Source organism: Ursus americanus, chromosome X (assembly GCF_024610735.1).
Source record: "Ursus americanus isolate L20-20 chromosome X, mUrsAme1.1.p, whole genome shotgun sequence".
In the NCBI taxonomy this organism is placed as follows: Eukaryota; Metazoa; Chordata; class Mammalia; order Carnivora; family Ursidae; genus Ursus; species Ursus americanus.
In genome coordinates, this window is record NC_142164.1 from 103,613,227 (window position 1) to 103,685,098 (window position 71,872).

Genomic DNA, 71,872 nt, shown 5'->3' on the forward strand with positions numbered 1-71,872 from the left:
TAAAGATTTTTTAAAATTTATTTATGAGATAGAGACAGTCAGTGAGAGAGGGAACACAAGCAGGGGGAGTGGGAGAGGAAGAAGCAGGCTCACATCAGAGGAGCCTGATGTGGGGCTTGATCCCATAACACCGGGATCACGCCCTGAGCCGAAGGCAGATGCTTAACCGCTGTGCCACCCAAGCGCCCCACAAATCTTGTTTCTGACCTGCATATCTGAGGGCTAATACCTGAATCATGGTAAATTCAACAAGGCATTTCAACCCTGTGAGCCATCATGGGAGACAGAAAGCCACACAGTTTTCTCTAGTTAATACCCCAGTACTGCATGTTTCTCCCATTTGGAATGTTTAAATTTATTAATTTGTGTGAAATGGATACAAGAAGGAAATATTAAATTTTAAGCATTTAAATATCCGTGAAAAAAAGGAGTACTGACCTTGAACCTGATTTGTGTAATATGAACTGATGGGTTTGAAATCCTCCTCAGAGGATTCAGGATTTAAAAAAATTTCCTGTTGATACATGTTTAGATTGTTTCTTTTTTTTCCCCCTGTCATTTTAGACAGTGTTGTTATGAACATTCTTGTATATATCCTTGAGTACAGGAGCAATAATTTATAGGGTATTTACCTAGGACTGGAATGCTGGGTCAAAGGGTTTATGCATGTTCAATTTTATGGAATAGAGCCAAATGGCTCTCCGGAGCGATTATGCCAATTCATAACTTCTACTAGCAGTGAATGGGAGTTCTTGCCTGGCATCCTCCATCCTCACCAACAGCTTGTATTTTCAGACTTTTGGTTTTTCCTTACCTGATGGGTATGAAATGGTTTGAATTTGATTAATGCGATGTTGATCTTTTCATATTTCTTGGCCATATATTCTTTTCTTTTTAAGATTTTCTTTATTAATTTGTCAGAGAGAGGGAGAGTGCACAAGCAGGGGAAGCGGCAGGCAGAGAAGGAAGCAGGCTTCCTGCTGAGCAAGGAGCCGGATGTGGGACTCGATCCCAGGACCCTGGGATCATGACCTGAGCCGAAGGCAGATGCTTAACCCACTGAGCCACCCAGGTGTCCCACCCAGGCCATCTAATCTTAATTCTACTTGAGTTGCCAATTCATGACCTTTGTCCATTTTTAATGGCTTCTTTATCTTTTTCTTATTCATTTGTAGTAACCCTTTTATATAGTTTATTATTTTAACTCCTCACCCCTCCTTTTTGTTATTTTTGCTCCAGACATGTACCAAATCTGTGGCTAGGATATTTTTGTTAATACTGTCTTTGGTTTAAAAAATATAGTGGTTTTTTTGGGTTATATGGAAGTTTTTCTTTTTAAAGTAGTCAAATTTATCAATCCACTTTGAAATAAGACTATGTTACTGGGTACAACCAACTTCAGAATTTTTATAGTTTCATGGTGAATTTTCCTTATTCTCATATCTGTGGCTCTTTATCTTTAGTGGGCTTTTTAAAAAGATTGATTTACTTATTTTAGAGAGAGAGCACGCACGTGGGCCTGCGTGCAAGTGGGGGGAGGGGCAGAGGGAGAGAATCTTCAAGCAGACATCCTGCTGAGCATGGAGCCCAATGTGGGGCTCAGTCCCATGACCCTTGAGATCATGACCTGAGCTGAAACCAAGAGTCAGACACTTAATCGACTGAGCCCGCCAGGCACCCCTATCTTTAGTGGCCTTTAAAATTTAAAGTCCATGGGGCACCTGGACCTAAAAATTTAAAGTCCATTTTTATGAAATACAGCAAATACAGCTTTATTTTTGTAAGTATTTGCCTGATAGATCTTTTCTCCTAATCTTGACTTTTGACCTTGCTGTATCATTATGTTGATGTCATACTGAGAACAGGCCAGTAGGAATGGTCCATCCCAGTTGCAGAAAATAAGGGCCCTGTAGCCAGTACCAGTTTATATGCTTATCATTCTGGTTTTGAATTTCATGTTTGCTTCTGTCCCTTCATCACTTACTACTTTCATGGTGGACAGGACCAGGGGGTGGATAAGGATGATTTGTGTGTAAGGATCTAGCCAATAAGTGAGAGAGACTCAGAACCAGTGGAATAGTAATAAGTTCTGAGTCTATTTTTGCCAAGCGCTGTGGAAAGAAGTAGAAATAGAGTTTCCTTATTTACTGGCTTGAGATAGAAAAGAGTCCCAGTTTAGGAAAATTAACATTCAGAGATAGGATTTTGAAATGACAAATTTCAGGACATTTTGCAATATGTTGGGAAGCCATTTGATGATAATCCATCAATTAAGCTAGAACCATGTGTTGTTAACTTTATAATTTACCAAAGTAAAACTAACTATAGAATACCTTTTTTATAAAGATTTTATTTATTTGTCAGAGAGAGAGAAAACACAAGCAGGGGGAACGGCAGTCAGAGGGAGAAGCAGACTCCCCACTGAGCAGGGAGCCCAATGCAGGACTCAATCCCAGGACCCTGGGATCATGACCTGAGCTGAAGGCAGACGCTTCACCGACTGAGCCACCCAGGCATCCCTAGAATACCTTTTTCCACATGGGGAAACTAATCAGAAAGAGAGAAATATTGGCTGAAGGCCTGGAAAATGCTGAATATGTACATGAGAGAGGAACTTAAGCATTATGATTTGTGGCCCCGTGATCATGTAGGTTTCTATATAATTTCTCATTTCCCAGTTTGGTTCCCCTGACTCAGCAGAATTACCTGCTTCTAGCAGTGATTGCTGTTATACATGGCCGGGATCATGAGACTACTTCCCCCAGATCTACCCATATCATGTTTTTCTGGACCAGTCGGGGGTACAAGACCATGCCCTCTGGTGGAGAAGGACACCACTACTGCGTGTCTGGTAATAGCTATTTGGGAAATACTTGCTAGCCATTTTGATTTTGGGGGAAAGATATTTAATGTCTCTCCACCCCAATATCTTTGTCTAAAATGGGAACACTGATCTCCTATGCTTGTTGTAGGGATTAACAAAGATAACTGAGCAATAAGTGCTCAATAAATACTACTATCCCTGCTATTATTCCTTCAAAGTTGAACAGATATTCGTCATGTATTTTCAATATGTTAGGCACTGAGATAAATAGTCAATACATGGTAGCTATCATATTGCTTTTTAGCCATTTGGCCAATCCATATTATTATATAATTAAATTACAGTGTATCAGGCACTGTGCCAGGTATGGCTGGGAGCCATGGTAGTAAGTAAGACCAAACCTTTAAGACTCTGGACAAGTTTTTCTGGCTCTTCTAGTGAGACTCTTTTCTCCCTTATGAGTTCTCTGGACTTCTTCCAAAGAGATCACAGATGCCTTCCTATAATGTGCCAAGTTCTGGCTGACTATAGGAAGGAAGAAAGGGTATAAAAATGTGAACAGCCTTTGCCCTATATAGGTAGGTGGGAAATAAGCTGCTCAAAATAGGGGGTTTTGCTTTGCTTTGCCTTTCCTTTCCAGAAGAACCTACTGTACCCAGGGTGGGGTGGGGGAAGTTCTGCTGAAGTACTAGGAGGAAAAATCTGCTGTCACGGGAGAAAAGAATATAGACACAAAGCAACACAGACCAAAGCATCCACTCTGACCTTCCCACAAGAAAGGAGAAGAAGGTAGGGGAGTTGTATTTTCCCAGTCCATAACGAAAACCCAGGCCTTTGGACTTCTTCCTCTCCTTAGTGGGTGTCAGTCATCCAGTTCCTTCTGGATGAGACAGGCTAGCCGTAGAAACGGACTGAGGATTTCCTGGGGCTTAAATCCAGTCGAAGAGGAAAGAAAAGAAAAAAGCCCTTATCGTGGTCCTCCCTCAGAGAAGTTAAGCTATAAAAAAATCAGACCTTTCCCACTGCCAACATTCATGTGCTCTCAGGCATTATAATGCTACAAAGAGTCGCTGTCTCTTTCCCTACTAAATGTCCTCTTCTGTTAATCAAGCTTTCGTAGGAGGCACCAGACTCCAAGAATAGGGTGGGGATGGGGCAGGGGCGGGGCGGGGTGGGAGAGAAAATAACCTTCTACAGTAATAAGAAAAAAGTTATTTTTAATTTAAAAATCATCTCAAAGGGTTTAGATTAATGCATGGACAATTGATTAGATTGAATTTATGATGCTGGGGAGGGTAGCTTTTGAGGTTGACATTTATCACAGATTACGTTGTTGTCTCCTACAAGAAATCATCCTTTTTTTTTTCACTGCGATGGACCCAATCTTTAATTTGGACTCTGAATATGACTGATAATGTGGTTCCTTTTGTTTTTATGTTATGCTCTTATGGAAGAATCTTAAAGCTCAATCTGGCTGGTTTTTAAAGGCTGGATTAGGACCAAACTAGCCTTTGAAGGTGGGAGCATTGCTTATAGTTCCTCTCCCTCCGTTACCAGCCTCCTCAAGAGTTGGTTTACATCTTCTGATCAATTAAATCTTAACTAGATATTGAGAATTAACTGTGTCCAGGTCCGCCTGGGTGGTGCAGTTAAGCATCTGACTCTTGGTTTCTTTCAGCTTGGTCTTGATCTCAGGGTCATGAGATCGAGTCCAGTGTCTGGCTCTGTGCTCAGCATGGAGTCTGCTTAGAGTTTCTCTCTCCCTCCCCCAAATAAATAAATAAATAAATAAATACAATCTTAAATTAACTATGTGCTCAGACTCAAAATTTAAAAGATGACTACAGGGGCGCCTGGGTGGCTCAGTCGTTAAGCATCTGCCTTTGGCTCAGGGCGTGATCCCAGAGTCCTGGGATCAAGCCCCACATCAGGCTTCTCTGATGGGAGCCTGCTTCTTCCTCTCCCACTCCCCCTGCTTGTGTTCCCTCTCTCGCTGGCTGTCTCTCTCTGTCAAAATAAATAAATAAAATCTTTAAAAAAATAAATAAAAGATGACTACAAACAAACAAACAAACACCCCAAAGATGACTCCAGCCTTCAAAAAACTTACTATGGGGGCACCTGGATCGCTCAGTCAGTTAAGCGTCTGCCTTCATCTCAGGTCATGATCCTGGGGTCCTGGGATCAAGTCCTGCATCGGGCTCCCTGCTCAGTGGGGAGGCGGCTTCTCTCTCTCCCGCTGCTCCTCCCTCTACTTGTGCTCCCTCTCTCTCTCTCTCAAATAAATAAATAAAATATTTAAAAAGCTTACTATATTGTTGGAGTACCATGATGGATGTTTCAATTCATTAAAGAAATAATACAAAGTATAACTAGGTGATAAATTGTCAGATTCAGATTTAGTGAAATAGAAGTTTAGAGCAATTAAAAGTTAATGATGATTACAGGAGTCAGGAAATCCTCTTAGAAGAAGTTGGACTTCAGTTAGGTTCTGCCAATCCAGAAAAAGAGGAAAGTTCTCAGCAAAGGGAGCATAGCATGAACAGTCCAGAGGGCCCCTCTGTGGCAGTGACTGCTGTTTTCAGTCTTGTGGGTCCAGCATGAGGCAGAGTTTCTCTTGTAGAATAAGCACTTAATATGTGGGTCTTGATTTGAACAAATAGGACATGTGGAAGAGATGGTTTGGAGATTTGTCTACCCAGGGATAAAGTTGATGTCAGCCAACAATGACTCTCCTTCAGGAAGCTGGGGCATGGCTCGTAACCATCCTGACAGAGGCACATACTTCTCCCAGGGTGTGGACCTAAGTCCTCTGAGAATGCTGCAAAAATGGATGTCTTGCTTATGCACTTCCCTTCTGTTGAGGACACATAGCCCTAGTTGTCTCTAGCACAAGATTTATTTGGGTTGGTCACTCAGGGAACTCTCTGGCCAGGAAATGAGCAATGGTACCTGGCCAGCTTCCATGGGTGCCTTTAATTCAAATGACATATTTTAAGTAGCCAGGTATGTGTGTTAATGAGAGTTAGAAGGACAAATAACAATGTCCCCTTTAATTTCTTGGAAAACTTCCTTAGCCTTTTTATAAAGGGTTTAGTTATGAAACTGAAAAATTAAATTTGGATAATTTAGTGTCTTTTTTTCTAGGGGAAGAACTCTCTCAAATGTCACTTCCTCTCTGTGGCTTTCCAGGCCACTATCCTGTCACCTCACCAAGACTCCTTCAGTATTCCTTTTCAGCAGAAGGCATTATTTACTGCTTCCTCTGAGACCTTATGGCGCATTATTCATTAGAGCAGTTATCACAGTGCATTTGATTACATTTCTTTTTTTTTTCTTTCTGGGTAGTGAATTCCTGGAGGTCAGGAACTCTCCCTGTTTGATCTTTGTAGTCTCAGCTCCCAGCACAGCACAGCACAGCACATAACATATAATGGGTGCTCAGTAGGATTAAATTAATATATTGGCTCTATTGATTACTTTTTAAAGTATTTATTTATTTATTTATTTATTTATTTATTTATTTATTTAAAGTAGGCTCCAGACCCAGCATGGAGCCCAACCCGGGTCTTGAACTCAGGACCCTGAGATCAAGACTTGAGTTCAAATCAAGATTTGGATGCCTAACGACAGAGTCACCCAGGTGCCCCACGTTTCTATTTAAATTCCAGTTAGTTAACATACATAGAAGTTTCAGGTGTACAATGTAGTGATTCAAAACTTCCATACAACAGCCGGTGCTCATCAGGACAAGTGCCCTCCTTAATCCCCATCATCTTTCCCCACCCCCATCACCTTTTTAACCCATCCACCCACCCACCTCCCCTCTGGTAACCATCAGTTTGTTCTCTATAATTAAGAGTCTGTTTCTTGGTTTGTCTTTCTCTCTCTTTTTCCCTTTGCTTGTTTGCTGTATTTCTTAAATTCCACACATGAGTGGTCAAATATCATATGGTATTTGTCTTTCTCTGACTGACTGATTTCACTTAGTGTAATACTCTCTAGCTCCATCCACGTTGTTGCAAATGGCAAGATTTCACTATTTTTTTTTACAGCTGAGTAATATTCCATTGTATCTATATTATCACTTCTTTATCCGTTTATCTATTGATAATTTTCAAAGAATCGGAGATAGAGTTCATCAGAAAAATTCCTCATGTTCATTAACTTTACTTTCTCTGGCTCAGACTATAAGAAGCCATCCCCAGAACTGAGTTGCAGGTGCTTCTGGTAAGAGGCTGAGAGAAGAGAAATGAGGGAGGAAGCAAACTCCTTGTGGGATAGGGTTAGAGTTCAAAGAGAAAGTGGAGAATTACAGACAAATTTGAACAATAATATCAGGCATAGGATCATGAGCCTGAGGAAAATTTAGGTATTAAAAAGTCAAGATATAATGTTCTATTGCTGAGTAACCAAATACCACAACCTTAGCAGCCTACACAACACATTCATTATCTCACAGTTTTCTGTGGTGAAGAGTCTGGTCATGGCTTAGCTGGGACCTCTTTTCAGAGTCTCACAAGGCTGCACTCAAGGTGTCAGCCAGGGCTAGGGTCTTATCTGAGGCTCTGGGTCTTCTTCTAAGCTCAAGCGGTTGTTGGTAGAATTCATTTTCTTGCAGATGCAGAACTCACGGTGGCTTGCTTCTTCAAAGCCACTAGGAGACTATTTCCGAGGAAGGCCAAAGACTCTAAGGAAGTCTTTTCTTTCTTTTTTTTTTTTAAAGATTTTATTTATTTTCCGTAGATGAGAGAAACCATATGATACTTGGGAAGATTGGTAGGAGAAGAAAGGGATAAAGAAAGGGGGGGGGTAATCAGAAGGGGGAATGAAGCATGAGAGACTATGGACTCTGAGAAACAAACTGAGGGCTTCAGAGGGGAGGGGGGGTGGGGGAATGGGATAGACCGGTGATGGGTAGTAAGGAGGGCACGTATTGCATGGTGCACTGGGTGTTATACACAACTAATGAATCATCGAACTTTACATCAAAAACCAGGGATGTACTGTATGGTGACTAACATAATATAATAAAAAATATTATTATAAAAAAGATTTTATTTATTTGTCAGAGAGAGAGAGAGCATAAGCAGGGGGAGCAGCAGGCAGAGCAGGCGGAGGGAGAAGCAGGCTCTCCGCTGAGCAAGGAGCCCCGTGTGGGACTTGATCCCAGGACCCTGGGATCATGACTTGAACTGAAGACAGATGCTTCACCGGCTGAGCCACCCAGGCATCCCTCCAAGGAAGTCTTTTAAGGACTAACCTGATAAGGTCAGGCCCACTCAGATACTCTCCTTTTTGAGAGTCAAACTGATTGGGGCCTTAATCACACCTGCAAAATGCCTTTATGTTTGCTTTTTTTTTTTTTTAAGATTTTATTTATTTGACAGAGAGAGCGCACACAAGCAGGGGGAGAGGCAGAGGGAGAGGGAGAAGCAGGCTCCCCACTGAGCAGGGAGCCTGATGCAAGGCTGGAGCCCAGGACTCTGAGATCATGACCCAAGCCAAAGGCATACACTTAACTGACTGAACCACCCAGGCGCCCCTTGTGTTTGCTTTATACTATAACTCAATCATGGGAGCGACATCGATCATATTCACAGGTTTCACTCACACTGGAGAAAAGGGCCATGGATATCAGGGAGTGGAAATCAAGGGAGCCATCTTAGGATTCTGTCTACCACAAGCCCTGAATGAGAGACCTCTGAATGTCACTGTGCCTCTATTAGGAAAAATAGGTTAAGTCTGGGAACCAAAGGGCAGAAGCAGGAGTAGCCTTAATTACTATCACACCTAATGCCCCAAGGGGGGATTTATGTTTTCTGAATCTGCAACACTGGGCTCTGCGGAGTTTGAGGTTCTCTTCCACATAGGGTCACACTCTTGCGCAATGGACGCAGCAAGGGTCCCATTGAACTACAAGTATGGCTACTGCCAGGTCTTTGGATTCCTGTGGCCAAGGAGTCATCATCTTGGCAGGGGTAATTGCCCTTAATCAGCAGGAGGAAGTAAAGGTGCTGCTCTACAATGGGACAGGGAGGAATGTGTGTGGAACTCAGGTTAGGGTGTGTGTATTTATATATTTATAGAGGGTTTTTTTTTCTGGTGGGTGCAATAGGCAGAATCGTGGCCTCCCAAAAATATCCCCATCGTAATTCCCAGAATGTGTCAATATCTTAGGTTGCATGACAAAAGGGAATTAAGGTTGCAGATGGAAGTAAGGTTGCTAGTCAGCTGACGGAAGATAGGGAGATTATCCCGGTGGGTCCAGTGTAATCACACAGGTCGTTGAAAGTGGCAGAGAGTCAGAGGAGGATGTGATTATGGAAGCAAGGCAGAGAGAGATGCAATGTTGCTGGCTTCAAATAGGGTGGGAAGGAGCCATGGGCCAAGGGGTACAAGTGGCCTCTAGAAGCTGGAAAGAGCAAGAAAATGGATTCCCTCTTAGAGCTTCCAGGAAAAGACACAACCCTGCCAGTATCTTAATTTTAGCCTAGCGAAACCTGTGTCAGACTTCTGACTTTCAGAACTGTAAGGTAATAACTTTGTGTTTCTTTGAGCCACTAAGTTTGTGGTAAATTTGTTATAGCAGCTGTAGGAAATGAATATCGTGGGTGAGGAAAAACTGTCCAAATCACATTGTCCAGAAGTAATTCGTTCCTGCTGTATCAGGGGAACTTTGCATATTCCTCTATTAGAGTTAATGTTATTAAATTATGTCGATTTGTTTCCATGTTCCTCTTTGGCTCAGGCTGTTTGCATCTCCTGGTGCAGGACTGTGCCTTATACATCACTGTATTTTTAATCTCTCAAATGTCATTGAATTTCTGTGGGTGTCTGTGGTGTTGAAGGAGGAAGTGGGGAGGCATGAGGGGAGGAGACGAAATGGTGGTGGTGCCAGAGTTAGAGAAGGAAAGCTGGGAACTGGTGGGGACTGAATCTGGCTGATGTTCCTCCTCTTCGGTTTGGGCTGGCTTGTGTGGAATGCAGAGAATTTGCAGGTCGGCAGCCCACCCCAAGCAGCTTGGTCTCAGTAGGGCTCTTGGTTCAGGAATGATTTGACAGTATTCTGAGCCTCCTGGATTGGCCCCATCAACAGAGAACCCCTCTCTGATTCCCTCTCATCTACCCCCGCACCTGTCACCCACAGTGTTTCTCAGCCCTTGTAGTCCCGGGCGGGAAGCCACAGACTTCAGTTAGAGATGGAGCAGCTCCAGTCCCTGAAGTACTTCATTTGAGCTTTCTGCCGGTGCCAGTGTTTCTCTAGTGTCCCAATGCTAGACCTCGGAATATGCCCCGTAATAGCAAACTCCAGCTCTCAGTGTGTGTGTGTGTGTGTGTGTGTGTGTGTGTGTGTGTGTATCTCAATCTGTAATCTCTATCTTTCTCTTCTCTTCCTCCCTTCTCCTCCTCCTCCTTCTTCTTATCTCTCTGTCTCTGTCTCTCACTATCTATCTCCTCAGGGAAGTATCGTGAGAACTGCCAGGGCCAGGGTAAGGGAGGTGGAGGAGGCTGAGTGACGAATTGTGGGTAATAATAGGAACTAGAGTCAAGGAAGAGCCTTTTAGGAGTAAAATAAGGATCTTTCCTCCCTCCACAGATGAGGCCAAACAGAAGCCATATGTGGTGTCTTGCGCAATGTGCTAGTTACTTGTGTAAACCAAACAAAGCAGTCTAACAATCCTATAAATATCACACATAAAGATGAACCAGCTAGAGTAACGTCAGTGTTTCTAAAGATAAAGTAAATTAATACTACTGGCACTGTCCTGTTTTTGTGTGGCCCATCTCCAAAAAGCACAAAATACAAATTTATACCCCAAAGCGTGTTTTAGGAGTTCAAACAGCCAGCACGATGTTAACATTTATGGAATATAGAAATCTTACTGTAAAGTAAGTTCTAAAAGCTTGCATGCACTCTGAAGCATGAGCTTTTGCAAAGAGAACGAAATATGTTTACAGCTTTGTTCCCTTCATGGTTATGCATCCCCGTGTAGCTGTAATTGTATAGGAGGTACTTGTTGGTTTTCCTTGCCCGAGGAATGGCAGAATTGGCTTCTACACTGGCCCAGCTGAACAGGCTCCCCTGAGAACTAATGGGAGGCTCTATTTCCTAGCTGGGGTGACAGCACTTGGGGTGGTGTGAGAAAATATGGAAAGTGGCTGGGCGGGAGAATGGAGAGAAATACGATGCAGAGTGAGGAATAAATGGAAGAGAACTGAATTTGTTGGTGAAAGTGGCTTGAGTGGGAGAGAGGTTGGGCACCTCACCCGAATGATCGCGTTAGGCATTGGTAGGGGAGACACCATTGAAATTGTACTGCTTAAGCCCTCTTTTATTGAAAGAGGCATTTTTATTGAAGATGACACCCTGAAATGAAGATGTACCTATCCTAAGGAGGCCCTCTGATCCCATATCACTAATAGTATGACATGTTTTTAAAATTTGCTATTTTTAAGCAAGAGGAAATTGTTAGAGGAAAAGGAGAGCATTAAAGACACAAACCTTTCAACACTTGGATCTGACGAGTAGTCATAAAAGTGGACCTGAGGGAAGGTAGGAAAACTGATAAAAATCACTGTTGTTTCAAAATTGCCTACCCTGAGTTTTGCTTCTTTTAGCGCAAGTGGGTATAATATTAAGCGCTTTCAGGTAACAGCTCAGTAGTCTTTCCAGTTTTTTCTTTAAGGTTTGGGGGGAAAAACACTTTTCCATTGTTTCCTCCTCTACTTCCCGATTCTGGATCCCTCTTTGTAATCTCTATAATCCAGGAAATAAACTAATTTTTAAAAAGTGATTTCTGGATCCTAATTGAAATTGTAGCAAGAATCAGTTGGCTTGAAAGTCGATGACATAGTTTTCCAAAAACATATTCTACGTAAGTTCGATATCCAAAGGTTATATGGTTCAACGGCCTAAGGAAAGACGGTTACTAGATAGTTTTCACTCATATTACATGATTGAGCAGACAAAATTTTAAGTTTTGTTATTTGATTTTATTCTGCTTGTAATAGTGACCTTGATAATATTTTATATATCTGTCAGTGCATGATTTTTCTTGATACTATCTCTGTTACCCTGACACCAAATCAAAATAGAACTAATGGAACAAAACAGGAAACAAAAAGGAGGTGGAGAATCTGTTACTTAAGGACAGTGATCTCACCACTACACAACTGCTGGATGTTTCCTGGTCTGATTTTTGGCCACTTTGCCTTCTATCCCTGCTACCCGCAATTTGGTATAATGTATATGCTTTACAACATTACACACAGAGAAATCAGGGTTGTTAAACTGTTTTAAGAATTTTTATTTATTTATTTTTAAAGATTTTATTTATTTATTTGAGAGAAAGAGCACTAGAGAGAGTGAGCATGAGTGGGGGGTAAGGATAGAGGGAGAGGGAGAAGCAGGCTCCCCACTGAGTGGGGAGCCAGATGACAATGTGGAGCTCCATCCCAGGACCCCAGGATTGTGACCTGAGCTGAAGGCAGATGCTTAACAGACTGAGCCACCCAGGTGCCCCTATTTTAAGAATTTTATGCATCTGCCATTTGAGAAAATTGTAGACATGTGGATGAATGCTGGGCTGGCTGGGTTTAACAGGGGTTCTGTGAGGTTAGAATTAAGGTAAGTGGGTTAAGTGATGGGATCATTTTTTTCCTGTTTAAATTACGTATGTAGTGGACATCTATGGGTTTGGTTGCTCAGCATTCCTTTTCTAAGAAGTGCTCCATTTCCCTATCTATCTGGTTACTGTTGGAAATAGCCATGCTAGTAGATTGTGACCTAGCACTTGACCATGGCTCTGGCTTGTGGGATTCCTGGTAAGTCACATGGGCCAATCATATGACCTTGTGCTGCTGCCACAGTTGACCTGTACAGGGATGTGTACCTGCTCCCACTTGGGCCAGTGAATCCCTTCTCAGGACTCTTTTTTCCATTGACGTCTAATTGACATAAAATGTTATATTTGTTTCAGACATACAACATACTGATTCAACGATTCTATACATTACTCAGTGCTCACCACAATAAATGTGGTCACCATCTGTCACCATACAAAGTTATTAAACTATTATTGACTATATTTCTTATGTTGTACTTTTCATCTCCATGGCTTATTTTATAATGGGAAATTTATACTTGTCAACCCCCTTTCTTTTCAGGAATTTTCGTACGTGAGACACAGAAATTTGGGTGAGTCTCTCTGCATGTGTCTATGGTTATAAGATGTAAAGTTCAGGAACTTCTTTTGCTATGTGGAGAAAGATATTCTACAGAGAAAAAAGAATGAGGCCAGTGTGCAAAGGGAAGTGAAGATAAGTGATGGAAAGGAGGCATCTTCATGGCATTGAGTCCCTGGTTTCAGCTGTTCTGGTCCAAATCGACACCATTTATATGCTGATGAGAATGTGTCTGGTTGGAAGGTGACTTGATTGCACAAAAATTATAAGCTGTCCCTATCTATTATTATACCATCTTCGTAACCTGAAAAATTCTCTTTAATTTTTCTCTCTGCATCTAACATTGCTTTAACCAAAAGTAAAAAGAAGAAAAATAGTGTAATTCAATAAAATATTTATTGTACTGTTAGGTGTGGTAGAGTATTAAAAAGTATAAGTGACACAAAATGTATCAAAACCATCACTGGAAACGTACAGACAATATGAACAAAAATGAAAGAATGTATCCCTGCAGGCTGAAAGGAGAGTCTTCTAGATGTGGGTCTGATAAAAGGGAAAGGTAGGTAGAGAGGAGAGACAAAGCCAAAGACCATGTTCCATTTGTAATTTAGGAAATGATTTTTTTAAAAGCCAGCTTAACTAAAATTGACACATTTTTACTAAACATGAGGTATCATAAAAAGCATACAATATGGTCTCTGCCTCCTAGGAAATAAACATCTTCAGGGGGAAAGTCAAGATTTGTGTATATTCTGGAAGGATCCTCTCTCATTATCTTGTTCTGTTTCTTCTTTAGACTGCTGTACCACGTTTGAAATTATGCTATTTGCTAACTTGCTGACTTCCTTTCCTTCCGTCTAAGGTAAGCCCCCTCCCTAATGGCAAGGATTTTTGTCTATTTTGTTGCATCCCCAGCATCTACAGCAGCGTCTGGCGCACTGCAAACGGCTTAATAAGAATTCGTTGAATGAACTGGAGAATCAGGTCCATCATGGGAATCAGGATAAAATCATATTAACTCTCTGGCCTTGAATATCTCTGGGCCAGCCAAAATCTCCAACTTTCAAACACTAGGGGGCAGGCCGAGATTAGAATAGAAACAGTTTTTGCCTTTTAGGTCAGTGGTTTCTGACTTCGCTTACGTAAGCATCACCTCGGGGTGCCTTTAGACGTCCTGAAGGCCGGTCCGGCCTCCTAACTGTATAGGAATCCCCAGAGGGTGGGGCTCAGGCATCAGCATTCTGGAAAGCAGCCCAGAAGATTCCAACGCGCAGCCAGGGGCAAGAACCACAGACCGGGAGCCGAGGCCTGGAGGTCAAGATTGCGCGGCCTTGGCGAAGCGGGATCACAGAGACAGGTTCAGAGGGCCCGTCGCCTTCACGTCACACTCTGTCCGTGCCGCGTGGTGCCTTTAATCGATAATGGCGGGGATTGGCCTGTCCTCCGGGGAGCAACACGCCCGGCGCTGCCGATGGAGTGGGAAGCTCCTCGGAGACCAACTCCGGCTTCCCGCCAATGACAGAGGCTGCAGGCATCGCGCACCACCCCCGGCTCCGCCGCGAACTCCCACCCCCGAGCAGCAAGGCTCCGCCCCGGGCGGCTGCTCCGCGAGGGTGCGGTCGTGGGGAGCGAGGTCTGGTACCGCGCTCGCGCTCTCCATTCCCTCAACTTCCCCCAGCCGACCGGCTCGCGCGGCCCGGGTCTCCGGTCGCGCGCGCGGCCGCAGAGCACCATGAGGCGGGCGGCGCTGCGGTAGGTAGCGGGAGGCCGGCGTGGCGCGGTCCTGGGGTCGCCCACGCTCGCGCTCCCGGCTGCTAGCGGGCCTGGGCGGAAGGAGCCGGCCGCCAGCTGGAGGGACGAATGCGAGGGTTTGGGGGCAGAAAGGGCGGCCGGGTGGGAAGGGGCGCCCACCTTCTGCTACCGGGCCTGGACGGGTGCCGTCTGGCTTGGGGTGGCGGCGCCGCGACCCCCACCTTAAAGGGTTCTGGAGCAGAGTTTGATATTAAAAGCGAAGCGGCACTTTAAGGGAGGAAGTTGGGTGTTACCTGAAATTCCTTTCTCTTTGCTCATCAGGGGTGTGGTTTGGGGATAGACCCTTGTCGATTCCACATTAACTTTCCAGCCCTTTGTCCTCCTTTGGAGAGCATTTTTAGGGTTACGTGCCTGACCCCTTGGACTCTGGGTGAAGTGTATTACAATGTACGCAGAGATTGCAGGGTACCTCATGCGGTGTCAGGACCTCGGTCAGGACTGTGTGCCTAGGGCCTTTGGTGCTGATCCAAATTTTACCTTTAATTAGCAGCAAGGAGGCTTGATTAGGTTACTTGGACAAGGAGGATGCCTTTTTGTATGTGTCTCATGCCATCCTGCCCAGTTAATGCCTAGGAACTTAGACTCTAGGACAAGTCTGGCTCTCCCCCAGCCCCGTTCACCTGAGCACTCCAGCTCTCTCCCCAGGTTCTTTGTTCCTGGCCAGGTTCCCAGGGGCCTCACCCCTGTTCCAGCGTTTGGAATCATCCCACTACAGGTGCACCAACTCAGTATGGCCCACACTGGTGCTGACTGACACCGAACTCCATCATTTCTCTTGGGGATCCTGGATCTCTCTCTCTCTCTCTCTCTTTCTCTCTCTGTCCCTGTGGATCTTGCTATCGGTTGAAAAAGGTTCTCTCTCTCCCTCTCTCTCTCCCACCTCTCTCTCTCACAGCACTTAAAAAATAAAAGCTTTGCTAACACTGTTTATACAGTGTTACATTACAGGAAGGGCCACAGTTGCCTTTAGCTTACATTGAGCATGATGTGAAGGGCCTTCTACAAAGCTACCCAGTCTTGGGGCACCTGGGTGGCTCAGTCGGTTAAGTGTCTGCCTTTGCCTCAGGTCATGAGCTCAGGACCCTGCATCAGGCTGCCTGCTCAGTGGGGAGCCTGCTTCTCCTTTTCCAGCTCCCCCTGCTTGTGCATGGTGCTCTCTCCCTGTCAAAATCAATCAATCAGTCTTAAAAAAAAAAAAAAAAAGCTGCGTCGTCTTGCCATGTGCCTTTTCCCAGGAAACTTGTTTTGATCTCCTCTCCCCCAATTTGGAAGCCTCTTTCTTTGCTCTGAACTCCTGTTATCCTGCATTCCTTTCTTGTGAATCCTATTGAACCTTAAGCAGGTAGTTTGTTAGTGTTTAGTGACTGAAAGAGTTCATAAATGAATACAGACTGCTCGAGATGATTAGGTTATTTGACTAGTGGGCAATCTCTGCAGCTGCTTTTTTTCCCCGAGACTCACCAAAGACTCACCTTAATTTGTTCAATTTCTACATTGAGGCATTTCCCTGGGTTGGAGGGCATATGAGTGACATTGCCTGTTGTACTGAAAACTCTTCCTGGACACCTACTCTAAGCTTGGGACCCAGAACAGAGCTAAGACACTTCTGCTCACACTTTAGGTGACTTCTGTGACTTCCTAGGCAAGCCATGAAGAGATTGGCCTCCCTGATCTTTCATTGGAAAAGTTCAATCATAGAGTCCTAGGGCCTGAATGTCCCCAAATCCTTTTGACAGTTTCTTCTAAAGGCCTACTTAGCGATTTTGCTGTAAAACTCTGGAGAGCTTATCAGGGGATAAGTCAGTAACCCTGAGGTACTGAGGTGTTGGTAGTGATTAAACCATTCTTCCGCTCCCTCCACCTCAGTGTTGCATATGTAAAAGGGAAGTAGCCTGAGACTGTGAAAAAAACAGCTTGCCTGCAGATGTATTCATGTGTGCATGTGTGTATGTGAACTTCTTTCTCCTTATGACAGTCCTGTAGGATAAGGTACTATAACTACCCCACTTTACAGATGAAGAAACTTTTTTTGGGAGGGTGGGGGAGTTAGTCCTTACTTGTCCCGACATGAGGTAGTAAGAATTTACTAATAACTCGAACTACAATGAGTAACAGTATTTGGGGTTCTTGACTTCTTCAGTGCCTTGCTTTCTTCAGCTGTGCAATCAGCAGATTGCTTTGTCAATCTCTGATATATGTGTGCTATCCCTGATATGATAGTGAGTGATTAGGAGTCAACACTAAAGAAACAGTGAACTTAAACCGGCTTAATTTATTTTGGCAGACTAGGCTAGGCACATTTGGGTAAATAGCTTTTATTTTGTTGGGGGATTAGGAAATTTTTGCCCCAGTCCAATAAATATTCTCTTTGAGTCTGGAAAGGGCTAATTCTGTTTTCAAATTGATTAACTCCTCATTGGCTTTAGCTTATGGTATGAGAATAAAGAACAGGGGCCCCTGGGTGGCACAGCGGTTAAGCGTCTGCCTTCGGCTCGGGGCGTGATCCCGGCATTATAGGATCGAGCCCCACATCAGGCTCCTCCGCTGGGAGCCTGCTTCTTCCTCTCCCACTCCCCCTGCTTGTGTTCCCTCTCTCGCTGGCTGTCTCTATCTCTGTCAAATAAATAAATAAAATCTTTAAAAAAAAAGAATAAAGAACAAAATAAATGTTCATAATTAATAATAAGTGTTCATAATTAATTTACTCAACTGTTTACCAAATTGATCCTGGGCTTCTGAAGCTAATAAAAAAAAGCAAGAGTAAATTCATTAAACCTCGTTGATATCTTTTATTTATTTTGTAGATTGTTAGCTAATTGGTCTCTGCTCTCATGAATGTTTACTCGAGTTGAAGAGATGATTTATAGAATAGCATCATATGCAAATATACATACACTGGAGAAACAAGTACAGACCCTTACAAGAAAGTATATGCTAAGGATATGGGATGGTCAAGTGTTCTGGGAAGAGGGGCCAGTCTTTGGGGTTGCGAAGAAGCCATGGAACCTACTTCAGTGTGTTTTATTTTGTTTCATAGGTTTTGTTCCTTGAACAAGGGGCTGCTTATTCCTGGCAGAGGACTGACTCAAGGATCCCAGAACCCGGAGAAACAGAGAGTCTTCCATATGCATGAAGGCAAGCATGGGTGTTTACCTTTTAGGCTCACATGGTGAAAAACCCTGTCTTACTTGGGATGCATATAGATAGGTAGTTTCGGACAAACGAGACATACTAAAGGTAGATCTTTCATAAACTTCTCGTTTATAAAATGATCAGTATAGCTTTGGGTAGAAACCACATTCAGAATTTGAGCTTTTGTTCCTGGGAGCCTGGGAGGTGGAGCTCTTTCAGTTAAATGATTTCCACCTTCCTTGTATCAGTACTAAAGGGGAAAGCATGGACAAAAGACACCTGCTGTATAAGTAAGACATGGACCCTTCATTTGTAGCAGCTAAATGCTCCTAATCTACAGTTTTGTTAGAGACACTGTTAATCCATGCTTAGCTGAAGTTAATTTCAGTTACTAGTCTGATATGCAAACTATGGATGTCTATATCAATTTAGGAGTATTCATTATAATTAAAATTGTGGCTTTTTGAAAAGGTACAAATTTAATATATATATATATAAAATTAACATTTCTACTTTCTTTAACATTAACATATAATTAACATTTCTACTTTTTCTTGGCCCTTGGTACCTACCTTTCTTCTTATGCTGACTAAACTAGTAATAATCATTTTGTGTCAGCAAGGATCAGCGAGTGTACTGTTTGGCACACTTTCTGTCCATTCTTTTATTCAAGGAGCTCAGGAGGGAAAAAAGTCAGAAGTAGGTCCAATTTCCTCGTGGTTACAGGCATAGCTCAGAGATGTTGCAGGTTTGGTTCCAGACCAGTGCAATAAAGTGAATATCGCAACAAAGTGAGTCAAATCAATTTGTTGGTTTCCCAGTGCATTCAAAAGTTACGCTTACACTACACTGTAGTCTATTAAGTGTGCAATAGTGCTGTGTCTAAAAAAACAGTGTATATATCAAAACAATTAAAATAGTACCATCAAAGCTCACTGGTCACAGATCAGCATAACAAATATAACGATTACGAAAAATTTTGAAATATTGCCAGAATTGCCAAAATGTGACACAGAGACATGAAGTGATCAAATCCTGTTGGAAAAATGGCACTGACACAGGGTTGCCATAACACTTCAATTTGTAAAAAACATATTATTTGTGAAGAACAATAAAGTGAACTGCAATAAAATGAGATATGCCTGTATATTTTGCAGTTCTCTATGATTTAGTTGTTTTTTAAAGATTTTATTTATTTATTTTGTTTTAGAGAGAGAGAGAGAGTAGAGGGAGGGGCAGAGTGAGAGGGAGAGAATTCCAAGCAGACTCCAGGCTCATCACAGAGCTCGGTGTGGGGCTCGATCTCACAGCTCTGAGATCGTGACCTGAGCCAAAAATAAGAGTCAGACGCTTAACGGACTGAGGCAGCCAGGCGCCGCTATGATTTAGTTGTAATTAGAGTTTGTACCAAATTTATGGTGTATAATGATTGTTTGACAGAAAAATCAATTATTTTTTCATTAAAGTGCATGCTTATCTAACCTTATTTCATTTTGATCAGTTATTGAAGGACCAAGGATTGCTATAATTTCCTATAACTAGAATATGTAGTTTATAAATCCTATATAAATGCATGTAAATACTAGAAAAAACATGAGCTTAGCAAATTATATGAAATCCTATAGATTTATTTCCACTGCTTATCTAATTTATTTTCCCTTTATCCATATAGCATGTTCACCTATACATGTGAATCACGGTGTGTGTGGTAATTAGTATCAACTTTTTTTTAATTGTTTTTTTTGCATTAATTCATTCTTGCATGTTTTGAGCATTAACTAAAATTAAATTGCTTTCTTTGCTTTTCCCTGATTTACATCTTTGCTTCATTTTTGTGGCTTAAAATTTCTAAGAATTAGGATAGTATAAAAAATCAGAATGAAACTTGGATAGTAGAAAAATCAGAATGAGACTTGGATAGTAGAAAAGAAATCAGAATGAGACGTGGATATCAGTGTTAGTCCCTGCACTAAGCTGTCTGATCTACTGCTGCCTATAAGAAGCGAGGTGATGATTTTAGTCGTAATATCTCCATCGTAAAGGGACTCCTACTGACTGTGATACTGCCCCACCTGGTGAATAATTGGAGTTACCCTTTTCTGTTTGTGTAAGTAAATCCTAGTGATTGGTGCAAGAGTATTCTTTTCTGCACTAAGGAGACAACAGTTGTTTCAAGTTTTTAGGAAGCAGAGGCTTGGTCCCTTCCCTGAGCTGTTTGTTGTGGCATTAAATGGAAATTAATCATTCTTTAAAGCTTTTGAGTGCATGAATTGCTTTTCATAGTTCTTGAATCAGTGCCATAATCCAATGCCAATATTTCTTTGTTTCTTGGAGTTACCACTTTATGTTTGTTTCAGTTCGTGATAAGTTGCGGGAGATAGTAGGAGCATCCACAAACTGGAGGTGAGCACGCTTTGTGGTCATTCTTTCATCCCCATATGCTAAGCTGTGTTTAGGTTCAGCTGATGGTCTCATTGTAGGGACGGAGGGGGCCCTGTGTTGGGAAATGGGTTGAGAGGTGTTTTTTTTTTTTTAACTTTGGGGAGAAGACCCACATTCCAACATACTCATCATTCGATGCATTGTTGTCATAAAATAATGTGATTTACATGTACTGCACATTTTTCAAAGTGCATTCAGGTATATTACCTCACTGATTCTCAACAAAACTTGTGACATGCTTATGGCGTATGTTCCTATCTTGTTTACCTATGATGAAACTGAAACTCAGAGACTGAATGATTAAGTATCAGGGTTTGGGACTTAAACCCAAGTTTCTTGGTTTTTCTGTTTCATGCAGCCTGACTCCTTTATTGTTTCTTGTCAGTTCACAGTTAACCCAGTCTCTCAGTATTTCCCCACTGTGAAATAAGATAATATCCTTCTTGGTGCACCGAATTTTGAGACTAAAATGAGATAAAAAGAAAAAGCAGTCACTAAACATAAAATAATCTATTGTTGGTGTAGAAATTATCTAATAACTTCTTTTTAACTGTTTAAACGAAAATTTTCCGTTTACTGAAAAGTAGAAAAAATGAATACCTATGTGCCTACCATCTTGATTGGATATTTATGTTTTTCCAGATTAGCCAATGTGCATATATTGGGTGAACTATTTCTAAGTAAATTATAGGTATCATGATATGATGATACTTCAGCATATATCTCCAGTAAATAAATATATTCTCTTGTATAACAAAATCAGCAATCATGTATCTCTAACAAACAAGATATTATCTTACATAATGAAATTGACAGTAATTCCCTAATGTTATATTACTTATCTGTTCAGAATATCTCAACAGTTCCCCAAATGTGTTTTTTTATGATAGTCACCATACAGTACATGATTAGTTTTTGATGTAGTGTTCCATGATTCATTTTTTGCATATGATACCCAATGTTCCATGCAGTACGTGCCCATCACTGGGCTAGCCCAGCCACCCACCCCCCGCCCCTCTAAAACTCTCAATTTGTTTCTCAGAGTCCATAGTCTCTCATGGTTTGTCTCCCCCTCCGATTTCCCCCCTTTCATTTTTCCCTTCCTTCTCCTGATGTCCCCCTTGCTATCCTTTAGGTTCCACGAATAAGTGAAACCGTATGATAATTGACTTTCTCTGCTTTTTTTTAAATGTTTTTTTTATTATATTATGTTAGTCACCATACAGTACATTCCTGGTTTCTGATGTAAAGTTCGATGATTCATTAGTTGCGTATAACACCCAGTGCACCATGCAATACGTGCCCTCCTTACTACCCATCACCGGTCTATCCCATTCCCCCACCCCCCTCCCCTCTGAAGCCCTCAGTTTGTTTCTCAGAGTCCATAGTCTCTCATGCTTCATTCCCCCTTCTGATTACCCCCCCTTTCTTTATCCCTTTCTTCCCCTACCGATCTTCCCAGTTCTTATGTTCCATAGATGAGAGAAATCATATGATAATTGTCTTTCTCTGCTTGACTTATTTCACTTAGCATTATCTCCTCCAGTGCCGTTCATGTTGCAGCAAATGTTGAGAACTCGTTCTTTCTGATAGCTGAGTAATATTCCATTGTATATATGGACCACAACTTCTTAATCCAGTCATCTGTTGAAGGGCATCTCGGTTCCTTCCACGATTTGGCTATTGTGGCCAATGCTGCTAGGAACATTGGGGTGCATATGGCCCTTCTCTTCACTACGTCTGTATCTTTGGGGTAAATACCCAGTAGTGCAATGGCTGGGTCATAGGGTAGCTCAATTTTTAACTTTTTAAGGGACCTCCACACTGTTTTCCAGAGTGGCTGTACCAACTTGCATTCCCACCAACAATGTAGGAGGGATCCCCTTTCTCCATATCCTCTCCAGCAATTGTTGTTTCTTGCCTTGTCCATTTTTGCCATTCTAACTGGCATAAGGTGGTATCTCAGTGTGGTTTTGATTTGAATTTCCCTGATGGCTAATGATTTTGAACATTTTTTCATGTGTCTGTTAGCCATTTGTATGTCTTCATTGGAAAAGTGTCTGTTCATATCTTCTGCCCATTTTTTGATTCGTTTATTTGTTTCTTGCGTATTGAGTTTGAGAAGTTCTTTGTAGATCTTGGATACCAGTCTTTTATCTGTAGCATCATTTGCAAATATCTTCTCCCATTCCGTGGGCTGCCTCTTACTTTTTTTGACTGTTTCCTTGGCTGTGCAGAAGATTTTTATCTTGATGAAGTCCCACAAGTTCATTTTATCTTTTATTTCTCTTGCCTTTGGAGATGTGTCATGAAAAAGGTTGCTTTGGCCGATGTCGTAGAGGTTGCTGCCTATGTTCTCCTCTAGGATTTTGATGGATTCCTGTCTCACATTGAGGTCTTTCATCCATTTGGAGTTTATCTTTGTGTATGGTGTGAGAGAGTGGTCAAGTTTCATTCTTTTGCATGTAGCTGTCCAGTTTTCCCAGCACCATTTATTGAAGAGACTGTCTTTTTTCCACTGGATGTTTTTTCCTGCTTTATCAAAGATTAGTTGCCCAAAGAGCCGAGGGTCCATTTCTGGGTTCTCTATTCTGTTCCATTGGTCTATGTGTCTGTTTTTGTGCCAGTACCATGCTGTCTTTGTGATCACAGCTTTGTAGTACAGCTCGAAATCCAGCATTGTGATGCCCCCAGCTTTGTTTTTCCTTTTCAACAGTTCCTTGGCGATTCGGGGCCTTTTCTGGTTCCATACAAATTTAAGGACTATTTGTTCCAGTTCTTTGAAAAATGTCATTGGTATTTTGATCGGGATGGCATTGAAAGTGTAGATTGCTCTGGGTAGCGTGGACATTTTAACTATGTTAATTCTTCCGATCCATGAACATGGAATATTTTTCCATCTTTTTGTGTCTTCCTCAATGTCTTTCAAGAGTGATTTGTAGTTTCTAGAATATAGGTCCTTTACGTCTCTGGTTAAGTTGATTCCTAGATAACGTATGATTTTTGTGCTATTGTAAATGGAATGGATTCCCTAATTTCTCTTTCTTCAGTATCATTATTCGTGTATAGAAATGCAACTGATTTCTGAGCATTGATTTTGTATCCCACCACATTACTGAATTGCTCTATAACTTCTAATAGTTTGAGAGTGGATTCTTTTGGGTTTTCCATATAGAGTATCATGTCATCTGTGAAGAGAGACATTTTGACTTCTTCTTTGCCGATTTGGATACCTTTTATCCCTTTTTGTCGTCTGATTGCTGTTGCAAGGACTTCTAGTACTATGTTGAATAATAGTGGCGAGAGTGGGCATCCTTGTCGTGTTCCTGATCTTAAGGGAAAGGCTTCCAGCTTTTCCCCATTGAGAATGATATTTTCTGTAGGCTTTTCATAGACGGTTTTTATGAGATTGAGGAATGTACCCTCTATCCCTACACTCTGAAGGGTTTTAATCAGGAAAGGATGCTGTATTTTGTCAAATGCTTTTTCTGCATTTATCGAGAGAATCATATGATTTCTGAATTTTTCGTTCTGGATAAAATCTAAGACCCCGATCGATTTGCGAATGTTGAACCACCCTTGCGTCCCAGGGATGAATCCCACTTGGTCATGATGGATAATCCTTTTAATGTACTGTTGGATTCTATTAGCCAGGATCTTGTTGAGGATTTTGGCGTCCATATTCATTAGGGAAATCGGTCTGTAATTCTCCTTTTTGATGGGGTCTTTGCCTGGTTTGGGGATCAAGGTAATATTGGCCTCATAGAATGAGTTTGGTAGCTTTCCTTCTGTTTCTATTTTTTGAAATAGCTTTAGGAGAATAGGTATTATTATTTCTTCTTTGAATGTTTGGTAGAATTCCCCAGGAAAACTGTCTGGCCTGGAGTTTTGTTTTTTGGAAGGTTGTTTATCACTGATTCAATCTCTTCATAATTAATTGACCTGTTTAAAAAAATCAATTTCTTCCTGTTTCAGTCTTGGTAGTTTATAGGTTTCCAGGAAGGCCTCCATCTCTTCTAGATTGCTTAATTTATTGGCATAAAGCTGTTGATAAAAGCTTCTAATAATCCTTCCAATTTCATTGGTGTTGGTTATGACCTCTCCTTTTTCATTCATAATTTTATTAATTTGGGTCCTTTCTCTATTCTTTTGGATAAGTCTTGCCAGTGGTCTGTCAATTTTATTAATTCTCTCAAAAAACCAGGTTCTAGTTCTGTTGATCTGCTCTACTGTACTCCTGGTTTCTAATCATTGATTTCTCCTCTAATCTTGGTCAACTGCTTCCTCGTGCATGTATTAGGCCTGTCCCTCTGTTCCTGTTCCAGCTTCTTGAGGTGAGAATATAAAAACTGCATTTTAGATTTTTCTATTCTTTTGAGTGAGGCTTGGATGGCTATGTATTTCCCCCTTAGGACTGCCTTTGCAGTATCCCATAGGTTTTGGACTGTTGTGTTTTCATTCTCGTTGGTCTTCATAAATTGTTTAAATCGATTTTTGATTTCCTGGTTTATTGAATCATTCCTGAGCAGGAAGGTTCTTAGTCTCCAAGTGTTTGAGTTTCTTCCAAATATTTCCTTGTGGTTGAGTTCCAGTTTCAAAGCGTTGTGGTCTGAGAATATGCAGGGAATAATTTCAGTCTTTTGGTGTCGGTTGAGACCTGTTTTGCGACCCAGAACATGGTCTATTCTTGAGAATGTTCCATGGGCATTAGAATAGAATGAGTATTCTTTGGTTCTGGGGTGTAGTGTTCTATATATATCTATGAGGTCCAACTCGTCGAGTATGGCATTCAAAGCCCTTGTTTCTTTGTCAATTTTTTGCATGGGTGTTCTGTCTATTTCTGATAGTGGAGTGTTGAGGTCCCCTACTATTAACGTATTTTTATCTATATGTCTCTTTATTCTGGTTAAGAGTTGGCTTGTGTATCTTGCTGCTCCCCTGTTGGGAGCATATATATTTATAATTGTGATATCCACTTGTTGGATACATCCTTTAAGAATAATATAGTGCCCTTCTGTGTCTCTAACTATAGTCTTTAGTTTAAAATCCAATTTATCTGATATGAGAATTGCTACCCCAGCTTTCTTTTGAGGTCCATTGGCATGAAAGATGGTATTCCATCCCTTTACTTTCAGTCTGAATGTATCTTTAGGTTCAAAATGAGTCTCTTGTAGACAGCAAATGGATGGGTCATGTCTTTTTATCCAATCTGCAACCCTGTGGCGTTTTATGGGAGCATTTAGGCCATTTACATTGAGACTGATTATTGAGAGAGATGATTTTAATGATGCCATGTTGCCAGTAAAGTCTTTGTTTCTATAGATTGTGACTTTCTGTTCTGTATCACTCTTGGGGCCTTTTTACTTTTATAGAACCCCCCCTTAATATCTCCTGTAGGGCTGGTTTCGTGGTTATGAAATTGGTCAATGACTGGCGATTCTGGAAGGTCTTCATTTCTCCATCAATTCTGAATGACAGCCTTGCTGGATAAAGGATCCTTGGCTGCATGTTTTTTCTGAAAGATCTTTAAAAATGCCCTTTCAACCCTTTCTCTCATTCCAGGTCTGTGTAGACAGGTCTGACGTAATTCTGATACCTTTGCCTTGGTACGTGAGAAATTTCTTTGCCCTGACCGCTTTCAGTACTGTATCCTTGGATCTAATATTTGCGAAATGCACTATGACGTTATGTGGCGTAGGTTTGTCGTGGTTGAGCTTGGGAGGGGTCCTCTCTGCCTCTTGGACACGAATGTTTGTTTCCCTTGTTAGATTAGGGAAGTTTTCAGCTACAATTTATTCAAATATCTCTTCTAGACCTCAGTTTTTCTCCACCCCCTCGGGGATGCCGATGATTCTGACATTGGAACGTTTCATTGAGTCAGTAATCTCCCGTAACCTACATTCCTGAGCATGGATTTTTTTGAGTTCAGATTCTATTTTAGCTTTGTCTTCTACTAACCCATCCTCCAGTTTGCTGATACGTTCTTCTGCCTCATTCACCCTGGCCGTCAGAGCCTCTAGTTTTGACTGCATTTGGCTCATAGAATTTTTAATTTCTGCCAGATTCGCTCTCATTTCTGCCCTTAGAGATTCTATATTCTCATTAACATTTTCGTTAATCCTTTTTTCAAGTCTACACATCATCTTGACCATTGTTACTCTGAATTCCATTTCTGATAATTTGGTTATATCCATACCCATTAGTTCTGTGGCAGAGGCCACAGACTCACTGTCTTTTCTTTGCTGGGGGGGATTTCTCCTTCTCGTCATTCTGATGAGGAGAGGTTGCGGGGTTGTCCAGAGCCCAAATTATTGACTGGGACCCAGGCCGTGCGCCCTTGTTTTATAGGGATCTTAGGGATGTGGGCTTCTTGATTTTTCAGCCTGCCTTCTGGGGGAGGGGCCTGCCGCGCCGATACTCAGGCAACCCTGTTTGGGTAGAGTCTCCGTGTCCCCTGCAAGGGGGGATGGGGATGGGCACACTGTGAGCCGGTGTTTCCAGGCTTTTGTTCTCTGGCGGCTTTCCCTGGCGGTTTGCTGTGCCTCTTCTGAGAGTCAGAGCAGCAGTGGCCGAATCTCAGCCTCTGTCTCAGAACAGAGGGATCACGGACCGTTCTCCACTGATGTTCTGGCCAGTTTAACTCTTTTTCTGTTGATGCTGCTCAACCCTGCAGCGTTCCGGGATGTGCGCCCCACACCTGGCGTCCCAGCCCTCACTTCCAGGAACGGCGTGTCTCTGTCCTTTGTGTTTCTAACACCGCCAGCTGCCAGCTGCCCCCCCGCGCGCTCCCGGAGCTCCCGGTCTCAGTCTGGATCCAGTGAGTACACCGGAGCTCCGTTTCAGTCTGGTCGTGCGCGCTCCTGGTTCACGGTCTCAGTCTTTTCTCTAGCGGGTGCCGGTCCGTGAGTCCGCCTGCTCCCCCGTGCACGTGGCTACCGCTTCCTGGCGCCCGAACGCGGTGGCCCCCTCCCCCTTCCATTTATCTTCTGATATCTGTGTGCGGTTTCACGGCTCCCCGCTTCATACGTCAATACTCAGCGCTGGAGATGTTCATTTGTAGAGATCCAGATGTGTCTTCCTGCATCTCAGGCTGACTCCGTGGATGTTCAGGCTGGTCTGGTACCTATCCAACTCGACTCAGGGGACTGGATGAAAAAGGGGTCCCCTACTCCTCTGCCATCTTAACTCCCTCCTGTCTGACTTTCTCTGCTTGACTTATTTCACTTTGCATAATCCCCTCCAGTTCCATCCATGTCGATGCAAATGTTGGGTGATAATTCTTTCTGATAGCTGAGTAATATTCCATTGTATATATGGACCACATCTTCTTTATCCAGTCATCTGTTGAAGTATCTTGGCTCCTTCCACAGTTTGGCTATTGTGGACTTTGCTGCTATGAATATTGGGGTGCTTATGGCCCTTCTCTTCCCCAGGTGTTTTTTACAGCTTTTTAAAAAATACCAAGATCCAATAAAGGATTATATACTGCCTTTAGTGCTTATGACTCTTTGGTCTCCCCTTATCTAGAATAGTAGACAATTATCCTGCCTTCTTTTTTTTTCTTTCTGTGAGCTTGACTTTAAAGAGGCCAAGCCATTTGTCATGTAGAATGTTCCATATTTAGGATTTACTTGGTGCCATTTAAGTTGTTCCTCTGCCCCTTCTATTTTTGGTATGCTAGACCTTTCTGGCAATAATACTTCATAAGTGAAACTTAGAAAGATGTCTGGATTAATGATATTGTCAGCATTTACTTTCCTATCCCCTTGTCTCTTTCTCTTCTCTCCCACTTTAATCATTTCTTCTTTTTCTTCCCTTCCTGTCTCCTTTTTCTGTTGTCCTCCTCTTTACTTTTGCTCTGCCTTCCATACTTCTTTTGGATATACTTCATTTTTCTTCTTCTGTCTCTCTTTCCTGAAATTGAAGGCAGAGAGGGAGAGAGGGAGAGAGCTGGGACACAGAAAATGCGACACTTGTCAAGGTGAGAAATGGGAATATGGAGTTCAGTGGCCACTTTGTTCTTTAATGCATATATATATTTGTGTCCATTGCTGCATTTTTAATTTGATGTCAGATACTCTGTTTTTTGAATATACTTTTTGATGAGGTGAATATATGGTTTGGGTGTATCTATATCACTTATAAGCATTTTTTTTAATCTATAAGCCTGAGACATTTTAACAGAAAATTTTAATTCTGCCAAGTGCCAGATGGGGAGGGAGGGAAGGAGGAGAGGATGAGGTAGGTCCAGACCTTCATTTTCCTCCTTTGTTGGTGTCTGACCTGTCTGACTGTCACTGGCGTGTGGGGTAGCACTGCCTCTGTGTTTCATGAAACTTGCGTCCTTTCTTCTCAGTGACCATGTGAAAGCAATGGAGGAAAGAAAATTACTTCAGAGTTTTTTGGCTGAGTCACAGAAAGAACTGCCACCCAGGAGAATGAGAGACAGTTATATTGAGGTTCTCTTGCCTTTGGGTAGTCAGCCTGAATTACGAGAGAAATATTTGACTGTTCAAAACACCATAAGGTAACACAGCAATCTTTTTATTTGCATCATTTATTTGTTTTTATTTCCTTTTGTTATTGTGACTTTGAGATGTAATTTCCACACCATAATATTCAGTTATATAAAGTGTGCAGTTCTGTGGTTTTTAGTATATTTGTAGAGTCATGTGGTCATCACCACAATCAGTTTTAGAACCTTTCATCTACCTAAACTGTGTTCTTCATTTTTAAGTGGTGATCATTATGATTTTCATTTAATCACAGTTTTCTTTACTTCACAGATTTGGCAGGATTCTTGAGGACCTTGACAGCTTAGGAGGTACTGGTATTCTTTTAGTATTTCTAAATAGATATTTACAACTATACATTGAATCCTTTGGCTGGAGAGGGCCTTTTTCATTCTTTAACTTGCACAGATGAGGATATTCTAAAAGAGGAGTAAAAGAAGGGCCTCTGTTACCTCTGAGTTGTCATAATTTTTTTCCCTGAATGTGTAGATTCCTGTTTAACAGTTGTAATCTCATTAATTCTTCTTTCTAATAACTTTTCAAAAAGTCTTAAATTTATGGAAAAGTTGCTAATACAGTACAAAGAATTGTTCTTCTCTGAGTCATGTAAGAGACTACATTGCTGATGTGGTACACATCACCCTTGATGGTTCTTGTTAGTATTTCCTACCAACAAGGACATTCTCCTCCATAACCACAATACGGCCATCAAAATCAGGAAATTAACCCTGATACTTTAGACTCTTTAATCCTCGGACCGCATGCAACTTTCCCCAGTGGGCCTTTGTAGCAGAAGGGATCCAGTTCTGAATCACATGTTGCATTTAGTTGTTGTGTCAGGAATAGCTCAGTGTTTCTCTGACTTCCATGACCTTGATACTTTTGAAGATTATAGGCCATTTCTTTTGTGGAATTTCTCTCAATTTGGGTTTATTTGATGCTTCCCCAAGATTAGATTTGAGATATGCATCTTTGGCAGGAACATCACAGAAAGGATGCTGTGTTCTTACTGCGTCTCATCAACTGGAGCATAATTCTCACTTGTCCCATTACCGGGATGCTCACTTTGATTCCTTGTTGAAGGTGGTGTCTGCCAGGCTTCTTCACTCTAAAGTTACTCTTTCCCCCTTTATAATGAATAAGGACCTTGTAGGCCAGTAAATTCAGACCTTATAAACAGTCCATTTCTCATCAGACCTTCAATTTATTATTTTAAAATTGGTAGGGCCTCAGGATTCCTATTTTATAGAATGTAATGTAATATGTCGCTTTCATCTCTTGTGGTACTCAGATTGTGCCGGGATGGCCTCAGTCCCTTCAGACTGGCTTGTGGTTTTTTTGTTTTTTGTTTTGTTGTTGTGGTTGTGGTTGTTTTTGTAGTTGTTGTTTTGCTGTGTCCCTATCATTCTTTGAGCACTTCCTCACTTTCTGCCACAGGAAGACGTTCTAGGCGCATTTATATTTTACCTGACTTAGTCCTAGAATCGGCCAAATCTGCAAGGAGCTCTGGTTCTTTTTGATGGAGAATGGTAATTAGAAACCAAGATACCGGTGCTGGGAGTGATCCCTGCTGCTGGGGTGTCACTGCTCCCATGCCCTTTCAGTGGACGAGGTGGGGAATCTCTGCACATGCACGTACATTCACATCTCTGTCTGTCTGTCTATCCATCTATGAAAATGATGGGTTCACAGTGACAGTCCCAGTTCTGGTTCAGCACCACAGGTTCATTCATTTCTTCCCTTCGCATGTTTGTAATTCCCTTTTCCAGCCAGCTCCATGAGCCTAAATCCATTTACTTATTTGATCAGTTTTCCCTGCATGAAGTTAATTTCATATGTCTGCCACCCCTATCCCCTCATGGACCCCTCACGGATGCTCCCCTCATCTCACTGGGATTCGTACTAGGTGCCCTTCTGCAGGGTCGCCCTCCTCATTGTGCTCAGCCTGCAACATGCTGGGCCATCGCTCTGGTTGCCCCTCTCTTTATGTCCTCCTGACCCTGTTTGGACTTCAGCATCCTACTCTGGGCTACCTTGCTGCTCTTACTAATGACTTTTGGACTGTACTGTTGGGAAAGGGTTTAAGGAAAGGTTCTAATGACTTCTATAATATAGACAGAAGTCTTTTGTTAGGCTTAACACCCAGCTGCTTGTTTCTTTTTTTTTTTTAAAGATTTTATTTATTTATGTGACAGAGAGACAGCCAGCAAGAGAGGGAACACAAGCAGGGGGAGCGGGAGAGGAAGAAGCAGGCTCCCAGCGGAGGAGCCCGATGTGGGACTCAATCCTGGAACGCCGGGATCACACCCTGAGCCAAAGGCAGACACTTAACGACTGTGCCACCCAGGCGCCCCTGCCTGTTTCTTCAGATTAAATAAACTTGGTCAGGGGCACCTGCATGGCTCAGTCGGTGAAGCATCTGCCTTCTGCTCAGGTCATGATCCCGGGGTCCTGGGGTCGAGCCCCGCATCGGACTCCCTGCTTGGCAGGGAGTCGGCTTCTCCCGCTGCCCCCGCCCCCGGCTCATGCTCTCTCTCTTTCTCTCTCTCTCGCTTGCTCTCTCTTTCTCTCTCATAAATAAATAAACAAACAAATAAATAAAATCTTTAAAAAATAAATAAACTTGGTTAAACATTCTTACTGACCTTTAAAAAAAAACCACACAAACACATACACATACTCCTGACTTCGGTTTACTTAGGTGTCCCTAAATACACAAACTCCTCTGCCACTACCCTAGTTTTTCCTCATTGGCTTCTGTCGATGGCCATTCCTTTCACCTGTTCACTTGACTCTGTTCTTTCCAGTTCTTCCAGCAACTTGCCTTGTCAACTGTGCTTTCTCTCTCGTATCTCAAGCCTTTTCTCAACTTCACATTTCCTTTGACTTATAAACATGTTCAAGGCTCTTCCATCTTAAAATGAAAAGTAGGTAAAATCCCCTTCCCTTACAACACTGTTAAACTTGCTCCCTCACTTCATAGCTAACTTTCTGGAAACAGTTGGAAAAACACATTTGCTCTTATTTCCTCTATATCTTGACCTTCTATTTACTTCCCAGTCTCACGTATTCTGGCTTCTGCTCCTCCGTGCCATCGAATGGCTCTTGCCAAACTCTCCATTGGCTCCCTTATTTCATGATCTAATGGGTGCTCTTCAAGGATTACCTGATCCCTTTGTGGCTCCTAATACTGCCAAACTCATCCTTGGGCTTTGCGGACATTTACTCCTGCCTCTCTGGCTGTTCCTTCACAGTCTCCTTTGTGGGTTCCTCTTTCTCTAGTGGTCTTTTGAATGTTGGTTATTCCCAGGGTTTTGTGTTCTGCCCTTTTTTGCTTATCTGTACAGTCACTATAAATAATCTCATTTACTCTTAGTGCTTCACTTGTTCTCAGTATGTGGAATACTTAGGAAGCCACATTTCTTGCCCTGCTTTGCTGAGTTCCAGACCAATTTGTCCTCCTGGATATCTCTGTTTGGATACGTGATAGGCTTCTCAAATTTAACATGTTGAAAATAGTCCATTCTGCTCTTCTTGTATTCTGTTTTTCAGTGAATGGGTTACCATCTTCACTCAGGCAAGCTAGAGCCCTGGCATTATTACAATATTGTCAAGTGTACCCTCTTCTTAACTCTAGGATCTTTTCATTTCCATTGATACTGCCATAGGTCAGCCGCATATGATTTATTCTATGGGTACCACAGAGGCTTTTAAATGAACTTTCTTGCCTTTAGCCTCTCATTCCCCAGTACATCCTTTAGCAGGTGCATGGATGGAGGGATTTATTGTCACTTACCTAATATTTATTGGGTGCAGACCCTGGTCCTGAGGGCTGATGATACAAATTTGAATGAATCATGGGTAAGCAGTGAGGCCACCAAACACAGGAGTATGATACAACTTTAAATGAGTTGTTATTTGTAAGGTACATAGAGCCACGCTAAGCTTATTGAAATATGGAAAGTATACAGAGAGCCACAAGGTGGTGTTGGAGTCAAGGGTGTTATGGGGAAGGAGGAGTAACTGAAGCGAAATAATTGCTTTATGATTAGGAAGGAGTCAGAGGGAAAATAGATAGCCAAGTCCTTGTGACTTGTTTCTCTTTTCTGAAGCTGTTTGATGCTGTCAGACTCACATGCTGAGGTCTTTTTCTGATTGAGGCACTGCATCTCTGTGCAGTGGTGACAGGCCACCTGGTGGGCTCAGGCATTGGGCTTCCATTTCTTCACCAAATCTAAAATCGAGTGTTCAGTCAGATGGGAGAATCCCCAAATCTCTTCCATGTATGAGAAATCTTTGGTCCTCTGATAAGACCACTAGTGGGATATGGGGGGTTGGGTTTTCAAAACGAGATAATTTCAGGGAGTCAGTTGTCAATGTTGAGAAATAATTGTGCTTTTCCTTTATTTTGTTCTCTTCTCTTACAGTTCTTATTTGCTACATGCACACGAGAGTTCAAGAAGCTAAGATGTCTCCTTTGTCAATAGTTACAGCCCTGGTGGACAAGATTGGTAAGCGGTATTCTTTTTTTTTTTTTTTTAGTAATTTTTAAAAATTATATTATGTTAGTCACCATACAGTATTATTTTCTATACGTAATTAGAATTCTCAGTAATTCCAAGAGATTATTGAAATTAGAGGAAATATTTTCCTTTTATGGGGGAATTTTTATGTGTGTGTGTGTATATATATATATATATATATATATATATATATGAAATTATGGGGGAATTTTTATGTGTGTGTGTGTATATATATATATATATATATATATATGAAAATGTCTAGAATGCTCTATAGCAAGATACATGTTTATCATAGTAATCTTTGGAAGGGTTTTGCATGATTCCAGTTTTATTTTTTATGTTCTTTGCATTGTCTGCAGTTTTCAAAAAGATACACAATTTTTTTTCTATGTCAAAAAAGTTGTTTTTAGTTTCAAAGACTAAAAAAAAGAAAAAAAGGAAATGTGGTGAATTTGCCAGAATTTCAAGTGAAATTTTCCAGTTGTAATACAGAAAATTAGGGGTATGGTTTGAACTCAGATTGATTTTCTGTTTTACAGATATGTGTAAGACGAGCTTAAGCCCAGAACAGGACATTAAGTTCAGTGGCCATGTTAGCTGGGTTGGGAAGACATCCATGGAAGTGAAGATGCAAATGTTTCAGGTTTGTATTCGTCTAAAGTTTGCCCACTTGTTCTAATACAACCAGCCGGGTCTAGTGGAAGAAAAGTGTATTTACCTATCTACCAATAGACAGGTATATAGCTCACTACTTCTAGAAAAATAATTGAAAGTTCATGTCCTGCAGATGGGTGGGTTATTGTTTTTAGATTTGTTTATTTATTTTTAGAGAGAGTGAGAGAGAAAGAGAAAGCAAGTGGGGGGAGGGACAGAGGGAGAGAGAGAATCTCAAGCAGAATCCCTGCTGCGCTGGGAGCCCAACGCGGGGCTCGATCCCAGGACCCTGAAATCATGACCTGAGCCAAAATCAAGAGTGGGACACTCAACTGACTGAGCCACCCAGGCATCCTGTAAATGCTGGGTTTTTAATGACCTCCTCCTGTATAAAGACTGACACATTATTTGGTGTTTATGGTCAGTGTTTATTACTTTCAAATTGTATATAGCTACGTATTAAGGTGCTTGTTTCTGGTTTTGCCCCAAATAATGTCACAAGAGTCTTGAGTTACATTAGGCATGAATGGTACTGGTCACTCTGTTAGTTTCCTAGGGCTGCTGTGACAAAGTACCACAAAGTAGGTGGCTTAAAACAAATTATCTTATAGTTTGGCAGCTAGAAGTCCAAAATCAAGGCCTCAGCAGGACCATGATCCCTCTAAAATTTGTAGGGGGAGAGTCCTTCCTTGCTTCTTCCTAGCTTCTGGTGGTTTGCTGGTAGTCCTTGTCATTCCTTGGCTTGCAGCTCTAACACTTCAGTCTCTGCCTTCATTGCCATGTGCTCTTTCCCTCTTGCGTCTCTGTGTCTCTTCTCTCCTTTTTTTTTTAATTAAGTAATCTCTGTGCCCAGTGTGGGTCTCAAACTCATGACCCTGAGATCGAGAGTCACATGCTCTACCGACTGAGCCAGCCAGGCGGCCCTCTTCTCTTCTTGTAAGAACATCAGTAATATTGGAGTAAGGCCCCACCCTACTCCAGTATGACCTCATCTTAACTGATTATATCTGCAGTGGTCCTATTTCCAAGTAAAGTCATGTTCACAGGTACTGAGGGATAGGACTTCATATCTTTTTGCAGGATGCTGTTCAACCCATAACAGTCACTTAGACCAATATGGCACTTAGGAACAACCCCTCTAATGCGCAGAGTTCAGAGTAGCTATTATAAAGAAATGAAGAAATTTGACAAGAAAAGATTCCTCAAAGAGGATAATAGCACAGAAATCAGATAATTCAGAGTAAGAATGGTGAGCATAGCAGAATGGATAAACTTGTTGAGTCACTGTGTTGTACACCTGAAGCTAATGTAACACCGTGTGTCAACTTTACTCAAAAAAATAATAATAATAAGGGAGAAAAAGAATGGCTTCTCCAGTTATGCCAGGGTATTCAATAGGCCCATTATTCAGACACATTTTTTCTGTTTTGGAATTATGAAGCGTTTTACCTTTCAGAGAAGTCTGAAGCTTGCTCTGCAGTAATTAAAGTTTTTTGTCAAAATAGTTAAGTAGTTTTTTGTTTGATGCTACATATAAGCAGTAGGATTCTTTAACTCCCATGTTGCTATAACTGACAGTAACACTGTTTTTAGAACAAAACACAGTAAGGTTGTAGGGTCTATAGCTATGATTTGTCCACATTGTTTTTTTTTTAAGATTTATTATGTATTTTTGAGAGAGAGAGAGGGGTGGTGAGGGCAGAGGGAGAGGAAGAGAGAATCTCAAGCAGACTCACCGCTAAGCACAGAGCCTGACACAGGGCTCAATCCCAGGATCCTGAGGTCATGACCTGAGCTGAAGCCAAGAGTTGGACTCTTAACCAACTGAGCCACCTACATGGTTGATTCCTACCCTGTTTAGATTCCAGCTGTAGGACCTGCTTTCTGGAGAATCTTGGTAATTTGAATCTTGGCTAAATAGGCTGAAAAGAGATACAGGACTTATTGTGAGGAGAGAGGTAATGAAAATTAATGTCTGACAAGTACAGACTTCTGCTTTAAGTTTGTGTTTCTCATCGGCCATTTTGACTAATAACTCAAGAACCGAGTGATCCTTTCTACTCCAGAGAGGAAGCTTGGTGATAGGTGCTTTGCCTTTGGTTTGGGTACCCGTAGGTTCAAATGCCAGCTCTGCTGCTTATTAGCCATGTGACTGTGGGTAAGTTACTGACCTTCTCTGAGCTTCTGTTTTCTCAAGTGTAACATGGAAATAGTAATAGTACCATGTTTTACTGTTGGGTAGGGATGAATGAAAAAACAACCTGTTTTAATTACTTGGTACAGTTGTCTGTCACACAGTGACCACTAATCCCATGTTGGCAATAATGTTAATTTATTATCATTACTATGGAGGTGGTCCCAAATCTTTTCTGGGATTGACGTTCAGACCTATCTTTCGAGTGCCTGTTACATCTCTCTCCCTACATGTGCTATTGCTACCTAAAATCCAGTGTATTACAAACTGAGTACATCAGCTTCTTTTCCAGTCCTGATCCTCCTCCATTTTCCCCTTTGCCCACACAGCCTTTTGCCAAGTCTTGCAAATTTATCACCCATAACAACTCACCAGAGTTCTTTCTTGTCACACAAGAGGCAGTAAGGCCTTGAATGAAATGCAGGGGCCTAGTTAGTGAGTCTCCCTGCCTCTAGTCTGTTGTCTCTCTGTTAACTGTACAGATTTTTACCAGTTAGACCTTCCAAAGCCGATCTTAAATCCCATTGCATCACATCACATTCTGTGACCATTCTCCGTGCATTAAAGTCAAAACTCTTTTGACTAGTTGGGATCCAAGGTGCTCCATAAACTAGCTCCCACCTACCTTTCCCACTGTACTTCCGCCAACTTGTCATTTATATACCTTCCTAGATCTTGCTACTGGACATTCTGAACATTCTAAGAGAGGAGAGTTGTTCATTTTTGCATTCTTGTTGCTTGGCACTAGTAGGTGTTCGTCGTAATAAACCATAATTTAAACAGTGAGTTGGATGAGTATCATTGCTTATGCTTTTTTCTTTGCCTGAAATCCTTGTGCTCTGGCTCCACGTACCCACATTCTGCCTGTGCTTCTGGATTCCCTCGTGCTCGGATGCTTCCCTCGTTCTCCCACCGCCCAGCCCCTGATGCTTCCCCATGACTCCTTCCTCAATGCCCTTGTTCGGACTCTTTCTCCTGGCATCTGCAAATCTCTTCTCCACCAAGCTGCGTATGAACGTTTTCTCTTCTACCAGGCTATACATGTCTTGAGAGCAGCATCCGGGTGTGAGTCGCCTAGCCCACTTCCCGACATCCATTCGTTTATTGTTCCTTTAGCCATTGTTTCTTGAGTGCCTGTTCTGTGCTAGGCATACAGCAGTGAGCTAAACAAAACTTCATTGTTTTAGAGTTTACATTCTCGTAGTGCTCAATCATTTTCTGCCTTAGTTCATACATCCGCAGTTATTGGTTGGGTATCTGCTATCTGCCGGTCTTTGTGGTAAGTGTGAGGGATGCAAATGTGAGTCAAAATGGTCTTTGTCGTCAAGGAGCGCGTGCTGCAATAGGGAGTCAGCCACGCATACAAATGTCTGTGATACACCGTCCCCACCTTGGGATGGTTTGACTTCTGATTTTTCAGCTTTACGATGGCGTGAAAGAGTGTTCAGTGGAAACTGTACTTTGAAGTTTGAATTTTGATCTCTTCCTGGGCGAGTGATCGGTAATACCACAGCAGCTGCGAGCTGCAGCTGCCAGGCAGCCACGTGATCGTGAGGGTAGATGACTAATCCGCTTGTAACCTGCCCGTCCCCATTCAGCCATCCTGGGTTTACTTTCCGAACAGTATTCAATAAATGACCTGAGGTAGTCAATACTTTGTTATAAAATAGGCTTTGCGTTGGATGATTCTGCCCAACTGTAAGCTAATGTCCGTGTTCTTGAGCACGTGTACAATAGGCAAGGCTAAGCTGGGATATTCTCTAGGTTACGTATATTAAATACATTTTGACTTCATGGTATTTTCAATCTATGACGGGTTTGTCGGGATATAATCTCATTGTAAGTCGAGGGAGGTCTGTAGTATTTACGCGTTGTGCAGCAGTTCTCCACAGGGACACTATTGGCATTGTATGTGGGAAGCTTCTTAATGATGCAGGATGATCTCCTGCGTTGTGAGGTGTTTAGCTCCTTGGTAACCCCTGCCCTGCTAGTGATGTCCCTCAAGTCATGTGACCACCAAAGCCTCTTTTACACATATCCGAATGCTCCCAATAGGGGTGGTATCCATATCTCTGTTATATTGAGAACCACTTTCAGAGGAGGATTTCGTTTCCATTCTCATGGCAAACCAAGGAGGGAATGATGACTTCTGCCTGGGGAGGAGGGATGGAGCAGGGGTGGGGAGGAGTGTCCTGAGGAGGGCAGCTGTGAGGAAGGCATCAGGCACAGGCATGGCCAGGACAAGTTCAATAGCATAGTACGTTCTAGGACCTCCAAGTTGTCAGCTGTGGCAGGGCAAAAGGTGCAGGTGTCGGGGAGGTGTTAGTGAACAACCAGAGAGGAGTCTGGGCTGTGTTGTGGAGGGCTTTATATATAGTGCCAGGAGGCTTATAGCAGATGCGGGAAGAGGGTTAAGGGGGAGGGTGATAGGGGCCTGAACGGGCAGCAGTGAGGAGGACGAGGGGTGAGGTCTGTTGAAGAGTGAGCCTACTATACCCCCAACTGATGATGGGACTTCATGATATAACTTCTCTGGAAGTACAGAGTCCTGGAGGATAAGAAATGCCTTAAATCCTCAAAGGCCTTGTGCATTGTAAATATATCACTCAATCCACAGAATTATCACTGATTCTCGGCCCTTCTTGGGAGTGCCTGTGCTCAGCTCACGAAACCCAAATATGCTGGTTGTTGGCACACTGAAAACACTAATGTCTGTGAGAGCAGTGAGCCATTCACCTGGCTCTGTGTGCCGTCGTGAGGACTGGCAGGTGTGAAGAACGCCGGCATCCTGCAGCACTGCTGGACGGTTAAATGATGCTGATGCAGAGGGTCCCTCTGTGACCCTTGCTCTTGAGTCTCAGTCACATGCGGTTCCAAAGCCCATTGGTCATGGCCATCCCAACCCTTCTCACATGGACGCTGTTTGAATTTTAGGAAGTCTTTCTCCTCCCCCAGACCACAGGCTCTTTGGTCATGCTGCCATTCACCCAGAGCTTAGTTCTGTGCCTGGCAGCTCAGCAGATGGTGGTTAATGAATGATTAACTTTTCTTTTTCTTTTCTTTTATTTTTTTTAAGATTTTATTTATTTATGTGACAGAGAGACAGCCAGCGAGAGAGGGAACACAGCAGGGGGAGTGGGAGAAGAAGAAGCAGGCTCCTAGTGGAGGAGCCCGATGTGGGACTCGATCCCAGAACGCCGGGATCACGCCCTGAGCCGAAGGCAGGCACTTTAATGACTGCGCCACCCAGGCGCCCCTAACTTTTCTTTTTCTAATTGCAGCCTTTTTCAAGTGTGCGTGCTAGCTGCTAGAATTGTAGTACGTCTTCCCAGTAAATGCACTTCTTACATCTGTATTTTCTTTCCATTGTTCTTTAGTTACATGGCAATGAGTTTTGTCGTGTTCTGGATGCAACATTTGTAATGGTGGCTCGTGATTCTGAAAATAAAGGGTAAGTGCTCTTTTTTCCTAATTCTTTATTTTGAAAAATTAAAAGAGACATAAAACTAGAGAGAAGACTGTAATGAATTTCTGTATACCCGTCACCTGGACTTCATATTTTTTAACATTTTTTGCCATATTTGCTTCATCTGTTTTTTCAAACTATATTGTTTTCTTTGTTATATTTTAAAGCAAATCCCAGACATCGTGACCTTTCACCTCTGAATACTTTTGTGTAGGCATCTCTTTAAAGATGAGGATATTTTCCTAAATAAATACATTACCATTAGCGTGCCTAACAAAAATAATAGTAAGTTCGTGACATATTCTCATGGTCAATTCATATTCATTTTTCCTCAGATATCTTTTTAATGATCTTTTTGAGTTAGGATCCAAACAAAGTTCATGTACTACATTTGATTTTTATGTCTCTTAAGCCTGTTACTTTTGTTAATAGCTTTATCGAGATATAATTCACATACTATACAATTCACCTATTGAAAGTATACAATTTAATGACTTTTAGTGTATTCACAGAATTATATGATCTCTTAAGGATTTTTAATCCAGAATACTTGTGTGTCCCTGCTGCACCCTTAGTGTTTCATATCAGCTTATTGAAAGGCCAGATGGGCTCTTTTGTATGGTGTCCAACTTTCTGGATTTGTCTCATGGCTTCCTCATGGTATTTTTTTTTTTTACTTATTTCTCTATCTTTAGTATTTTCTGTAAACTGAAGTTAGATCTAAAGTCTTGATTAGATTCAGGTTCAATTTATTTGATGAGAGCATCTTGTAGGTGGTGAGATTCGTGTATGTCAAACTGTAATGTATCTCACGTTGTATCATAGCAGGAGGGATAGATTGTCCCACTCATAGTGATGCCAAGATTGGTGCGTGGTGGTTCAGTAGTGACTGTAGTGGTCTTTTCATTGTAGGCTTCACTTTATCCTCTTACGATCAGCAATAATCTGCAGGCTGTAGTAGGGTACAGGGTGTACCCCGAGTGTACTTTGTCACCCTGTGAATAGCTAGCTCCCTATCAGTCTTTCTCCAGTGCTTTGAACATCCATTGCTAATCATTGCTTTAATCATTAAGGGATGTAAACGATTCTTAAATCCTGTCTTTCCTGCTATATTTACTACCTGGAGTTCTGGAAAGAAGAGCTTTCCTTTATTAACTAGGGCAGTTTGGTTTGTAAAGGAAAGTCAGGGTTAATGTTTCATTCTGGCCCTTTATTTACACTTTCTCTGAATAATGAGTTGCTTGACTAGCTAGTGATGACATGCTTTGTCTACTTTTTGGCTTTTTAAAAAAGTGTCATAGTGAATTCATGGATTTTAGTGGTATGAATTGCAGTAAATTGCAGCCCTTGTTCTTCCTGGTCCTCAGAGTACCATCTTTGGGCAGTGGGAGCCCCTTTAAGCTTCCTCCTGTGAAAAGCTCTTTTCATATCTCCCCACTAGTCTTGCTGTTCTCTGGGATATCTTGGGCTCATCTTACACATTTCCTGCCTCAGGCCTGGAATCAGCCATTTCTCCACGGAGTCCTGGGGTTCCTCTTAGCGAGCACTGGTATTTAGAGACCAGAATCCGGGCACCAGAGCTGTACGTTGTTACTCATTTGTCATTGTCTCTAAGCCTTTTCAGTGGACAGAGCTAGGATGTATGTTAAAAAGCAGCAAACACACACCCATCCTCATGAATTTATACCATCAATTCCAAGTCATATTGAATTTTACAGATTTTAACTTCTTTGGCTTTATACTTTTTTCCTCTTAAGTTGTAGTTTTGGTTCCTAACAGCTTTCATACCTGAGGCATTGAAATGGAGAAACACTGTCAAACTGTAGGGGGTGGTACTGGGGTGGGAGGGGATGGAAAGGGATTGCCGTTGGTACAAATTAGAAACTTGAAGGAGGAGTCTGCTATGAGAAGTCTCTCCTGCTGCATGGAAAGCTGACTCGGAAGAGCGAGTTAGGATCAAACCATCCTTTGGTGACTGATGTGAGCGTAGAAAGCAGTCGCCTACTCTTCACTCCTCCCACCAGCCTGGCTGACCTGCCGCTGCTGCTGCTGGCTGGCCTGGGGCTCCTTGTCAGCCCTGGAAAGGGCAGGGTTTAAAGTTTCTTTCACAGCTGATGCTTTTGAATTTTCCAAGCTGCCATTTCAATATGTTTGTTTCCATCGTTGTTTCTCTTTTGAAAGATTTGCTACCTATGGAGAGGTAGAATAATGCAGTGAGCACCCTTAAAGGCTTCACCTAAATTCACCGATTAGCATTTTGCCTCTAGCCTTATTCTCTCGCCCTCTATCTATAAGTACACACATAGATACTGTTTCCCTGAATCATTCGAAAGGAAGTTTTGAGACTGCTTCACCCATAGATGGTTCAGCATGTACCTCCTGATAATAAGGTCATTCTGCTGCACAACCTCGATGCCTTTATCATAGCTAAGAGATTTAAGTGATACAGTGATACTATCTAATATACGATCCATATTCAAACTTTGCCACTTGTCCCTAGAATGTCTTCTATAGCCCTTTCCCCTGAGTCAGGATCTCATCAAAGATCACGTATTGCATGCAGTTAGCATGTTTTTTTTTGAAAGAGTCCCCCTGCCCTTTTCTGTCTTTTAAGACATTGACATTTATCGAAGGGTCCAGGCCAGGTGTCCTATAGAATGTTCTACAGCCTATTTTTGACTGTTTCCTCATTACCGCGATCAGGTGAAATTTTTTTGCGAGAGGCAGTATCCTTTTTATAAACGTGAACTTTCTAGTGTACAGACTAGTCTGTAGCCGGGAAGCTCTTCATTTGTTCCGGGGCTATTATGGAAGCGGTCAGGCTGCATTACCGAAGACCAGAAGCAAAGACTTCTTGAAACTAGTGGGTAATTGTTCACCTTCTCTATTTACTGGGTAATGACACCTCTTAACCTGTAATCTTCTTTTTTTCTCTTTAGGCCGGCATTTATAAATCCGCTCATCCCTGAAAGCCCAGAGGAAGAAGAGCTCTTTAGACAAGGAGAATGTATATAAATTTGTTGATAATATAAAGATGCAGTTGAAAAGCCCATTAACTGTACTGCAGAGGAGGTTGTGGAAGAGTCTGGATGGACTCCTCATACCGGTCACGTGTCTTACTCATGCCAAGAATTTATTGAAATTAAAAATACCTTATTTTTTTTCATTAGAGTCCATAGTTTGAAGTTTTATCAATTAGACAATATTCATTAAGTGAATGAATTTGCTTTCTCATTTTTTAATGAAATGGGAAATGTGTCAGTGAAATAACTGCTGCTCAGGACTCTAGGTCAGGATGGTCTTTACGTGTGGCCTTAAGTGGTTCCACACTGAGCTGCTATAATTTCCATCTGGAGGCAAAGAATCGCCGGACACCTTATATAGCCTCAGCAACCTTCTCTGGGATATGTGTATAATTTCCCGTGGGCTTTTCGAAATCTGGAAATGCTACCTTTGTAGGGTCCAAGGCAGCCCAGGTCAGGAACCCCAGTGCTGTAGTGTGACCCCCCTGATCGTAACTCCTTATTGTCCTGTGTTCCAGTGAACAAGGGGAGAAGGGTTGCCTTCAGTGCCAAGTCATTACTGAAAATGGCTCCCAGTGCTGAGGAGAGGACTACCATCCATGAGATGTTTCTTAACACGCTGGATCCGAAGTAAGTTAGCATGGTGAAATTACAGGTTGCGAAAGCGTTTAAACCTCGGCCCTCTCCACAGTTACGTCTGCCTCAACATATTGGTAGTTATTTGCACATATTTTGCTTTTCAGCAGCAAAACCATGGCATTAACAAGGTTTACTAAATCTCCATTTGTACAGGACTGTAAGTTTTCGAAGTCGAGTTTTGCCCCCCAATGCAGTGTGGATGGAGAATTCAAAACTGAAGAGCTTGGAAGTTTGCCACCCGCAGGTACTGTAAGTTAATGGAAAATTGTTTCCGTAGGATAACTCGCATTCGTGGTTGTCATGGAAAATCTGACACACCTTTAAACTGACCTCCATTTGGCAGCGTTGTTAATTTTCTTTTTTCTGTGTTTGAGGGTGGCCGTGAGCTTGTGTGTGTTAATCCTTATTTTATGTCCTATAGGAGCGCAACATTTTCAATCGGATCTTTGGTGGTTTCCTGATGAGGAAAGCATATGAACTTGGATGGGCTACTGCTTGTAACTTTGGGTGAGTTAGATTGAAGGTAGTTTTAACTTCTGAGAAGCAACGTGTACTACCCCATTGAATTGAAACATTTTGGACCGGTCTGGATGTGTTGGGGCATATGCTCTGTTATTAAATAATTATTACAGTGATACCACCTGCCTTTGATGTTACTTTTTCTAAGGCTGTTGCTCTGCCTTTGTCAGTTAGTACGTTAAAGACCTGAGAAGAAGTGATGATCGGCAGGAGGGAAAAGGTAGAGGGGTGATCTCATCTCAGGGGTATCGCTTATCATTTCTCACTGGTAGGATTGTTTCCCCCTTCTCTAGGCTTATTCTTTGATCCTTTAAATTTTGCTTCAGCTGATTGTTAGGGGAGAAATAGAGATCATCTGAATTTTGTGGTTGACCCCCATTCTGCCTTTGTCTGTTAGTGGCTCCCGACCGTTTATAGTAGCAGTGGATGATATCATGTTTCAGAAACCCGTTGATGTTGGATCATTGCTGTTTCTTTCTTCTCAGGTAGGTGTGCGATGAGAGACAAAAGAAAATTTTTTATCATTTGGGCCTAGAAGAGAAGTTTTTTTTTTTTAAGCCACTGTTTATCTTATGACCGCCTTTCCCCTCCTTGCTAATGCACTTGACTGACTGTCATGTCTAAATCTCCTAGGTTTGCTTTACTCAGGACAATTACATTCAAGTCCGAGTACACAGCGAAGTGGCCTCTCTTGAGAGTAAAGAGCATATGACCACCAATGTCTTTCATTTCACGTTCATGTCAGAAGAAAAAGTGCCCTTGGTTTTCCCCAGAACATACGGAGGTAAGCAGCAATGTCTGCTTGTCTCTAATGAACGGAAGAACTTTCAAAGTCATTTTTCTTCTTTTAAATTGTTGTAAGAAGTACACTGATACCTGTTAGCTCAAGAGCATATCTTTAGAAGATGGTGCTTTGAGATTCTGCAGCCCTGAAGGCCCAGATGCCTCATGGCCTGTATGTGGCAGTCACTGCTCTGCGCAATCTGGCTGTTGTCTGAAGGGTCGGTGCCAGCTGCGAGCAGCCACTGGTGGTCAGAGACTGGTCTGGCCCAAGGAGGGGGCAAGAGTCGAGGCCCACTCCCTCGGGAGCCTTGCCCGGCCCCACCCCACAGGGCATGGCCAGTGCCAGTTTTGCATGCTCGTTGCTCTCCTCGTGTTCCCAAGTAGTCTTGTGTTTGTACAATGATTTTGTAAGTTTCCACGGGTTTCTTCACGGTTCTCTCTTTCGTGTTTCAGAGTCCATGTTGTATTTAGATGGGAAGCGGCATTTCAATTCCATGAGCACACCGGTGAACTTGAGAAAGGACTACCTTGTGGAGCCCTAGGAAAACCATGCTTGTTGAAGAGCAGCTCTCCACACTGACATAGTGCCTGATGGAGGCCTGATCACGTGTCCTGGTTTTAGTGTTTATTCTCATCCTCCAGAGAGAAGAATGTATTCAGCCTTCAGGATGATCAGAAAAGCAGACCGAGAGGGTAGCTGGGTGGGGCAGAGGGAGGAGGAGTTATTAAACAATAAATATTCTTGAGACAAGTTAAATTGTGAACCTACCATGTTGCCTCCTGTGTGGTAAGGAAATTAGGGCAGAATGCCTTTATACACAGTTGGAAACATTTCTTTTCTTACACTTACCGCAAACTGTCTGTATGTGTGGTTTCCTGCCAAGGTATTTGGAGGGCATTCCGTACGCCTGACCTTGGCTGCAGTTCCCCGGTGTTGTCTAAATCCCACAACCCTACCTGATTCCTCTGTGTTTTGCCTCCCTCTGCTTCCCAGCTTGTGTTGTTAGCAGAGGGAAGATGAAAAGTCGGGGTGAAGGGATCCAACAAAAGGTAAGGCATTTGGAAGGATTTGTGGGAAGCTTTAGATCTAAAGCCATACTAAGGGGAGGTGTTCGGTGATGATCCAGACGAGGACGCCCAGGACCCACGTGTTCATTCTTTCATGTGCCAGACAGCTCTTCAGCACACTCAGCTAGGGGCTGGCCAGGATAGATCTGATTCAAAACCAGGAACAGTAATAAGAGCTGCAGAGGCTTACTGAATACTTGCCCTGTGCTAAGGCACCATCTAAGCACTTGACATGTATTAGCTCATTTATTTCTTCCAGCAACACTAGAGGTAGGTTCTGAAACTCCCTCAGGTTAGTCCACTCAGGAAACTGAAGCACAGAGAGGTTAAGTAACTTGCTCATGGTCCCACAGCTAGAAAGTGGTGGTGCTGGCATTCAGAGCCAGGCGGTGGGCACTCTTACCAGTACACTGTACTGCTTTCTGGGAATCTAGCAAGGGAGGCTGTGTCCAGTATCACAGTGTCACCTAGGAACCCAAAAGGAGGTATTTCCAGGAGTCTAGCCAAGACACAGTGTCTTCCTTGATGGGACAGGAGGTTGGTTGAGTCTGGAAGAGGCAAAAAACCAGGCTGTATAGAAGAAGAGTCATCCTGGAATAGGTGCTTCTAGGAAGGAAGCAATCCTTAGTGTGGGTTTTAGATCAGTGATCACAAACGTGGTTCTGCCACAGAATTAGCTGGAGAGCTTTCTTTTTAAAAAAAATTTCATATTGGGGCACCGGGGCACCTGGGTGGCACAGCTCTTCATTTCAGCTCAGGTCATGATCTCGATGTGAGTTCGAACCCCATGTCAGGCACTGTGCTCAGTGGGGAGTCTGCTTGAGATTCTCTCTCTCCCTCTGCCTCTGCCCTTGCTCACACTCTCTCTCTCAAATAAATAAATAAATCTTTTAAAAATGTTCATATTATTTTAATATTTCCTGGAATCACAGTTAATATGGACAGGCATCTCTGGCGTAGTCATGGGAACAGGCCCAGCTCCCCTGGAGGCGTGCACTTTGACTTCCGGAGAGCAGTCTGTGCCGCGCTGTGGTGGCTTGCCAGCGCTTGCGTTTGTCTCCCTGCGCTGCCCGTGCTACTGTCCTGAGCTGCTCTGGGCTCTTCAGTACCGCAGTTTGCATATTCACCCATGACTCGGTGACCCTGGGAATTGTGTGAATGTGTTAAGTGCAGTCCAGTTAAGAGACGTACTGTATGCTGTTGTATAGATAATATTTTTAAGCATTTATTGCTCTAGTCACTGAAGGTCTTTCTAGAACTTTTCTTGCTATTCTAAGCAGTGTTGCAGTAAATCTCCTAAATAGCTGAAATATTTAACCTTGAAATTACTTCCTTAGGAAAATTGTAGAGGAGTGATGTCTAGGTCAAAATAGTACGCACATGTTGAAGGCTTTGAGTATGCATTTCACATAACCCTCCAGAACAGTTGGACACCTTCATTTACTCATCAATTTCCCTAAAATTTGCTGAATTTTATCCTTTTCTTTATAAACATCTTTGCCATTTTGATAGGTGAAAAATGGCATTCCTTAAAGGCCTTTCTTTGAATTCTGCTGAGATTGAACTTTGAAAAAATTGCTTATTTCTTTTTATTTTTTTTTTAAAGATTTTATTTATTTATGTGACAGAGAGACAGCCAGCGAGAGAGGGAACACAGCAGGGGAGTGAGAGAGGAAGAAGCAGGCTCCCAGCAGAGGAGCCCGATGTGGGACTCGATCCCGGCACGCCGGGATCACGCCCTGAGCCGAAGGCAGACGCTTTAACGACTGCGCTACCCAGGCGCCCCTGCTTATTTCTTTTTAGTTAAATTACTAGTTCAAGTAATTTTAGATGTCAGAATCTTTTTTTTTTTAAGATTTTTATTTATTTATTTATTTGACAGAGATAGAGACAGCCAGTGAGAGAGGGAACACAAGCAGGGGGAGTGGGAGAGGAAGAAGCAGGCTCATAGCGGAGGAGCCTGATGTGGGGCTCGATCCCATAACGCCGGGATCACGCCCTGAGCTGAAGGCAGACGCTTAACCGCTGTGCCACCCAGGCGCCCCTAGATGTCAGAATCTTAACGCAAAATCTGTTACCTGCCAATATGGGTTTTCCTATAATAAGAACAATTCTCAGAGCTAGAACAAACAATCCTAAAATTTGTGTGGAACCACAGAAGACCCCAAATAGCCAAAGCAATCTTGAAAAAGAAAAGCGACGCTGGAGGCATCAGAATTCCAGACTTTAAGTTGCATTACAAAGCAGTAGTCATCAAGACGGTATGGTCCTGGCACAAAAACAGACACACAGATCAATGGAACAGAATAGAAAACCCAGAAATGAACCCACAACTATGTGGTCAATTAATCTTTGACAAAGCAGGAAAGAATATACAGTGGGAAAAAAGATAGTCTCTTCAACAAATGATGTTGGGAAAACGGGACAGTGACATGCAGAAGAATGAAACTGGACTGCTTTCTTACACCATACACACAAATAAATTCAAAATGGATGAAAGACCTAAGTGTGAGACAGGAAACCATCAAAATCCTAGAGGAGAACATAGGCTGCAACCTTTTTGACCTTGGCCGTAGCAACTTCTTACTAGACATGTCTCCCGAGGCAAGGGAGAGAAAAGCAAAAACTATCAGGACTTCATCAAGATGAAAAGTTTTGCATGGCAAAAGAAACAACCAACAAAACTGAAAGGCAACCTACAGAATGGGAGAAGTTATTTGCAAATTGACAGATCTGGTAAAGGGTTAGTATCCAAAATATATGAAGAACTTTTACAACTCAACACCCAAAAAACAAATAATCCAGTTAAAAAATGGGTGGAAGACATGAACAGACATTTTTCCAAAGATGACATCCAGATGGCCAACAGACTCTTGAAAATAAGAAAAAGGTATTTTCATTTTTAATACAGGACTTTAAGAAGATAAGATGAAGCAAACTACAAAGGACATACAGGAGGCTTTAGATATTTAGTGTTCTGTCCCTCTTTTTAAAGAATAGTGAGTTTTTAACTAGGCCGAGCACCGTTATGTGTTTAGCATGGAATTTCCTAATACGGGCTGGATATAGTTTTGTACTGAATTGTCCATGCTGAGATGCCCCATACTTATTTATTACCATGTTCTTTGTTTTTGCTTAGGTGTTTATTCAGTGGGCAGTCTGAGGATGGTGCCGTTAACACTGGTGTTTGGCAAGAGTTCATGCTAGTATGCTTTGCAATGTGTTGTGTGTACCCACGTGATGCTGTGGATCCATTTCTTGCGGAAGCCGAATGCTCTGCATGTTCCCTTTGCCTGTGTTCTCTGTGATATGATCTGCTTTCTCTCATCTCCTTGAATAGGGCCAGGAGCTTGACTGCTGAGGAACTGAAGTCTTCCCCACACCATCACCTGAGGGAGTTCAACATTTTATTTTTCTTTTTGTAAGTTTGTGCAGAGAAAGACTTTTATCTTTCTAAAGGCATGGGTCTTGTTTTGGGAGAGAGAGAGCAGGCACAAGAGTGGGGCGGGGAGGGGCAGAGGGAGAGAAAGAGAGACTTAAGCAGGCTCCACGCCCAGCATGGAGCCCAAAGTGGGGCTTGACCCCATGACCCTGAGATCATGACCTGAGCTGAAATCAAGAGTTGGATGCTTAACAGATTGAGCCACCCAGGTGCCCCCTAAAGGCATATTTGATTCTGTGGGATGGCTGGGCCCATCTGGGAGGTTCTTTTCCACGAGGCTTTGGCTTTGGTCATTTAGGCAGCTGTGTGCAGCTGGGAGCTCAGCTGGGAGCATGTCTGGGACTGGACCGTCTCACACCTCAGCTGGGGTGGCTGGAGTTGGCGGGGGCTGGCCGGGCCTGTAACAGGAGGGTTAGATTATTTAAATGGTGGCTTGAGGGCTCCAAGAGTAGCCAGCCAGATTTTCAGATCCTAACTATGCCATTCTCCTGCCTCTCAAAGCCGTTTCTGTGGAGGGAATGATCAGTGGTGTCAGGGGAATTGACAAAGATGAGCACTGGTTAAAGGCCACCAGTGGGATGATTGAGAGGTTGCTGGTAAGAAAAGTTTGAAAATGTGATGGTGTCTGGAGCTGGGTGGGGAAGGGCTGAGTCATTCCAAGTGTCCTGCTCTCTTCTTTCCTGGGTGAATTCCTCAGATGCGGGTGCTAATAAGATACTCTTTTAAAAACATTTTATCAACAAGTCCCATTGGGAAACACTCCATCAGATACCCCTCCTCTGGTAGTTTTTAATGCATATGAGGTTACAAAAGACTCTGAAAAGTAGGCCCATAAGAACACCTGTTTAACTTTGTTTAATCAGCTTTCATGAAACTTATTTGACCATGGTCCTTTTTTCTTATTAATAAATTTTAGGGGCGCCTGGGTAGCACAGTCGTTAAGCGTCTGCCTTCGGCTCAGGGCGTGATCCCGGCATTCCGGGATCGAGTCCCACATCGGGCTCCTCGGCTGGGAGCCTGCTTCTTCCTCTCCCTCTCCCCTGCTGTGTTCCCTCTCTCGCTGGCTATCTCTCTGTCACATAAATAAATAAAATCTTAAAAAAAAAATAAATTTTAACAGGGGTGCCTGGGTGGCTCAGGCAGTTAAGCATCTGCCTTTGGCTCAGGTCATGGTCCTAGGGTGGAGAGCCTGCTTCTCCCTCTGCCACTCTCCCTGCTTGTGCGTGCGCTCTCTCTCTGTCAAATAAATAAATACAATCTAAAAAAAAAAATAGCTTGTAACAAATTACACACACGAAGAGTTTTTATAACTTACAAAGTCTGGATCATACTCTCTATTCTATTTTGTACTGTGAAAAAGCAGTGTAGTATGTTGTCCAAAGAGTAAATCTTTATGCCTTCTGCTAGGAAGAATCAAATATCAGTGTTATGTTTCTTAAAACTGAATGTAGGATCTCATGTTAGATCTGACTGACATTTCCAGCTTTCAAAGGTTGGCAGTCTAGCTTTTAACGGGAGTGTAATTGCTTGGTCTCACTGCTGATGTGGTAGAAAATGTTAACTTGTAGGAACATGTGTTTAACTTTACAACAAATTCTGAACAATAGCCTTGTAGCATCGTACTCCTCACAGACAGGAAGAGGGAGGCAAAAGGAAGTGCCAGAGGGGAGCGGTGAAGGTTAGTTTATGTTTGTCTCCATTTTGATACCAGCAATACAAGTTTGTTACCAATTTCTGTTTCTGGGCCAGAGCCTCAAGCTCAAACTCAAAGTTTTGTGCTTTAACACGAAAACATTTGGGAGTAAGTAGGGATTCTTCATTTGGTTACAGAACCCCATGGCAACTTTCGTTTTGGCAAAGTGCTGCAAAAAATTGGTGATAAGAGGTAATCATCATAAAATAAGAATTTTTATATATGGCTAACATTGGAGCCTTGCTATGGGTCAGGCACTGTACGAATGACATTCAAGTGTAGTTTCTCATTTAATCCCTACAGTCACCTTTTGAGGTCACTATCATTGTTACCCACATTTTGCAGATGAGGAAAATGACTGTTAACTATCCACAGGTGGTGAAGGCCCAGACTGGTCTAGAGTCCTGCCCTTTTACACATTTCATACAGCTGTTATGATAAAGGGTTAAGTAATATTTGTTTATGTATATTTTTGTATGTATATTTATATATGTATTATATGTATATATGTATATATATTATTATATTATATATACTATATATATAGTATAGTATATATACATATATAATATACATACATGTATATATATGTATATATAGTATATATACATATATAATAATATTTATGTATATATACTATATATACATATAATATAATATATATTATTATATATACTATATATATACACCATATAATATATATACTATATATATGTATATATATAGTATAGTATATATACATATAATAATATATATGTATATATAATATATATACATATAATATAATATATATTATATATACTATATATAAACGACTATATATATAGTATATATAATAATATATATACATATATACGGTATATATAATATATATACATATATATATGTATATATATAATATATATACATATATATATGTATATATACACACACACACACACACACACACACACACACACACACAATATCTCAGAATACAGTCAGGTCTCCAACCATGAGAGATGAGCATGACTGAAATATTTTTGGCATTTAATTCCCTTATAGAATAATTTTTTACTACGTGTGTGATTGATTCTCTAAATGGACTTGCGAATGTTCCCCCCCCAACAAATAATGAATTGCCATAAAATAGGTAACAGGAAAGAGGAATTAAAAATAAGGATTTAGCAAGTTCAAAAATGGATTTAGGGGTCCTTGACTCATCACATTGCTTCTAGATGAAACTGTTGTCATAAAATTATTTTGATCCAAGAAGATCAATCTGAGGGGGACTTGGGGGTCTAGTTTTGGAAGGTGGTGTGATGTGCTGTGGGTGAAGCAGTGTTGGCCTGAATGGCTGTGCCCGTGAGTCTCGCCTATAGGTCTGCAACTGGCATTTTCTGGGGCACTCTCCTCATTCCAGTCCCCTGATTTAGGCCTCTGTTCTTTCACTTGATAAAGTTTTTTGGTTAGTGAACTATTTTAATGAGTATATTGCTTATCATCTTAAAAATCAAGTTCTATTTAAGATGTGTATGCTAAAAAAAATGGAGCCTCAGAATAAAACAGGCCCTTCTGAAAACCGTTCGGTAACCCAGAGCCATTGAGAAATTAATACCTCAGAGAAAGGATTAGAGTAACCAAAAAAAAAAAAGGATGTTTTGGTTTGTGTCACAGAAATTGTACACCTTTCACAGAGGGAATAGTAAGGCTAAAACAAATGAACAAAACCCTAATGGAAGTAAAATGAAAGTTATACATGGCAAGGTATTGATATACCAGGCATTTATTTTATCCTGATTTTATATGTACCTATATCTATCATATATAAGAAAACTGTGTATTTATTTATTTAATTTTAAAGCTATGGGTCATGACATTTAGTGGGTTGTGACCAACATAACAAAAAGAAAAGGTCAGAATGCATCATGCCTAGTAATGGTAAGTATGTGAAACTTGTTCTGCATGTTCATGGCACATAGATTTACGGATGTACTACATCAGTGTAAAATGTACTCACTGGGTCATGGTAATTGATGGAAGGAGTACACTTAGTACATATTAAGATGCCTACTTGAGCTGTACTTAGGTTGAATTGGTCAGAATTTTTAAGATTTTTTAAAATTTAAATTCAATTAGCCAACATATAGTATACAACATTAGTTTCAGATGTAGTGTTCAGTGATTCATCAGTTGCGTATAATACCCAGTGCTGAAATTTAATTTTTGAATCAGAGTTGTAAAAAACCCAAAACAACAATAACAAAAAACCATTTGAGTCATAGGCCTTTTAGTTTAGCCTATGGTTCTAGAACGCAGCAAGTCGCTCAGTCATTTCGGTTTGCCTGGCGCCATCTTGTGGCCTTTGGGTCACAGTGCAGCATACTACCTTTAATAGAAACCTTGTAAATCCAGTTTCGGATGTCCTGACTGAGCTGTACAAATGGCCAGAGCTTGAAGTTCATGAGATTCAATTTTTACTTCCATGTAACCTTGGCCACACACCTCTAACCCTAATCAATCAACTCTCAAGTACCTGCTATCTCCCAGATTATCATGAGAGCGAAAACCAGTTAGTGTTTTCTCTCTTGAGGTTGGGTCACAGATACTGTTTTTTGTTTGTTTTTTTAAGGGACAGTACACTTGTAGATGGTATGGCCTTCAGTGGAGGAGTAGGAAATGTGAACTCCCTGCCGGTGGGTCAGCCTCCCTCATCCCTGTCTTTCCTTGTCGTTGCTCACTGTCCCCCGGTCCCCTTAGAGCTACCACCAGTGTTGGCGGTTTTAGCACTTAAACTAAATTGTGTTGCTCCTTTTGTATGCTTTCATTTGGGAGACTGTGGGCTTCTTGATGGGATTGTTTCATGTGTTCTTTTTTTTTTTTAAAGATTTTATTTATTTGACAGAAAGAGACACAGCAAGAGAGGGAACACAGCAGGGGGAGTGGGAGAGGGAGAAGCAGGCTTCCCGCTGAGCAGGGAGCCCGATGTGGGGCTCGATCCCAGAACCCTGGGATCATGACCTGAGCCGAAGGCAGACGCTTAACGACTGAGCCACCAGGCGCCCCTGTTTCACGTGTTCTTATCCACATCGCCAGCCAAGTACCTTGCACATGTGTAGGTCATATTTTCTGTATGAACAAATGCATGATTTAGGTGAATTTGGGTTTTGACTTGGCTTTCGATTTTGTTAATTTAAAAAATTGTAAGCTTAAGCCTTAGGAAGGTGGATCTTAAAAACATATTCTTAGGATTTTATCTAAGTGTATAACATTATGCCAAAATTGTGTTATGTTAATGGAATTGGTAAAAGTTGCTTTGCTATCTAAGACTAAATACATAGTAACTGATAAACATTTTCTTTCCTTTTAAAAGCTAGGTACAAATTTAATTACAGGAGTGGGGAATGAGTCCTTGCATGAGATTCTGGAGACTAAAATCGCCAGAGGAGCAGTCTGCCACTATCATTGTGAAGTGCAGAACACCGGTGAGGCTTAGCTGGGAAATACTCCACGGAAGAACAGAAATTTGAGGGAGATGCAGGGAATTATAGATGTCATCTATGTACCAGTGCCCTGAAAAGACACTGCCTAGTGTACTTCGTAGAAGCTTGAAGTTACCTCTTGGTGTATTATTTTGGAGAAGCTGCTGCTGTCAGCTTGGGCTGTTCTGCTGTGCAGGCAGCTACTAAACCACACTGGCCTCCTTTCCTTAAGTACTTGGCAGCTGTCTCTAGGGAAGGGTCTCTTAACCTTACCACTATTGACATTTTGGGCCAGATAATTCTTTGTTATGGGGGCTGTCCCGTGCAATGTAAGATGTGTAGCACCACCCCTGGCCTGTACCTACTAGACACCAGTGGCACTCTCACAGTTGTGACAACCAAAAATATCTTTAGACATTACCATGTCCTCTGCTCTAGATTATGGTAGGTCAGCATGTTCTGGGAATAGGTTTCCTGTAGCTGCACCCCAGTCAGGCCCAGGGCCTACCGTCTCCAGCAGGGCACGGGACTCTCCTTTCTGAACACTACTTTTCCTGTCTTCAGTAAATGGCTACATTAGATCATTTTTAGGATATAATTTTGGATCTGTGGACTTTCAGAAGTAAGCTGTTTAAAGGGGTAGTTTATAAAAGACATTGAGAAGGAGTGCATTTAATGCTATTTTTTTCATAGGCTATTTACATTATCCAGTTAATATGAAAGTGGTGACTCAGGATGTATTGTCTTTATTTTTAGGTACCCCCCCAAATTACTACAGTATCAGCACCTGCCTCAGTAATCAAATAGTAAGCTCCTTGAGAGCAGAAATTTGTCTTTGGTTACTTGATAAATGCCAGGTATTTAAGAGTAGATGATCAAAAGTTGCTGAACACTGAATGAAACATTAATGACTAGCTTTTTGGAACAGACCTGAACATAACTGTCTTCCTTGTAAACATACCTAAATTGAACTGGAGGCTAGAAAACTATTAATGGAATGGAATGGAAATTATTAATCAAGAAGATACAGCCTGGGGAGCCTGGGTGGCTCAGTCGGTAAATGTCTGCCTCTTGGTTTTGGCTCAGGTCGTGATCACGGGGCCATGGGATTGAGCCCCACATCAGGCTCCGTCCTCAGCATGGAGTCCGCTTGAGACTATCCACCCCCCTCCCCCGCTCTCTTTCTCTTTCTCAAATAGATAAATCTTAAAAAAAAAATGAAGAACTCAAAGAGTTGCTTTGAGGATTAAATGAAATAATGTACCTAATCTAACACAATGCTTGGCACATGACATGTATTACATAAATATTAGTTACTCTTGTTACTAGTTTGATTCAATCTGACATTTCTTACTTTGGGAAGATAGAGAGTAACTGCCTATCTTTTGGCGTCAGTGTTTAACTTGAACTCTAAATACTTTAGGGAGTTTTATATTCTTCAAGAAATTACTTCTATCACACAATATGGTACTAAAACGGTGAACTTTATTGAGAACATTCAAGCATTGTAACCTGAGGAAGTATTTTTCAGTTGAGTTTATCGAAATACTTCAGTTTTCCAGCTGGATCTGGAATTATCTGTTAAAAAAAAAGCAAATTATTATTTAAAAAATGTTAATTTTTATTAAAGTATAATTGACATACAATATCCTACTAGTTTCAGGTGTACATCATAGATATTTTTATACATTATGAAATGATCCCTATAATAGGTCTAGTTCTCATCTGTCATCAAAATTATTATGATATTGACAATAGTCCTTATGCTATACTTTTAATCTCTGTGATTGATTTATTTTAGAACTGGAAGTTTGTACTTCTTAATCCCCCTTCATCTATTTTGCCCTTTCCCAACCCACCTCCCCTCTGGCAACCCCCAGTTTGTTTTTTATATTTAATACTGTTTGGTTTTTAGTTCATTTGTCTTGTTTTTTAGAATCCACATATAAGTGAAATCATATGGTATTTATCCTTCTCTACTTATTTCACTTATCATAGTATCCACTAGGACCATCCATGTTGCTACAAATGGAAAGAGTTCATTCATTTTTATGGCTGAGTAATATTCCATTGTGTATATGCACCACATTTTCTTTATCCGTTCATCTCTTCATGGACACTTGGGTTGCCTTCATATCTTGGCTATTATAAATAATGCTGCACTGAACATAGGGGTGCACATATCTCTTCAAATTGATGTTTGCAAAGTATTTATTTTAAAAGCCAAAATACATCGGTAGTAGTCAGATATTAGTTGCCCTTCTCTTGACTAAAGAAGATAAAGATGACTTTTGTGTCCCAAATTATATATATAGGAAAAACTGGATTTGTCCTACCTACTAATCTCACCTATCCCAAAAGGCAAATCTGTTAATAAATTAACATCTGTACTCAAGCATCCCAGAATTTACTTACAGCTCTTCTCTTGGCCACCAGGCTTTCATGACATCTTCAGGTTTGATCTAATTAAGTCAAACACATTAAGAGAGCATGGCTACAGATGTTAATGTATTTTTAAAGTTATCTGCTGATGAAATGTTGGTATGCCACAATAACCTGAAAGGCGGCAGTGTGTTCAAATGGATTTTTAATTTTTATTTATTAAAAAATACTTGACATACAAGATTTTGTTAGTTTTAGGTGTACATCATAGTGATTCAGTATTTATGTACATTATGAAATGTCACCACAATAAGTCCAGTCACCCACTGTCACCATACACAGTTGTTATAATATTATTGACTACATTCCCTGTGCTGTACTTTTTATCCCCATGACTTATTCATTTTATAACTGGAAGATTGTACCTCTTAAATCCCTTCATGTATTTTGTCTACTGCCCTACCCCCAACCCCTTTGGCAGCCATCAGTTCTCTGAGAGTCTATTTCTGTTTTGTTTTGTGTTTATATATATATATAAATATATGGTGTTTATATAAATATATGATGTTTATATAAATATATGATATCATATGGTATTTGTCTTTCTCTGACTTATCTCACTTAGCATGATACTCTCTGGGTCTATCCATGTTTCCACAGATGGTAAGATTTAATTCTTTTTATGGCTAAGTAGTAGTCCACTATATACTACATTTTCTTTATCCATTAAATGGATTTTTTTGGAGGTCCAGAATGCAACCTTTTAATCTCAAACTGCAGGGGTGCCTGGGTGGCACAGCGGTTAAGCGTCTGCCTTCGGCTCAGGGCGTGATCCTGGCGTTATGGGATCGAGCCCCACATCAGGCTCCTCCGTTGGGAGCCTGCTTCTTCCTCTCCCACTCCCCCTGCTTGTGTTCCCTCTCTCGCTGGCTGTCTCTATCTCTGTCGAATAAATAAATAAAATCTTTAAAAAAAAAAAATAATCTCAAACTGCAAAATAAAAAAATACTCAAATACAAGAAGTAGTATGTTCAACAACTATTTAGTGAATGAACAAATACCAAAACAAAAACCATGCTCCCTCCTTAACAGGATCACAGCCTTAGAACCCTACTATAGTTTTTTGAAATTTCTAATATGATTTGACCTCATATTGATATTATTTGATAGTTATAGGTAAAGTACATCTGTCCCTACATATAAAAAGTAACCTACTGTAATCAGTTTATGATAGTTCTATATGCATTTTCTTCAGAATTTTTCTTCAGCATATAATAAATATTACATAATTTTTCAGGTATCACTTCAAGGAGTATTCCATCTTTGCCAATTTATAATCTCTTTGCATTGAAATTCAATTTGCAAATACTTATGGAATAATATGGCACTGTGTGCCAACAGTGTGCTGGGCAGTGGGGGGTACCAGGATAACTACACTCAAGTCCCTGTCTTTGAGAAAAAGATGTGCATGTACACAAGTTTTCAACGCAATGCATAATATGATCGTGTATGATGCAGGCTGTGCCTGAATGGAGGCTGAGATGGCATCAAGGAAGGCCTCAGAGTGGAGGTGGCATTTAAGTTGGTCTTGAAAGATGAGTAGAATTTAGGAAAGGGGGAAGATATTCCAGGTTAAAGAACCGAGCAAAGGCATAAAGGTGTGAAAAAGCAGGGCTTATTTCAGGGAAAAGTGAGGCATGGGACTTGGTGGGAACACAGTGTGTGTGCGTGTGTGAATTGTAGGGAAGATGACCTGGGAGAAGCTGGTAGATAACAATCAGTGCAAAGGCTTGAAAGCTGTGCCAAGTATCTGGATTTTGTCACGTGAGTACTGGACGGCTGCTAAAAGGTCCTGGTTTGGAGAGTAATATGCGCTAAAGAGGAGAGAAGCTGAGGTCAGGGCAACAAATCAGGCCTGTGCAATATACAGGAGAGAAGTGAGGCAGATCTGTTTTGAAACTCCTCCAAACTAGTTGCTGCCCTCACCACAGTCACCAAAGACTTCACATTTCCATTACTTCACTATATTCCCATTCTCCATGCCACATGACACTGGTGTCCCTACTCCCTCGCTCTGTCCCTGCTTCACAGGCCCTCCTGACGTTTCTTGAACACACTAAGCTGATTCCTGGCCTCAGGATCTTGCCCTTGCTTTTCTTTCTGTACTGCTCTATGCTTGACTTGCTCCCTCTCTTCAGTCACGTTTCAACTTAAATGTCATCTTAGAAGTCTTTCCTGAGCTTAATCCCCCACCCCAGGCACTATCCCACCAAATCTCATCAACCTGTTTCTAAAAGCATTTGCCACAATCTAAAATTAGAATGTAACTCTGAGGGTACGGACCTTGGCTGTGGTATTCACTAATAAATACCATCTGCCTATCGTAATAGTTTGACTAGTTGCCATATAGCAGGTGGTCAAGAAACGTCTGTTGAAAGAAAGCCCATAGAAACAGAGTAGAATTGTGGTTGTCAGGGACTGGGGGTGGGGGAAATGGGGAGATGCCAGTCAAAGGGTACAAGCCTTCAGTTTTAAGATGCGAAAGTTCTGAGGATGTCATGTACAGCACAGTGACTATAGTTAATACTGTTTTGTGTATTTGAAATTTGCTAAAAGAGTAGATCTTAAGTGTTCTCACTGCACACAAAAGAGTGTAACCATGTGAGGTGATAGATTTGTTAATTAATCAGATTGTGGTAATCATTTCACAATGTATACATATGTCAAATTTTCACACTGTATAGTTTAAATATCTACAATTCTGTTTATCTATTTATACCTCAATAAAGCTGAGAACAAAAAAAGGAATGCCCAAACACAGTATGTGATTAGATATGTGAATTTTTTGGTGGGAGAATCATGGTTTTTATCAGATTCTCAAAGGGGCTTGTGGCCTTTCCAAAAGCGAATCTAGTGGATAGTCAACATGTTTTCTGAAATGTGAACAGCTCATCCTGTACCTAGTCTGTACCTCGTGCAAGCTCTTGCTGATCTCTCAGTACAAGCATGTGATTGATGGTGAGCTTACTCATCACTCACTGTTGGGTTTTGCTACGGCTCCTGGGGAACATGCCCCCTACTACTTCAAAGACCCCTCCAGAGATGCCTTCGAAGGCTTCTCAGGCGATGCCTGCAGCTTCTGATTCCTATTTCTATCTGGAAGCCTCAGTCAATAATTGTAAGCTAACCTAATGACTCATGTATAATTTAAAGTACCTAGTGCTCAAAGTACCTTTAATGCCTACCTTCATACCTATCTTTGAGATCCATCAGGTCTATGTAGAGGTAAATAAATTTGTACTGTAACCTTAACTTTGACTCACAAAGGCAAAGCTGTTTTGCAAACTCATCAAAAACTGGTTCAAAATCAGTGAAATGTTACTTTACCGTCCCCAATCTGTTAGGTTACAGAGTGAATTTCTACCTCTCATTGTCTATGATTAATGGTACTTTTGTTGATTTGCTAAAGAAGAAAGTCTTAGGAATCTGTATTTTTCTTTTATCCTAAATAATTTCTTCCTCCAATGCTCTAGTATTTGTCAATTTCCTAACTCCAGTTTGTATAGAACTGTTGATTTTTGGAAGATAAACATGTTATTTAAAAAAGGTTCAAGCAAGTTTCCAAATTGTATTTTGGCCAGAGACTACTTCAGGGATTGCCTATAAATTATACAGCCTCCCTAAATGAAAGGATATACCTATTTCAGTCTTCCTTCAAATGATAAGGAGAGACTCATTAGCTTCAATGTTAATTAAGCCAGATTTTCTCAAAAGTTTATTATATACAGAAAGGTTTTGCTTTTGACTATTTTCTTGGCCCACAATATAGGAAGAAATTCCATACATGATCCCTAAGACTTTATTCTATCAGGTCTCCACTGTTCCCTTTGGGTTTTTTTTTTTTTGGTGCTATATTTTTGTGGATAGTTGGCTTTAAAATTCACAGCATTAAGTCTCATATTCTGCTTTCTCCAGTTTCAGCTACTCTCTCTACGGTCCAAAGAATGCCTGTGCTCTTATGATTTCTGTCTAGTAATGTTTACTTCATTTATAAAATCAAGATAGTTCTATTACAAAGGAAGATTATTCTAAGATTGGCAGTTTTTGGCCCCAGCTATCCCGTTGACAGAAAAATCAGTTTGACTTACTGTTTCACTACCAGGTTTCCAACCAGCAGGACAAACTGAAAGGAACAAAAATTGGCAAAAAGACAGTTTAAAAACAGATTTCAGTTCTCTTCAGCAACTCTTGGTTTTTCTTTTTCCAAAATGAAACTTTTGAAAAGAGCCTATAGCGATGAGAACACTTCTAGGCTGCCGACCACTTGACTACTGTTTGCCTGCCTGCTCGCACCAAAAATTCCAGCCATGGAGTTTATCAGCAGCAGCTAATCTATGTCCATTTTTGCCAATTATGTCTAGTTACATTTACAATATAAGAAACCAAGTTGAGTGTGCCCCTAATAAAGTGGGAAGGTTTGGGAATCTGGTGAACCGACAAGTCGGGGCATGGCAAAATCTCTGAATTTACATAAACTTCCAGTATAAGCTTATCTTCTGTTTTCTGCAGTACTGTGTACTAATGCCACAGTTTGCTGTTTGTCAAATAAGAGTTCAAATTACTAGGAAAGTGGCATTTCCCCTTTATTTAGAATGCACCCTTACTCAGGCACCGAGTTACACTTTTGAAAGGAATATATAATGTATGTTCTATTTTAGCAAAATCTGACCTTTTCCACTTAGCTACTGCAAGAACTTGGAGGGAAATGATGAACTGATGGATTACTAGTGTGATACCAAACAGCTTTGAGGAAAAAAGCCAAGTCAAATAATGTAAACATGCACACCCCCCCCCGCGTGACTAAATATTGCCAGACTGGCACATTTTAAGCTTACAGAAACATAATTTGAAAAATTATAGTAGCAGAAACTTTTCTCTGCGGACTGTGCAAATAATATTTTTGCATCTTATTCTGTAAGTAGAATATATTAGTGACATTTTGTTAAAAGCACTTTAAGTAATAACTGGATCTGCTAAGATCAGGTAATAATTTGAAAATAATTAGAGGACTTTGGAACCATCCAAATTACTTTTTGACTAAGAAACCAAATTAATCATGCTATCATCTGTCAAATGAAAAAATCAAAAGGCTAAGATGCTTAGAAGGAAAGGGTACCTTCTCCATGTTTGTCAGTGTACTGGAATGCTTGAACCAAACGCAGTGTCTCATCCACTGATCTACCGACAGGAAGGTCATTCAGAGTAATCTGCCTTAGGATTCCTTTGTCATCAATAATGAAGAGACCCCTGTAAAATACAAGAGTGGTAGAGGTGAGGTCATTTCATCTCCATTAAGACAAATATTAGTTAATCTGATCCCTGTGCCGTCCACACAGAAAGATGTTCTGCAGAACCAACAACACACTACATGCCTGCTTGACTGGGACACACACACGCAAATACATCCCCCTCCTCATACCCATGCTTATCTGCTGTATAATTTGGGATTATCATTGTCAAATGGTAGCTTTAAAGTTTTGTTTTTGTCTATACAATGTATTGTTGTATTTCTATTTAAATCTTCATGAGTACTAGGTTTGGGATTTTAATGCACTGTTAATGAAATGATGAATTTATATAGCAAAGTCTTCCTCTGGGTAAAGGAGTGATCCATCTTTCTTACCACTGGCTGTTTAGAACATCTTTGCATTTCCTTTTTCAGAGGTGGAAAAGACAAAGTCTCCAATACAAGCGAAGTTACCTTTCCCTCTAAATGTGTGTATGTGTGATTCACTTTTTTGGCCTAGGGAATAATGGAGTAGTTTAACTTAAAAGACCCGCTAGTGAGATGGAATGGCATTGCGAGAGTTAAAGCAGACCAGAGGAAAACAAAAATTTCCAAAAGACTTTACTGTCTATTTCAGTCAATATGGATTTCAACCCAAAACTTGGTTTAGAAAAAGACCTCAGGTACTAGGGCTAATTGCTTACATACATGTATTATAAATAATAATGAGATCTATTTTCAACAGAAATACATGGAATTATTTATCTATTATATGAAATTTTATTTTATAATCATATTAAACATTACTAAAATGTTCCTGCTTATCCTACAGTATATTTTTTTAATGAGCACCATGATGTCTGAACTAACCAGAGCTCACTCTCCTTGGACTACATCAATTTGGCAAAACTCAGGCAAAACTGTTAACTGTTATTCATATGGGTGTTCTTTCATGTAGCTACTTTTACAGTAGAAAACGGTTGTCAATGGTGATGAAGTCTGTTCTGAAGTAAGTGAGCCTAATATGAAATTTTGAACTTACTTTGGTAACATATATCATACCAACACACACCACACAAAAACAAATCTGCCTTGGGTGCCTGGGTGGCTCAGTCGGTTAAGCAGCTGACTCTTGATTTCAGCTCAGGTCATGATCTCGGGGTTACTTGGTTTTACTTGGTTAATGTTCAAATAATTCCAAATTTTAAAATAGCTTCAGTCTTTATAGTGGCATATTTACTCTTTGAGAATTAACTTAGTCATAAACTCTATGAAAGGAGAAAACATTAAAGACTTGGCAAATACAAAAGAAGAAACTATTGGTAGTGACACATGATACAATACGAATGAACCTTGAAAACATTATGCTAAGTGAAAGAGGCTGGTCATAAAAAAGCACATACTGTAGCATTCCATGTACATGAAATGTCCAGAATAGGCAACCAGAGAGACATAAAGTAGGTAAGTGGTTGCCCAGGGCCAGGGGAGGGGGATTGGGGGAACGGGAGAGTAACTGCTAATGGGTATGGGGTTTCTTTTTAGAGTAATGAAAATGTTCTAAAATTGATTGTGGTGATGGTTGCACAACTCTCTGGTTATACTAGAAGCTACTGAATTGTATGCTTTAAATGGGTGAGTTGTATGTGAGTTCTATGTCAAGTTGTTATTAAAAAACAGGATTATAAAATACTGGCACCTTCACATAAAACATTTTTAAAAAGAAACTATTAGCACTGCAAAGCAAATTGACAATAAAATTACAACTCTTTTAAGCTAAAGTTGTCCTTTTATCAAAGACTTCTAGTGGTACCTCCTTAATTTGTCCCACTCCCCAAGGCACAAGTTTGCTAAATACTAGGATACTTATATTTAGAAAAACCATTACTGGAGTCATTTTAGAAAAGAGGAGAAAGAAATAGGCAAGGAGTTTGGGTACCTGGGTTCAAGTGTGGGCTCTGCTATTAACTGATTATGTAACTTTGGCTAAATTCATGGAGTTCTATGAATCTGTTTATCTGTAAAATGATAGGGTTGGTCAAAGACCTCTAAATTTTCCAGCTTTAACAGACTAGGATACTCACATGATTTAAGTAGGGCACTCACCAACTATTTAAACTCTATTTTTGCAAATAGAGCAAATAATTCTTCTTGATCAAACCTTGTAACTTCTAACTTCATTTCAGGGAGGATTACAAATATATTTGGATTTGTCATAATATAAAACCACTGAAAGGTACCTAAGAGTATGGCCTGAGTCCTCCAGGTATACGCCATAGTCCTTGGAGATTTGATGTGTCAGATCTGAAAGAAGTGGAATCCTTATTGGCCCGAGTCCTCCTTGTCTGCGAGGGGTATTAATCCTTTAACAAACAAAACATTTACCACTCAGATTGAAGTAAATGTATGTATCCAAACAGCACTGTTTGTCTCCATCACACATGTACGAATGAACACACAACATACACATTCTTTCTCTAACAAAAACAGGCTAATATACATTCTATTTTTTGCCTTTACTCTGGACTTAATATACTCATTTCCTTTAAACAATAAATATGGAGATACATATCACATTTTTAAAGTATTGACATACACGGTATTTATTTTACCAATCTTTATTGCTAGACATTTAAATTATTTCCATTTTTCTTTTGCTTTTATCAACACTGCTGGAAACATCTATGTATTGTCAACTTTGCACACTTATTTGATTAATTCCTAGAAGATGAATTGATGGATCAAAGGTTATACACTGTCATAACAATAACCTCAGAATTGTGATCACAAGACAAAGCCTCGAGAGAGAGAGAGAATACAAATGGATGATATTTTAATATTCTGAGACAAAGGAATGCAAAGTCCACTTGAAGCAGGGAAGGAAGTTAGTTACAATCTCAGACATATCAGTCTTCAGATTTAAGCATTCTTTTACTTGAAACCAGGGAATGTGGGTGTCCCAGTGGGAGGGCACTGACAGAGCAGCTAGCAAACGGAAATACTGCTCCAGATGTCTGCAGCCCCAGTTCTGACATCCAAGTGGAAATCTCTGGTTGATATGAAACCTATCCAGCTCAGAATCCTTGAGAAGCCAATCCCAAATTATTTGGGCGGATATAACTTTTTCCTTAGTGGATTTATGTTGTAATCCTACAAAGATTTAGAATTACTATGGAAGTGATGAAGCAAGTTAAAACCATCATTTTCACTTTGTGATTCCAATTTAAATGTATAATGTGAAATTTTATTCAGTTTTTAAATAGTAAAGAAACATTTTTAAAGGACTTAAGGCATACCATATTTGTCTATTAGATTTGCAAGAATTACTTAAGTTCTTGGAAGTTTTATCTGAAAATTGAGATACTTAAAGGAAATCAAATAAATATACAACTGCATTTAAGAATACTTGAGAGAATTACTTAAGAGAATAAAAATTAAATTGTAGCTCATGCAGTTAAAATTTTAGTTATACAAATGTCTATATATAATTGGATAAAAAGTTGTTTTGAATTTGTTACTTTAATGAAATGAATATTAACTTTTAAAATGAAGATAATTGTAAACCATCTTTATTGTGCATAAAATCTTGTGCACAGAATTGTGGGCATGAAAAATTCACATCAACACACACACTTCAGATTTTGAAATATACTGCCTAACTGCTCTCCAGAAATGCTCAACCAGCTGTATGTGTGAGAGGACCATTTCTTCACACCTCTGTCACCACTGGATGAAATTTTTCACTATTTGAAATCTTGGTCACTCAGGGAAAAAAAGGCATCTCTTGTCATTTTAATTTGCACTTCTTTAAAATTAATCAGGTAAAACATCTTTTCATGTTTAATGAGTTAAAAAACGTATTTAGAAATTAAGAAAATCAATGCTTCTTGAAAAATACTTATAAAAGCTATGTTGAGTTTGACTTAATACTAGACAACTATGTAACAGAGAAATGGAATTTTAAAGAATTTTCCCCCTCCAGATCAAGGCTACCGAATTTATCATAATAAAGTAATCGTGCAACTCAATGGTGTTTGCTATAGATATAATGTCTTTTGCACTGAGCTTTTTTTCCAGTTTGGAAATGTCCTATAAAATCCTTGAGCATTTTTACCGTAACTTCATTGAACTGGTAGCTCTGAGATATCTCTATTCCCAAACTGTCTGATAGCTATATTCCATGGCGCCAGGCTGGCTCAGTCGGTACAGCATGCAAGTCTTAATCTCAGGGTCATGAGTTCAAGCCCCACGCTGGGTGTGAAGCCTACTTAAAATAAAATTCAAAAAACCCCCTATATTGCTATCACATTGAGAGTTGTCTGCCTATAATTGAAAAGTAAATGCATTCTTTTTCCTACAAATCTAAGAGTAAGATACTGACCAGGCCAAGTGGGTAAACTGTGAATCAACAGAGCATGCTACCACTTCAGCGTTTATAGACCTGAATTCTTCAATCCTATCACCAAAGGCGATGATTTCAGTTGGACACACGAAAGTGCTGTAAGTTTAAAAAAAATTTTCAGTATTCTCAAAATATGCATATACTTAAAGTTTCAAATGACTTAGTTTTTACAAACATCTTTAGTATATAAAAATGCATATTAAGAACAATTTTACATATGAACATTGTCACAATGCAGTTATCTAAAAGATTATTTGATCAAATATCATTTAATTAAAAATGTTATATTACAGAGTTCCCAATTACATCTCAATAAATGTTATTTTTATAACTTAATGGATCCGTGGTCAACCAATGTTCCTTTCTCTGTTATGGCAGCACCTCGTCCTATTTCATTAGCTTTTATTTAACAGTGCTTTATATTTATATAGTGCTTTACAGCTTTCAAAGGATCTATACAAATTTTCCATCATTCCACTATTTTTTTATATTCCTATTCCACCCCTATGAGATACATGCAGTGATCTTTATTTCAGAGATGAGAAAATGCTCTTCCATCCCTCTCCCTTTCTTGATAAGGTCCTCTTCTACCTTGTCTCCCAGTCCTGTTGTCAGAAGAGCATGTTTAGAGAATATTACCTTAGGGTAGTATTTTCCGAACCACGGTAGGGACTCCTTAAGCTAGTTTATGGAATTCTAAACTAACACTTTAAACAAGTGGAATAGAAAATACAAGAATACTTTATATACAAGAAGGGTAAGTCATGAAACATATACATACATACACATGCATATCTATGGGTGTGTGTGTTCAGGAGTGATACTAAAAATATTGAAGAACCTTAACTCAAAGTTGGCTTTAGCTCTGGAGGTTTCTGAAAGGGACCAGGTGGGAGGGGCAACTTGGGGAGGAGGTTGGGAAAGTGGCTATTTACCATTTGGTATAGAAGTGTTTCAGGATTTTAATGAGCACGGCTGTACTCATGCTTACAGACTGAATGTAACCCTGTGTGTGTATGTAAGTATACTGGGTGGCAATGAAAAATGGATTTTGTATTGTGTACAGGTCATGGTCAAGAAAGTCAGAACACAGACTTAGGGGACAAATTCCTACTGCAGCCCAATACAGGCTTTTCAAAGGTTTCGGTTGTTCAAATGTAGAACTGCCACGTGCAGGCAGACAGTTCTAATCTAGATTATATCCCGGGAAACCGGGGCTATGTTATGTATTTTTAATATTTTCCCAAAGGTAGGAATGGTCAGCCCCTGCCTGCCTTCCCATTATTCCAACAAATGCTACCTAGAGACATATTTATCCAACTTCTTAGTGAAGACAGAGAAAAAGTTCTGGCAGAAAACTAAAGGGTTACGTTTTTGACTTTCCTACTTGCAGACTGTGGCATATGCCTCAGAATTTTTCCTTTCTAACCAGGCCCAATCTGGCATCACATGGAAACAGAAAGAAGTGATCTTAGCTTCTTGCCCCAGGAGGCCACTGGTGACATCATGCTTTAGATATGTCTTATTCATTATGGAGTTTTAAGTAACACTGGGAGAAACAGGATATTTGCTGCTATATTAGACTAATTTCAAGACTTACGTTTAGCATCCTATATATTCAACAGATGTGTTAACTTTTTGGTTTTATAATAACATGAATTTAGAAGGCATATCATTTTTATATATTAAAATTTGTACTCCTGGTTTCTATTAGAAATTAAGTTATATCATACATTTTAGCTAGTCAGGCCACAGTACAAGTTGACTAAAAAGAAGGAAGTTCTCACTAATTTAAAAGATTATGTATTATCCACATTGGTTTAGTCTCAATGAGTTGTGCACAGAACTCAATGACTTGGTTTAGTCTCAATGAACTAATTTTTCTAAGGATTTTTCCTGCTTGGATTAGAGTAGGGGGTCAGCAAACTTTAGTCCACAGGCCAAATCCAGCCTATCTTATTTTTTTGTAAATAAACTTTCAATAGAAAACAATACTCATTCATTTGTGTATAGTCTATGGCTGTTTTGTGCTACATTGGCAAAGTTGAGTAGTTGCAATAGAGATCACAAGGCAAAAAATATTTACTATGTGGCCCTGTACAGAAGTTTGCTGACCTCTGGCCTAGAGACAATCTATAGAGATGAGTTTAAGTATATCCTCCCTGCCAGTTTAAGGTTTTATTTACACAGTTCTAGGTTAGTCCTAATGGAAAAAAGACCATAATATACAGTGGCAAAGACAGAAGAAACTTCTTTTTTATAACCTAAAAATATATTCAAATAGAAAAAAAGATAAAAGTCAGGATAAGACTCTTTTTGTTACCTTTTCACTTTCATGGAATTTGAAAAGCACTCCAGATAAAACTATATCCTTGATAAGAGTAAAGCTGCAAGAGTATTTATTTGAGTCAACTTTTTATCTAAACTGCTCACTGTCAGAGTTAAAGAGAAAATTCCCCCAATAACCATAATTTATATTAATAGGCATTATTTCTTAAGCATATGCAGTATTTTCAGGAAAATGATCAAACCACAAGAAAGCAATAGATGCAGCAAAGAATAAAAATGATAAAAACATAGTTAAATGGCATCATCATTGTAAAGGGCTAATTTTCTAGTTAATAGAGATACATTAAACAAATTTGTGCCATAAGTCTTACTATTAAATGCTTTCTAAAATATCCATTTTATTGCCTTAGTAGGTATAGCTTAATATAATTGTAGCTTTCCTTTCTTTGACGATTACATTATAACACAATCATGTAGATTTAAGTATGAAGTATTGGGGTCAATGGGTTTTGGTTCTGAAATACATGGTGGATGTTACCTTCTTGAAAAAATTCATCTCAGCTTACCTTTTAAGAACGAAGAGCTAACTAAAATAATTCGTACTAGGTGTTCTGGAATAATGATTGATAATGACTGATGTTTTATGACCGGTACATGTATTACTTACAAATCAAGTGGGTAGAAGAAAAAAACCAGGTATTTCCCACGATAATCGGTCAACTTGAGCTCCTTGAATTCTCCATTTATCACAGCTGTTCCTTCCCAATAAGGCGCTGGCTTGGAAACTAAGAAAGAGAAATATATGATGTTCTACAACACTGAGAAAATTGGTGGGATGACAGAAAGACATCTTTAGGAAATCACTAAAAATTAAGGATTCTAAACCTTTGGATCTCTTTAGCAGTCTGGTGAAATTATGGACTTTTTCTACGGATAGTGTTATTGAAAGCATAAAACAAAATATATAAAATTACAAAGGAAGCCAAGTATGGTGAAATGTATTTATCAAAATAATAGAAAACAAACGTGATATAGTAATACATATACCCTTTTTATTAACACTTTCAAACTGCAAGATCTATGGGGCACCTGGGTTGCTGAGTTGAGCAGCCGACTGTTGACTATTGATGTCGGCGCAGGTCATGATCTCTGGGCTTGAGGGAGAGAGATGGAGCACTGGGTGGAGGCCCCCCCCCTCATACTTCACCCTCAGCACGGAGTCTGCTTGTCTCCCTGACCCTTCTTTGGCTCACTGGGCAAGCACGTGAGCGTGTGTGCGCTCTATCTCAAATAAATAAATAAAAATTTTAAAACTGCAAGATCTAGCAGTGGTCTAATAACTGTCCAAGACAGTGATGAGTGTAAATTTTGTTGCAGAATACCTGCAATTATGTGGCATAAAAATATCTGTGATTCTCTTGGCAACAGGTACAAGTACGTACTGTTGAACCTAGTGTGATTTGTTGCTGATGTTCATAATGGAAGGAAGTTCTAAATTTCAGTTGTAGGTTAGTGAAAACAAAGACTTTGTTTTTCTATGCATGCTCACAGACCCCCTACATTCCATCCCTGCACTAAACCCTACTGGATACTTCACTATACCCCTCCAAGTTAATCAACTTCCTATAGTTCAAATAATTAGATTTTCCTTTTTCTAATGGCAGTCTTCTAGATGTACTCATTTAAATGTTTGTCCAGTTTCTCACATACACACAGAAGACCTGCTGTCACACTCAAGGAGTAGGAAATCTGCAAATGTCAGGTGAGAAGTTTAAAATCCCAGACCACGGGATTATTTTCCCAGAGGGCTCTGAAAGAGGAGACCCCCTTGAACGGGTTTCAAGTGACCTGATGGAAACTGAATGGCTGATGCTGCTCTCTTGTAAGGGCATGCTGTAATTCCAGCCAACACACTTTCATAACGTACCTTGATCTTCTCTTAACACGTTCACATGGCACTTAAACTTTCAGAATCATTACATACATTGAAGTCAATACTTGATTTCAAGTTTGACTAAGGTTCCTAGAAAGTAAGGCTTAAAATAGCTAGAATTTTTGATCACTCCGAAAATAAAGACAAACTTAAGATGAATTTCTCTATGAAGTTAATATATAACGCATGATTATTTATCTTGAGCGAGCAGCCTACCTCAGATAAATATCCTGATCTAACTAGGTAAAGGCCATGAGTGAGAACTGGATAGAAGGGAACTGAAGTGTGAGGTATAATTGTAATGATGTTACAATGATACTCCTTAATGATTTTAGCATGTAGGGAAAATCAAATCTGAAAAATAATTTTTTTTTAAATTGTGATTTTGGAAATTTGGAGTTTTTGACTTAAGAACTGCAGTGTTCTAACAGTTTTTTGATGGAGTCTTTAGGGTTTTCCATATATAGTATCATGTCATCTGCAACTAGTGGAAGTGTTGTTCAAAGAAAAAAACTCACCCATTTATAAGGCAAAAAGACTGCAACTACTTTATTAAGAACTATAAATGGAATTCCCAAAGCAACCCTTTGCATCTGCTAAAAAAATAACAATTGTCCCAGATAGAAACAGCAGAGTTAACAAAGATTCTGGCAAATGCAGAGCAGTAAAGAATGTTTAAATCCCTTCTTCCCATATCTGCCCCCCATCAATTTAACTACTGTTAACATTTTGATGACTTTCCTTCCATTCTTTTTTAAACACACAAATTTGGATCATGTTGCACCCATTTTTAAAAAGGGAACAGTAATGAGAACTGAATAATATATGGAACTGTTAAATCGCTGTATTGTACACCTGAAACTAATATAACACTGTATGTTAACTACATTGGAATTAAAATTGATAAAGGAGGGGAAGAGTAAATCATGAAGTTTTTCATGTTACTAGAATTCATTTAAAATTTAATGGCTCTGTAATATTCCATTTTATGAATAAAAGTCCTCGTATCTTTAATTCTAGATAAGTCTACATGTGATACAGAAATGTAGCAGATATCTAAATTTTGAAAAGGTTTGCTGGTAAAGGGAAATCTATTATTATTTTTTTGCTTTCACGAGCAGACTTGGATGGGATTTGTTTCTTATGGGAAATTTATGTGATGCCAGTAAAAACTGGCTGCCATATTTCAAAATATCTTCCCAA

The 71,872-nt window shown here is 40.6% G+C and overlaps 2 protein-coding genes across 7 annotated transcripts in view; one reads left to right on the forward strand and one right to left on the reverse strand.

The window, feature by feature from the left end:
* Positions 1-13,005: 13,005 nt before the first annotated feature.
* ACOT9 (acyl-CoA thioesterase 9) lies at positions 13,006-45,483 on the forward strand. Of its 5 annotated transcripts, none has more exons than XM_045805014.2 (17): positions 13,006-13,025; positions 13,809-13,874; positions 17,862-17,959; positions 19,629-19,664; positions 20,314-20,359; positions 28,755-28,925; positions 29,185-29,222; positions 33,339-33,422; positions 33,977-34,080; positions 39,663-39,736; positions 42,691-42,758; positions 43,293-43,404; positions 43,567-43,657; positions 43,835-43,920; positions 44,330-44,417; positions 44,566-44,716; positions 45,169-45,483. In XM_045805014.2, the coding sequence occupies exons 3-17, from the start codon at positions 17,950-17,952 to the stop codon at positions 45,255-45,257; spliced, it is 1,248 nt and encodes a 415-aa protein (XP_045660970.1). In that variant the 5' UTR covers positions 13,006-13,025; positions 13,809-13,874; positions 17,862-17,949; the 3' UTR covers positions 45,258-45,483. The 5 variants fall into 5 exon arrangements, with proteins under 5 accessions (XP_045660970.1, XP_045660971.1, XP_045660968.1 ...); XM_045805015.2 differs by having other exon boundaries at positions 19,629-19,655; XM_045805012.2 differs by lacking the exons at positions 13,006-13,025; positions 13,809-13,874 and adding an exon at positions 14,586-14,764 and having other exon boundaries at positions 19,629-19,655.
* Positions 45,484-55,844: 10,361 nt separating this feature from the next.
* Positions 55,845-71,872, reverse strand: part of PRDX4 (peroxiredoxin 4) — a 17,533-nt gene continuing 1,505 nt past the window's right edge. The window contains exons 2-8 of one of the 2 annotated variants that reach the window (XM_045805010.2): positions 69,404-69,521; positions 66,427-66,543; positions 64,286-64,408; positions 61,938-62,068; positions 60,910-60,944; positions 56,795-56,841; positions 55,845-55,957 (exon numbers count right to left, since the gene is read on the reverse strand). In XM_045805010.2, coding sequence (XP_045660966.1) covers positions 55,954-55,957; positions 56,795-56,841; positions 60,910-60,944; positions 61,938-62,068; positions 64,286-64,408; positions 66,427-66,543; positions 69,404-69,521 — 575 coding nt within the window. In that variant the 3' untranslated portion in view covers positions 55,845-55,953. The remainder of the gene's footprint in view (positions 55,958-56,794; positions 56,842-60,909; positions 60,945-61,937; positions 62,069-64,285; positions 64,409-66,426; positions 66,544-69,403; positions 69,522-71,872) is intronic. The other variant, XM_045805009.2, reaches the window with a different exon arrangement.

Bases quoted from the DNA above. Each gene is read 5' to 3' on its own strand.
- ACOT9 (XM_045805011.2), top strand. From the start codon at position 14,745: ATGAGGCGGGCGGCGCTGCG. The intron at 28,926-29,184 runs GTAACACAGCAA...TTTACTTCACAG, and splicing joins ACTGTTCAAAACACCATAAG to ATTTGGCAGGATTCTTGAGG. The intron at 44,418-44,565 runs GTAGGTGTGCGA...TAAATCTCCTAG, and splicing joins TGCTGTTTCTTTCTTCTCAG to GTTTGCTTTACTCAGGACAA.